Here is a 65,434-nt window from a genome sequence, read left to right on the forward strand (position 1 = left end):
CTGAGGGCCCGAAGATCACAGCCATCCAATAATGTTTTTTTGGCCTTGCGTACGGAGAGTTCTCCAGATTCTCTGAATCTTTGAGTGATATTATGGACCCAATACTTTTCCCTGTAATTTACTTTTTGCTTGCTGTGTTGTTTTTGTTATCTCGTACCTGATTGCTGTTGGTAAAGTTCATGATAGCGGCTCTGTGGATGGCAGTGTACTATCACTTTGGTCTCCACTGACAGAGATAATTAGCAGCGTTTAGCAACCTAACATGCTGAACTAAAATAATGAAGACAAATTTTAATATATCACCTGTTTCACAACTTCATGTTAGTATACTGATGTTGGCATTTAGCTTAAAGTACACACAGTACCTCCTCAATGGTGACAGAGATATGCGGGATGTTTCCCAGTGTTGTGCAAGTTACTGAAAATTTGTCATTTGTTACTTTTACGAGTTACTTCAAAAGGTAAATTAATTTCTTTACTAATTAGTGCATCCAAAAATGAATTAGTGAGGCTTCTCCTGCTGGATCCCAAGCCTTACCCAGCATGGATTTTGTAAGGAGAACAAGACACCGGATTCTGCCTGCTGTGGCTGTGCACTTCGGAGATGCTTAAATGGGGCGGCTGAGGCTCCGATGGTATAACAGGGGTGCCCACTTGTCATAAGATCGGTGGTTCAATTCCTGGGACCTCCTGTCCACATGTTGAAGTATCCTTAGACAATAAATTAAACCCCAAGTTGCTCCTGATCAGCTCTGCTGGCGTGAGTGTGTGAATTTGTGAGTGACTGAATGGGAGGCAAAATGTAAAGTGCTTTTAGACCGCTAAGATGATAAAGACCTATGAAAGATCAGATCATGTACAGATAAAATACTTTTCAAATGCTACTGGACCAAATTAATCCAATTCTGATAATACAAATTTAGCATATTTTGCAAAAAATAAAGTGTTACTTGTTTTAAGGCCGCTCCTTTCCCAATGATTGTGTGTGGGGTAAAGGCTTATTTGGTCAGTGTGCGCAGTGTGACAGCTACGCTAAAACCACTGCACAGCCCAACACTGTTCATTGGGGCTTGGTTCCCAGGCCAAAAGGAATAAATAATCCCTCTGGACTAATCTGGGTCTGTCCTGTAGTTCTTCTCCCAGTTGGATGAGCTACTTTTCTACGGATGCATCCAGGTGGCATCCTGGTCAAACGCCTGGCCCCCCGCAGATGGCTCCTTCTGAACACCGTGGAGCAACGGTTTGACTCTGCTCTCCCTCCTAATGTCTGAGTTCCTCATTCTGTCTCTGAGTGAGTCCACCGAACCAACAGAGGAAACTCAATGCACGTCTCGACTCACTGCTCCTGACTACCTCTGCCTCAGCCTGAACACAGCGGTGCAGCATCTCCAGGGATTCCTAAATACTTTTTTTTTTTCCTTTTAAGGATTTTTTTTTGGACAGTTTTTTATAAGTTAGGAGCAGCAGAGACAGACAGAAAATCTGAGGAAGTAGAGCATAGAGGCATGACATACAGTAAAGGTCAGGCTGACTGTGACTCACTGTTGATGACATTGACGCCTGTGTCATATTCACCCTATCCAGTTGGCATAACGTTGGCAGACATAAAGGCCTGGATGACCAACAATATCCTGCTTCTAAATTCAGAAAAAACGGAAGTTCATGGACTTGGTCCTAAACGCCTCAGAAACTCTTTCTCTAATCACTTATTTACTCTAGATGACGTTGTTTTGGCCCCAAGCACCACTGTGAGGAACCTTGGAGTCATCTTTGATGAGGATTTGTCCTTTAGCCACCATATAAAGCAAGTCTTCAGGACTTCCTTCTTTTATCGATGTAATATTAATAAAATCAGGAAAATCCTTCCTCAGCGTGACGCAGAAAAACTCATTCATGCGTTTGTTACTTCCAGGCTGGATTATTGTAATTCCTTGCTGTTAGGACGTCCAAATTACTCATTAAAAACTCTGCAGTTAATCCAAAATGCTGCAGCAAGAGTTTTGACGGGATTTAGCAAAAGAGATCATATTTCTCCAGTTTTAGCTTCTCTTCATTGGCTTCCTGTTAACCCTCGTGTTGTCCTTGGATCAAAATGACCCGCAGCTGTGTTCAACCAAGTTCTATTTTATTTTCATATTTTTTGGGATCATTGGTGACAAGGAGGCTGTTTCTTTAAAGAATGATGACCAATGATCCCAAAAAATATAGAAATAAAATAGAACTTGGTTGAACACAGCTGCGGGTCATTTTGACCCAAGGACAACACGAGGGTTAAATCAAAAATCTAATTAAAAATTCTCCTGCTGACTTACAAAGCTCTTCATGACCAGGCTCCATCTTATCTCAGAGATCTTATAGAATCACATCATCCTGAAAGAGCACTTCGCTCTCAGAACGCTGGTCTGCTTGTGGTTCCCAGAGTTTTTCAGTTTTCAGGCTCCTCTCCTGTGGAACCAGCTCCCAGTTTGTGTTGGAGGAGCAGAAACCCTCTCTAGCTTTAAGATTTGACTCAAAACTTTCCTTTTTGATAAAGCTTATAGTTAGGTCTGGCTCAGGTGGCCCTGAACCATCCTGCAGTTATCTGTTATAGGCTGAGGCTGCTGGGGGACCTCGTTATGCACTGAGCTTCTTTCCTCTCACTCTTTAACGCTCTATAACTCATATCTCACCATCACATCTCATTAACTTCATGCTTTTTCTCTCCCATAGTTTTTGCTTATTATCTGTTGTCTTCCCATTCAGTTCCCTCGCTCGTGTAGTTTCTCTTCTTTCTTTTCCAGATGTCCCGTCATGGAGCTGCATGTCTCTGCTCTGCGCTTGTCGTCTCCACCAACAGTTCTTCTCTTCTATCTCTATGCTGTCCTTTTCTCTCTCTGCTCTCCTCTCACCCCAACCGGTCGAGGCAGATGACCGCCCACCTCTGATCCTGGTTCTGTTGGAGGTTTCTTCCTGTTAAGAGGGAGTTTTTTTCTTCCCTCTGTTGGAGGTTTTTCTCCCTTCTAGCTTATGAATTGTTGAATTGTTGGGTTTCTCTGTATAATGTTGAAAAGTTCTGCTGTAAGGACTTTAATGTGTTAAGTGCCATGACATAACCTGTGTTGTGATTTGGCGCTATATAAATAAAGTTGAATTGAATTGAATTGAATGAGTTTAATTCAAAGTTGGTTGATTTGAAACAACATATTCACAACAGTGTTTTTTCTGTCAGTCTGTTGGTCTCCTGTTCAGCGAGCTGTGAGCCATCGGGAGTCTTAGAGTGTGTTTACACTTCTTTTTTTCTCGACAACAGCGCGAGTGATTGCTCAGGGATCGCTTGTTAAATATTTGATGCTGTTTTCAGCACATTTCTTTTCATTTAGGCACTGCGGCTGCCGCGCTAAGAAGTTTGTCAGTGGAGTCTCATTTTAGTTAAACTTTTTGAAAGAAGCCTTCAAACCATAGGGATTTTTACAGTGAAAGTCTTTCATAACTTGAATCATCACTTTGATCCAGAATATTTACTCGTCTGTCCTGCTGCTGTCATATTTTGTCTCAAAAGGCAAAGTGTGTGATTTTTAAACCTGTGTTACCCTGTAGTCAGTTAACTTCAGTGTTTTAGAGTTAACTCACAGAATAATGATTCATTATGTAACAACTTCTAAAAGTCTAATTTGGCTGTTCATCATTATGAAGTGGAGAAAACCATGCGTCTATCTATACGTCCATCAGCCAGTAGAAATCTGCTCTATTTATCAGGATGTTCTTTAGTTATGCAGACAAGGTTCCTTCGCCATCTCTTTGTCGTGCTGCAAATTGCTTCTTGAGATTGCTGCAGATAAGATTCTACAGTAATTTACTCTTCATCTCTGGACAAGTAAATTCCAAATAATGAGAGCATCTGTCACCGTGCAGGACGGTTTTACTGGGAACACTGGGAACAATTCTGACAGGTGACAAACTATTAAGTCTGAGGCAAAATCATGTTCATAGGGAGATACTGTTGGAAGTGTAAAAGTCACTGAGCCCTGGAAGGAACATGGATGTAACGGCACGGTGGTGCAGTGGTTAGCACTGTCACCTCACAGCAAAAAGGTTCTGGGTTCGAATCCGGTCCTGGGCCTTTCTGTGCGGAGTTTGCATGTTCTCCCTGTGCTTGCGTGGGTTCTCTCTGGGTTCTCCGGCTTCCTCCCATCATCCAAAAACATGCACCTCAGGTCAGGTTACCTGGCGCCGCGCTAGTGGCAGCCTGCTGCAGCATCTCCCCCCTGAGAGCCCCCCTGCTGTAGTGAAGAAATTTACCCTCGGGGATTAATAAAGTGTATAAAATAAAAAAAAAAGTATGATGAATTTCTTTGGCAAAATCAAAACACAAATGTCAAATTAATTCCAGGTCACTTTTAAAGACCTAAAATGTGCAGACACAATTGTATAGTACTTACCTACTAAAGTTAAGAACAAGATAGTGGTCATAGTTAAAAAGTTTAACTACCAACAGTTTCTGTTATGAGACAGGATGGGAATATGGGACACAAATCCATCTATGAGCCCAGCCTTCACTTCCTGACCTGTAAGAATCCCACAGTAAATACAAACTGTTTCAAGACACTGTTCTGTTCTGGTGGCACCACTCACAACTCCAAAGGCAGACAGAGGTCGAAATGGGACCTAAATCTGCTTTGGAGGGAAGTTGCAGACAAACAAAGTGTTTGTCGTATGTCAATAGCTGCTCAGAGGTTGGTGTTCCTTCTTTTGTTCAGCTACTTCCAGCATTTCTTTCCGAGGAACAGCTGGAGCTGACATCTCCTGCAGACTGGGAGCTGAGTCGTGCTTTATTATGCTTAACTAGGCGAAACAGCTGCTTAATTTGCCGGTAGTGACAAAGTGTTTGTACCACGGCTGTTACAGAACGTTCGCTCTGACTGCATATTTTACACTCAGCAAATTTCCCATTGAAAAGATAACACTGGAATTACTTTATCTCATTTTTATCTGCAGCTGCCCTAAGCAGACCGACACTGTGACTACACTGCTAACATGTGTGACCGCAGCTTTGCGTAGTTTGTGCACTCAGTTAAAGTCAAACATGTAAAGGTCTGAGATTCCTTACTTCACGCAAACTGTAGAAATCTGCTTTCAGACTATGCTTCTGCCATTTGGGGGTGCATTATAATTCATTACAGAGCTGTTCAGTTGAATTCAAATTATCTGAACATCCAACATAATGTGACATAATTGGACTTTGGAACAGACTTGTGAACATTAAATATCTTTCAATATACATTTTGAATGACCTTGCCAGGAGCAGTGAAGTGAAATCTTTGTTTTATAGTTATTTGTATTTTTTAAAACAGGTTTCACAAAGGTGTAATATTAATAATGCCCAACACAAATTGTCAACCCTGAAGTTGCAGTAGAGGGAAAGGTAGTATCTGCTTTATGTTTTATGGGAAAGTTTGTTATAGAATGAAATATATATACTATTATGTTTATTGGTTTATTGGTATACATACTATTGTTTTAGGTTTTATGAGCAACCAATCAATTTATGTTGCTCAAGATTTCAGTATAAATAGATGAATTGATGTGGTGTGTCCAATGGCCGTAACTGTTGGTCAGAAGAGACAAAAGAGGAGAGGAAGAATTGGCCATGAAGGGATGCGTTATTTCCTCAAATTTATCATAATAGTCACAGATTATAAACCTGAGTTTCTCTAGTTTCAAGTGCAGTACATCTCTTATTACCTACAAGATACGTGTGAGGCTGCAGGCTTTTCCAGTTCAGGAGAATCAGCTTTCGTGCTAATAACATTAAAAAGGTTGTAACCTTGTATTTAACTCCTCGAAGAGGACACAGGATAAATTAGCTCTTTGTATTTAGGATCCTAATCTTGTGTCATTATACTTTAATTATACCAATAATATATTACAGAAACCTGACCTTGAAACCATCATTAATGAGCCAGTCACCTGCTCACAACCTCTTATAAACCACTTTATAAGAGTCAAGTGAAACCTGGACTTTTGTGTCAACCCCTTTTGCCATTTCAATGGCACCGTTTTTTCTCGGTACACTTGAATACTGCTTTCAAAGTACTTGAGAGTACGTTTGTTTCTGCATCTTGGAAAATTGGATTTAGTCTATCTCAGCATCTTCTGTTTTTTTCATATAATCCCAAACTGACTCCATGTTGGTAAAATCAGGGTCAGATCATCTGACTTTCTCTTCATGTGGCTAATGATAGTTCTTTATGACTCTGGCTGTGTGTTTGGGCTCGTTTTCCTGCTGCAGAATAAATTCAGGATACCCAGATGCCTCCCTGGTGGTACTAGAGATGGAAAATAATCTTAACAAGTGCCTAAAACCTTTGCACAACTCTGTATATGTCATAAAATCTGTGCACTGAATATAAATGAAGAGATTTTGATTCAGGCTGTTGACCGTTAGCACACCCATTTCTCTGGATTTGCAGAGAGAGAAGCTGACTTAAGTCTATAAAACAATTTGTTCGGTGTTGTGAGTGATTAAACAGTGTATATTAGCTGTCGGTGCTGTCATGAGTGAAATGTAATCTAGTTTCTTTGGCCTGCTTCGGTTGCCTGTTTATCTGTCAGGACGCGGAGCAAAATATAAAGCCAGCCTCTGATATATTGCGGACAGCCGAGTCGATCAATTCCTCCATCTACACCTTGTCAGTCATTCATCACGATAATTGAAAGGCTTATGATGTCAGGATGTAAGCAAATAAATTATTTAGATGTTGCTTTTTTACTTTGTACTTGTTTGTTTTTTAGCCGTATGAGCAGCAGGGCTCCGGGGATGCAGTGTTGGTCAGTCAGTCCAGATGGAAATATTATTTATTTCTGTTGTTGTGTCTCTGTGGAGAGTTAACATTGCTACTCTGTTTCTGAACTTTTGACCGCATTAGATTAATTATTATCAGACTCTTGAAAGAATGTTTGAAACTCATTTACTGTCTCCATCTTTACAAACTTATTTTTGATGCCAGACTTGCTTTTAATAATCTTCAACATGTTTCTGGTTACCGTGACGACATGTCTGCTCCTCTCGACTGTGGCTGTAATAGCAGCCACAGATGAGAACATTTCCTGAGCCCCTCTGGAATAATGTGTTGTATATGTGGTTGCTCTAACGTTGTAAAAACTAGTTGTGCATAAATCATTAAAGAGCTGGGGAAGTTTTGTTAAACAAATACCTCTCCGCTGACGTCCTGCTGGTTATAGTCCTGTGGTGTGTCTACTTTCTATGCTATAATGATGCAAAATTGTTTTGCATTGGCGGCGGGCGTGATTTGCATTTTATTGTTGACACCATCTTTTGGAGTCAGAACCTTTCAGATAAGGAAGTTGTTGCTTTTCACATTCTGGAAACACGTCGAACCTCGGACCCAAATAACACTAGACACTGAAAACACAGACTGCTCCACATGTTAGCTGACATTAGATTATGAACACTGAACCATCTGAGAAGTTAAAAACTGTTTGAAAATGGGGAGGCACTTTCCAAAAGTATTTGGCAGGTCATTTGATGTACCATCTGTCTGTCACAGGCTGGTTTCAACCAATCAGATCATTACCTGAACGAACAGTTGCTTCTCGCTGTCTTCACACCTGAACCACACCTGTAGCTGATAGCTACTGTAGCTGGCTGTAGCCCACATTTAGTAGCCGAGACCATATAGACACTATAGGCTATTTGAATGGAGCACAATTTGAGCCAGTGGTTATCTGAAGCCAGCATCAGCAGCACTGCTCCAAACTGTACTTCAGGATTGGCTTCAGCCTCAGGCCCTGCTAGTTTCTGCTTGCACTTACCATTCAGCATATCAACTCTATAAGTTGTTCATATGTCAAATGTGTGAGTTTTGCACCCCGAAGGGCCGAGCGGCAACCAACACTGACATCACCCGTTGCTTTGTGAACTCGCGTTATGAAGCCTCTAATCCTGATTTTGGCCGCCACCATCTTGATAGTTCCACTAGTGGTGACCATATTTGGACAATCTGGCGGGGAGCGAGGGGTACATCTGACTCGATATCAATGGAAACCGAACGATAGCCATAACCTGACTGCACCACAGGCCTGTCAATCAAATAGGCTTTTTGGAGCATATTTTCTAATTATATACAGGATTATTTTCAGATGGACCACCAAAACACGAATAAGGGACGAACAACTTTAGCTGGCAACACCGAAATAACTAGTGGAAAATATTTATTGACTTATTGAATGTCTGGAGGCTTTTTGGAGCCGACCTCCAGCGACACTCGGTGGTATTGCCTCTTAAGGCACGTCGGCATCAGCCTCATTTTTCAGAGCCGGAAGCTACGTCCTCGTTTATGTATACTGTCAATGCAAAGGACCAATAAGAGAAAAAAACAAATTAATACACAAGCATTATGAGTGAAATGTACTCTGAGTGTCCAAGATAAAAGTATATATGTAGAATGTCCCCTTTTCAAGGTGTTACACTATCACATGACTAGATTGTTTTTAATGATGCATTGATGTAATAGTATTATTTTAATGTGGTATAAAATCTAGTTATTTGAGTTTGGTTTGTTTACCTTTATATGTCCCTGAAAGAAAGTGTTTTTTTACCCAAACATATATCATTAATTAAAGTCCTTATTATAGTATGAAAAGACTGAATAGACTCACAATAGTTAGGGCAAATTGACATATAAAAGTTAACTTTAACAGACAAGCTTATTAGTTCAAAATCAATTGTATTTTTTTTTTTTTTAATCCCTGGTTTCTGACTATATAATTATATTTTTGCTTCTGAAATAAAGACAAAGTTTGTTTGATAGCCAAAAATGATTCTTCTAATTTTCGACACAATACTATTATAGGCATACATTTTTTTAAAATGTTTTTTATTGCGTCTTCTTCCTCTTTACAAAGGTTATTTGTTCACTATATTCAGATCTTGGAGTTTGTGAGATACTTATTATAAACATGTTTGCATTGCATCTTCAAGTAAAAAATTCAATAGTACATTAAAATGCAGTTAATTAAAGAAAACTAAAGTGTACTTTTATTGTAAAGTCATTAAAGTGTCATATTTCCAGTCATAAGAGTACTTTATACATGGATCATGGATTCACACTAATGCTGTAATAAAAAACAATTAAAAAAGAACATTTGCGTGAGCATGTAATATATTTTAACCCAGTTCCAGGATTCTACAACTATTAATACAAACAAACAAAAAAATAAAAAAATCCCATCGCGCCTCAGCTCCAGCTGCTGCTCTATGTTGTGTCTGTGTGTGTCTGTTTGTGTGTGTGTGTGTGTGTGTGTGTGTGTGTGTGTGTGTGTGTGTGTGTGTGTGTGTGTGTGTGTGTGTGTGTGTGTGTGTGTGTGTGTGTGAAAATCCAGAGTTCAAATTGTAACAACATACTGTGTTTACATACTGGGTAAATGATTGGTCTTGGTCTTCTACATATTAAAATATTAATAAGCTATTAATATTTGAATATTTTGGGGTAGTATACTAGGCTATCCACAATGCAATTTAAGTATAGTTGATTATGAGTGTACAGTCATACTGGGGGAGAAATTCATTGCAATATTTAGCACAAAAACGTACAAATTGATATTAAATTGTTAAAACCAATATAATCATAAATAGCCTATGTGATAAAAACACTTCAAGGCAGTTTTGTCTGTTAATATTTTTAAAGAATCCATTTATAAATGATATAATATTGAATACATATTTAGAAGTACATTTGAATGTGGTTAAAGTATGTGCAGATGTCATCGTAGCTGCTTGGTGCTCAGTCAGAGCCGTGTTGAACCGGTGACGTGACATCACGTCCTTATGGAAATACATCCCGGTGAGGCCCCTCCCCGTCCCGGTGACATCAGCCGGAGCTCCGCTGCTTTCCTCCAGGAGCCCTCGGTGGATCCGCGCACACATCCAGGACCTCCGCCGGGAGAGCTCGACCTGAACGCACGGCGCCTTCTCGGCTGTTCTCGCTTTTATATATCGGACAAAAACAAGACTCCGCCAGGTAAGCTGCCATCTTCCTCTGGTCCTCATCTTCCTCCGTGTCTGTTGGAAACGTTTTGGTTTTGTTTTTTTTAAGGGGGAGAACATTTTTTTTTTACAAGCTGCAACTTTTCTCCGTCTGAATCCTGCTCCAGTGGCGCGTATGTTGCGGTTGTAGTTGATACATCGACGGTTAATCGACACGGTTTGGTTTTGATAGTCTTCCCGAGTCCTCTGTCTCCGACTTTAACTGTCTTTTTGTTGCTGTCTCGCTGTTTGTTGGACCGGTGCAGCGTCTCTGGGTGTAACTCCCCTGTCTGCTGGACAACTACACTCACGGTTGTTTCCGCTGCGCCTCTTCTGCTCCTCTGATGTCATGAAAAGTGTTTTTACAATCGGTCTGAAGTTTAAAAGCCGCGTGAAGCCGTAATAACCGTGAGATGTTGAGCCCACTGTGTGCTGGTGCTGGTGGTGCTGCTGCTGGTGGTGGTGGTGCTGGTGGTGCTGGTGGTGGTGGGCACCGGTTGCCATGACATCGAATTAAAAACAACAGTGATTTCCAGTGAGGATTGGACGTCACCTTCCTCCCCACCATCACCATCACCATCACCATCCCCTTCACAGCCAGCTGTCGGGTCACCACTGAGGAGTTCAGGGCTTCAACCAGCTTTACTCAAGTTCTGCAAAACATTTATCAATCACACATTATGTCATGTCCCGCAGCCTCCCCCATGTTGTTGAGTCTTGGCTTGTCAGCAACTTTTGTTTATATTTTTGTTTACATTGAGCTCATTTGTGGTGAAGTTACAGTCAACATTTCCCGTTGAACTCAAGAGATGCTTGAAAACATCAAACGCTCACCAGGGAAAGTAAACTGGAATTCAAATGCCGATAAAAGAGGAGAAACACAGTGTGTGTGCTGTTGTAATGTGATGTGGAGCTGAAGAACGAGGCCACCTGGAAACGTTGGCAGGCTCCACTTCATGTCATGCAGGTGATGACACACAACCAGAAGTCCTGCTGTGACATGAACATGGATCAGATGCTAAAATGAGTGTTTCTCGTATGTATTTCACGGGTAGATGACTTGATGCTATGATGGAAAGAAAAGCTGAGTCCAAGTATCCAGATGTATTATTGTTTTGTGTTATTATCTGATGGCTGGGTTTGTTCTGTATACAAGGATAGTTGCTGTTTATTTCAACCTGGCATAGTTTCCATCAACATGACTACCACGACTCTATAGGTTGTGCTAACTCTCCGCCTCCGTTGTCGGGATTTAAGGGATTTTTACAAAACAGTTTGACAAACGCATGAACTCCCTGCAGCCTCCTAAACGACCGGGTTTTATTTGTCATTTCAAACGTTTGTCTTCAATTCTAAAAATCTGGAAAGTAGCGGCTTGCAACGGGCATTTTTACTAAATCGTTCCACTGTGCAGTTCTTGCTTGACAACCGCTGCACGATAAGAGACTCCAGTCACAACTTGTTGCTCTGCAAACTGTCCTGAACACAAATCAGTCCCTCCTGAATTTTGCAGGTTTTTTCGTGACTGTTGGGATCAAAATACTTGATTTTGGAACAACTTTTCTCAAAAACTGTGAAGCAATTTGCGAGGATTTAATGTGATTTTGTTGCAGTAAAATTACAGGAATTGGCAACAATTGCAAGTGAAGAAAGTGAATAATTTTTCTTTTGTTATTGTTGTTTTGTTTTGAAACATATTTATCTTGATTTATCCCCCATGTGGGGAAGTTTGGATGTTGCAGCTGCAGTGAGATCACTATTACCTACGTAGTACCAGTGCACCTACCAATATACAATACACAGACTGCATCTCCTGAAAAACAAAGTCTCTTAAATGGTTTTAAAATCATAGTTAACATGTTAACTCATGTAAATGAACATGTTCCCAATGATTAGACCAAAGGGCTCCAACCAGCTACCTGGTAGCTGGTGAGCTGCTGGCTGAGTATGTGTGTCGATATGTTCACATGAAAGGAGCTTTGTCAGCTGGTTTGGTGGAGCTCAGCTGCGTGAATAAATGTTACATGAGTAGCTCTCGAACAGTTTCATTTAGTCAAAGTATCGCTCAGAGTAAAAAAAGGTTGGATTAGATTGACTCTAAGGATAAGATCATATTTGCCATAGATCATTTTACTTCAGTTTTTCATTTTTTCTCGTGGTTTGTTTTGATGCTGTGAGGATGAAGAGCCTCACTGACTGTAAATGAGGAGATATAAAGCAGGTTTAGTTAAGAGCGGCTGCTGCGATGCCTTCAGCAGTGCTTCTATTGAGCACATTAATTGCAGGGAAACTGTGTGAATTTAGCAGAATTGGGAAACTGCTGAAATATTGTGAAGATGGGTTGAATTTGCATTCCGGCGATTAATGCTACGGCAGAATCGTGATTTCCCATCGGAGCTGACAATCATCAAAGAACGCCACCCGGCAGACTATCGTGTGTAATCAACATTTTGAAAGTGCATCATGTTGGATCCAAACATCTAAAAGACTCATCAAACATTATAAGAATAGAAACATATTCACTGTTTTGACCTTTTTCTTAATGCTGGGCAATATATCGATAGATATGTCAATACCTTGATATTGTCTTAAATGTTGGGTATTGTAATGTTTAATAGTCTTTTACAGTAAAGTGATGTAACTCTCTGAACTTACCAGACTGTTCCAGCTGTTGTGTTAATTATTTTCTTCGTCATTATATCCAAATTACTTAGGTTTGTCTTCTCTGAGTAAATATTTTGCGAAAGCACCAAAAGTCAATACGATATTTTCAAAATGTTGATATTGAGGTATCTGGTTAAAAATAACATGGTATTGATATAATGTGCTACAAAGCATCTTCAATGCTGTGATTAGAGTTAGTGGGGACATCGCTGGAATTAAATCTATTAGGACGAGTTTTTACTCAGATTGTATAAAAAGAGTAATTGTATAAACTTTCGTAATGTTTGCTGTATTTTTTGCTTCTGTATGCTGCTGTAGCGAAAAGAAAATTCCCCTCGGGGATTAATAAAGTAAATACCTACCTACCTACCTATTGAATCAGAAAACAGTGTTTAACTGCTCACAACATGGAAGCAAGCAAGTATCAGCCGTGTGCGAGTTGATGTTGTTGTGATGCAATAAATAGAAACCAATGGTTGCTGAGGGAAAAGCACAACTTAAAAAATACAAAGAAGTTAACTGAAAAATAATAATATAATTGTACACGTTTGTAGCAAACCTGGAAATGATGATATGCTGCAAGTTGTCCAGCAGTGAAGTTAGTTTGATACTCAAAGAGACTTCCTGCATCACACGAGGATCAGTTTGGTGATTCAGCAGCACGTTGAACAGCAGCAGTTGTTTTCTGATGGATGTGGCATCACAACCATCAAGAGTTGTTTACCCCGACGTGATATTCATGCTGAATAATACATGAATGCCATATGTTAGGTGTGAGTGGATTTGTGCCCACGTTTAGAGAGCTGGTCGAGACTCTGATCTTGTTTACGTAAGAGAAACCAACACACAGCTGAACAAACCCCAGCAGTGTGAAAAGGAAGAAAAGATGAACCTTCATCGCGGCGCCGACTCACCATGTTTTAAATCAGAATCCTGAATCATTACGAGGTTTCTGCCTTTGAATCAGAAAGCAGGTGTGTGTGGACAGATATCATCAGTCCCAGTGACGGAAACACTGCATTCACAAAAAAGCAACAGAGGCTCTGCAGACGCATAAAAGTACATTTATAAAAACATTTTGAAAAGTGATGCAGAGAAAAACGTTTTAAAGGACCGTCGTTAGCTCAACAGCTAACTGACTGAGTGACTCCGACAAATATTAAATCAGACTTTCAACAAAGACACATCAGGAGCTGGAGCTCTTCCAGTTGAAGTCCCACAACCTGTGAGAAGAACTGAATACTTGCACGTCTAATGCGTTCACATTTGTTTGTGTTAAACTTCAACCCAGTTTTTCATAATTGTGTAACCTGTTGTTTATGTTATTGATAAATATTATTTTTCTGTCCATCCAGTAATCAGTTATTAACTAATCCTTTCGGCTCTAATATGTTCGTATCGCTTATATAAACATGCATTAACCAAAATAAAACTCTAAAATGGTTACCATATATCACACAAATAATATAATACTAAAAAAACAAAAAAAAACCATTGGAAAGCAAAAATTGACAGTGACAGTGTTTTTGACTAAAACACGGCAGGTTGTTTTAACTTTGTCTGTAGGCTGCAGCACAAAGTAGGAAATGACAACAATAACCACAAAATGGACAAAAATGAAGCCATTTGACAATATTTACTCACGATAGAAGCACAAGAAATCACGGAAACATGACCGAATGAGGAAGGAAGATAAAACGTGCAGACGAACCGTCTGACACGCCGCCGGTGGGATACGAAGCCGCGTCGCACACGTGGTGGAATATGCGGTTCGGTGCAGAGTTATTGTCAACTCCTGTTTGGTAAAAGCTCGTCATTGTGTTGTTGCTACCTGCTTTTAAAGGCTTTACTAGAGTACAGTGACGTCTCGGTACTCACCAGGCTGTTCTGTTATTTGCCGTTACCCTAATGTACAGATAGACACATCGACAGCAACAAACTTTGGATACCACTTTTAATTTTATACACATTTAATACCGCCACTGACCTTAAGAAATATTAATTTACAATTCTTTACCTTTTAAAAACACAACTATTTTTTTAGGCCTCTGCTTGAAAATTGCATACCCATAATAAAAAGAGTATATCTCTGCAACCACAAGGTGAATAATGTTGGTGTAATAATAAAGGGAACACTTTAGCACTTTAGTAGCTTAAAATGGCACTTACTGATAGCACTTTGTAGTTTGGCTTTCTTGAAAACAAATTTTATTTTCTTGTTTCTTGTTGTTCTGGGTTTTGTACCCTCGTGGTTGAAATGCACTTATTGTGAGTCGCTTTGGATAAAAGCATCAGCTAAATGAAATGTAATGTAATGTAATGGAACACTTGTGAGATTTCTTCAGATGTGTAAATATCAGTATATATGTCCATATTTTAATAATAGTTTTGCTAAGTCTTCTCCCCGGCCCCCAATTGGGGGCCTCTTGGTCTTAAAAGGTTAAAAAGGACCACAGATGCTGGTGCTTCACTTCCAAAGCGTACTCTGTTGTTTGACACTGTTGAACCTGATTTCCTCTCATTTGTCAACAGAATGAAAATCCATTCAAATTTGATGGAAATAGTGCAACATGGAAGGTCATTCATTAAGTTTATTACCACAGCTTGTCTTTACATGTCTGTGTTAATATGGGGGCGTTGGAGGTGCTGGTGGGCGGTAGGCAGGTGGAGGCAGTCTATTTGCTATGCTAAGATAATATTAGCCTGCAGCTGTGAGTGGTGTCGATCTTATCTTAATTTATGTTAGAAAAGAATGAGGGCAAGGCGGGTTTATTTGTAAGACATTTCAAACTCACAGGGAGCTCAAAGCGCTCTGCATAGATCACTACTCTCACTGATTCATACATTTGTACGTTCACAGAGCAGAACGGTGTATGTGGGAACAAATACAAATAAACTACAGTGTGCGTTCATGGTAATGAGGGAACAGTGCAGCAGCGTGGCTCACTCATGCAGATACAAACACCATACCTGCATTTAGGATCAGTTACTTGACAGTTTGGTTGTTTTCATGGAAATTGATGACAATAAAATTAACTTAGAATACCACCAGAGTTTGAGTGTTGAAGAGATACCCATAAATAAACAAAGAAATGTCCTCACAACCACGTGTTGCTCAAACATCCTGAGCAACAAAACTAAACAACTAAAAAAAAAGAGAACACTAGCACCAGTGACGAGCTGGATTAAGTTCACGTCAGTGGTTCTCAACTGGTTTATCCTCAGTACCCACATTTTTCTCTCATTAATTAAATAAATCAATAATTAAGTCCCAACCCAAATTTCTGAAATTCAACATCCTTTTTTGCAAATAGTTCAGTCATACATGCCTTCATGTACTATTTAAAACTAAGAAACAAAAGAAATGCACCAAGTGCAAAAAAAACCCCTGAAATATCTTGAACTACAGGTATATATTTAAGTTTCATGATCCTCATCAAGTTCCAGGAATCTAAATTCAAGTGTGAGAAATATGAAACAAAAAGGCAGACTTACTGTATGTGGAACTAAATGGTAGAAGCACTTATCTAATCTGAACGTGTATACAAATGCTGGAATGAGAGCTCATTTGCGATGTGGGTCACTGGGTTGTGAACCTATTCTGAAGCCTCCAGTTCAGATTTTTGCCGTCGCCATCTTGCTATTTTGGAGCCAGAAGTGACCGCGTGTGGACGAGCTGGAGAGGAGCGAGTGGTGGATCTGACTTCATCTGATTGGAAACCCGAGCACACCCACCTGTAGTAGAAACCTGACTGATCCACAGACACGCCCTAATATCGAATTAATGATGGGATTATTTTCAGATGGACCGCCAGAAAACTAATAAGAAGGAGTGACTTTAGTGAATGACACTATTCTGTCTTGTGGAGCCGCATCACGTGAAATAAAAGGTCGGCAGAATAGTTTTCTTTCACGCACACATCTGTGACCCACTCAAGTGGTTTTAGAGACTGAAGATCGTATCTGGTCTCTTTTTACTTCGAACATGTGTTGCTTCGTTTGGCTGACTCGTCACCTCAGTCCAGACTGTCGTCCTCTCTCTCAGACATTTGATAAACCACACAGTAACTCCAGCAGTAACAGCACCGTGGATGATTGCAGTGCAGATTTAATTAAGTGCAGCGTGAGTGGCGTTAACGTGGCCGAACTGGAACTGCAGGTCTGCGAGAGTCTGCGGAGGAAAGATGTTTTATCACTCTTACTTCATCCTTACTTCACCGAGGGCCTGAGCTTGTGTTTCAGCTGGACTTGAATGGACTTCATTGTGTGAACGAATGCATGTGATTCCAGATAAGAGTACCCCCACCCTTCCTCACTCCCCCCTCCTTACCCCCCTCCAGGGGTGAACGTGCGTGTCCTGGTGTCGCTGAAGCTCGGTTCCAGCTGATTACAGCTGGAGTTACGACAGCGAGGGCACGGCTGCTGCTGGCATCGTACGAGCAGCCGCCCCCGTCCCCCACCCCCTCCACCCCCCACACAAACACCCCCCAGCCCAGGGCCACCCTCGTCAGCTTTGCTTGTCGGGAACTGAAGCCAGCCATTATACCAGGGGTGAGTCATTCTGGAGCTCGGTCTTCCCCTAACAACCTCCCCCTTCCTTCACGCTCAGCATCAGCTGAGGGAGAGTTCACTGCTGCCTGCTGGGCATCTGTACATGTCATCAGGAAGGAAAAACTCCATTTATCAGTGTGATTTCTATCTAGTTCGTGTGAACAGTATGTCCTTGCATTGTTGTTTTGCATTCATAACTGCAGGAGCATTTTAGCAGGTTGGCTGTGAGACTTCAGGGGAGGCGGCGATCGTCGGTCGGTCGTTTGGTTCTGAGGAGAGTTTGAGGCGTCTGGCACAACTTGATACTCAGGCGAGGTGCAGGGAGCACAGACAACAACACAATCGTTTTCTCTCATTGGATGGTCACTGTCACGGCAGGACATTGTAGTCATAAATCGTCGCCTTGATTTGGCAGAGAGACATTAAACAGTACTTCTTAGTCCCCGACCAATCACAGCTTGTCTTTCACGACCTGTATGATGTCATTGAGATGAAGGATCCATGGACCAACAACTGGAAACAAGAATGTAAACAAACCACGGTATTAGATCTATTTGTTTTCTAAAATAAGCAAAACCAGATGTTTTTGATAAAGATCCCATCAATCGAGTAAACAATTATGATCAGGGTGTGGATGGACAGACATTTAACCTGCTAAAGGACACACTTATCAGAGCTCTTTGTAACTCTGTAACTGTTTCTAAATCACTCATATTTTCTGGCATGTCTTTAATGACACTAAACGCAGACACTAAACAATATTTAAATCTGCAAGAAGCTAATTCCTGGTACGACTGTTTTGCCATTTTAAATAACTGCAACTGCAACCAAACAAAATATGTGTTTTATTCATATTTTGGCTGCGTAGATGAAGGGGGCTTTTCAGATTAAGGTGTCCGATGAAGCTGCAGCTGTTGGAGAATACCAAACAAAAATATTGTTTTACTAGTGCTGCTGGACAAAAGCCACCATTGTGTTTCTTGTCTTTAACAGAGGGTCCGAGATCACAATCATTTCTGGGTAAAATAATTAAAGCTGCAGATATTTTGATGTTATTTCCAGTCAGTGCAGAGCAGCAGTGCAGTTTGAAACAACACAACTCTGTCAAAATTGAGGTACTACACAAGTAGGAGTCCTAACATGTATCGTACTGTTCGTTAACGTACTCAGGGAAGGATGTCTTTTGGAACACAGCATAATGTTCCAGTCACTGATGTCAATGTGGACAATAAACTGACTCAATTACAAGTGTTTGATAACCAGATTTGAGGCATCACTGCAAAAAAAAACGTTCCACCTATATGTCAGTATCGCAATTACTTCCTGATATCGGAATTGGCCCTAAAAATCCAGTGTCGGTCTACGTTTAGTGACAAGTAATGGTCGTAGAAGGAAACAAAGATGGCGTCCGTGCAGTAATGTGCACTGCCGTGCTTTCGCTGCTTTCACGTCCTATCCGAGTTGACGCAAGCGGGAGCCAGGCTACTCTGGTGCCACCGTCAGGAATAACTTCACTTCCTGTCCCACTACAGCAAACAAAATAGTAAATGTTCACTCATCCTTCAGTGTTGTTCTCTGCTGCATAATTAAACTCACACCTCACTGCTAGCATGGCGTCCCACTCTGGTCTGGTCTTGCTGAAGTAAACGAAGGGAGTGAGTTGTGTGTGTGTGTGTGTGTGTGTGTGTGTGTGTGTGTGTGTGTGTGTGTGTGGTGTGTATATTGCCATTGTTTTCAGGATCGTGACAAGACTGATAACACTGACAGCAGCCCAGTGAATTTCCTGCTAAAGGCCCATGATGGCAGTTCAACGTGATCCCTAACCTCTTTATCGTCGTCAGAATGAGACGTTTTTCCTCTTTTTTCCCTCCTCCTTCACTTGAATAATACATGATTTCATTTGGAGCTCAGCATTCCTCACATTCCTCCTCGGTGTGTTTATAGTGTGCAGAAAAAGAACGAGTGCAGTTTAGGCAGAAATCCCACCGAATACATTTCTGGCTGCAGAAGAAGAAAACTTAACATCTGTGTCCAACTGTGGAAAATCGACCATAAACGTGTAAATATGGCCATAAGAATCAGAGGTGTTTTAAGGTGCACAGTTTTTGTTGCACCTGGCCAGCAGCAGATACTCAGAGGAGAGTCTGGAAGTCAACAGCAGAAAAAAGAGTCGGCATGTATGTTGTTTTGGACCCGAGGCTGTGCGGTCCGCAGGCGAGCAGGAGCTCAGGCTGCTGACAGTCAGGAAAATGAAATAATGAATATGGTGTGTTAAAGAAAAAAAACATCCCCTCGGTGAAGCAGGCGGGTTACACAGCATGAGAAGGGCTCGCTTTTATTTATTAGCTGAAAGGTGAGAGCCTTTTTAACGCATGTAATTGGTGGAAAACCAGTGTGTCTGACTGTTTTGTTGTTCAGTCTCTCTGCAGGCACCATTTGAATAGTGCTCATCAGATAATTCATCCTTTGGTCAGCAGGAAGTGAGCTGACAGCTATTTTCATCATTCTTTGTTTATCAAGCAAAAAGACAAATATTTGCTGTTTCTACTGTTTTCCTCAGTTTTTATATATTTTATCCCCCAAAATCTTCCAGGAACCAAGACCTCGTTCGTGTTTCTATTTTCAGCGCATCTGAAGAGCAGGTAAATTAGACAGCAGCAATTTCACACAGGAGGCTGAATCAATAAAAGAAAAGGAGACAGTTTACTGGAGATTTATTTCTGCTTTAGAAGGTAACTGCAGCTGTTACTGAAGCTGTAATCAGGTTGAAGCAGCTGCGAGGTGTGTTTGGGACGTTTTTGACACCAGGAACTTTGGCATGGAAACTATATTTTGATTTGAAGTATCTTTTATAGTGATTTCAGAGATGTAGCTGCGGGAACGGGCTGATTGTAAACAGCATATATTTATGTGTTTGGACAAAACAAACTATTCTTTGCAGGATGGTGATAAAGGGGCCATAAGGCCACAAATATGTAATTGTTTCATACTGATTGAGATTGGGAACTTCAACAATCCACATTTAATACTACTATTGAGATAACAGACATTCAACATGTTTGCCAGATTTCAAGAATACACAGTGGGTTTTGATGAGTAACACTGAGAGTAAACACAAGTTGTTTACATCCTAAACTCCACTGGGAAGCTTTTCATTTGAAGTTCCGGGGATGTTTTCAGTTCAGGATTGAACCCTAAATATATGAAATAAAAGTTTGTTATGCTTCTAAAGTATCATTTATTTCTTAATCACATGTTGGCTGTTGCACACCGACTGGTACTCGCAGTTTTATTTACTTTTATGTGTCAAATAATGACGATAAATGAAATGGGACTTACAATGTGACAAAGTTCTTGTTTGAGAAGACTCAGACGACTGCAGAGGCCGGCAGAGCGACTGCTGCTGGGGTCCGAATCAGTGTCACTGCATGAGGCTGGTTGGCCAGCTCGGTGGCTAATGCTAGCAGCTAGGGAGTGTGCCCCTTCTGTATAATCGGTGGGATGTTAACATTTCCATTTTAAAGTGGTGGAAAAGGTTAGTTGTGTTTCCTGTCGGATCCCCTCAGACCTGTTCGACGAAGCTGGATTTTGGGGTGAGGGAAGTAACTTCAGGTGTAACTGTTACGGTGGTTCATTTCTCACCTCACCTACTTTGTACCTCTATGGCTTTCTCTGATAATATTTCATAGATTTCAATTGATTGATATTTTATATACTGATTTCATCCTACAGCACAGACTGATTGAAGCACTAAAGTTTTGTACTTGTACTTATAAGAAACTAAGACTACACATCGCTTTGAATTATGTTTCTATAATGAGTTATTTGCTCCCCGGTTCGTTTAACACTGCCGGGGTTACAACTGAAAGAATAATGCTGAAATTATCTAACATGATAGAAGAATACATTTAAGCCAAACATTAATTTAATGGAAGGTAATTATTGTCAGATTTACTGGAGCTCTAATGAAGAGGCAGTGGTATTATTAAGCTGCGGATGTGGATTCTGTGTTTAACTTTGTGGTAATTGTCTGATATTGTAGTTAATTGTAAAATATGCTGCTGTGCTGCCAGGACACTCGTCCATGTTTGTGATTGGTCATGTGCTGCAAACCCCGTCTCTTTTCTTTGAACGCGTTCAGAGCTGAATTGGAAAAGCGTGGGTTGATTTAAGCGAGTTGATGACCACCGTCGGGTCAGCGCTTGGCGTGATTACGTTTGTTCGGCTCACTGAAGCCAGATAACAGAAAGATATCCTGGGTTTGTTGAACCTGCTTCGCAGTGCAGGATTCTGGATGTCCTGTGGCAGATTTCACTCTGCTGTTAATCCAGCGTTAAAGATCCAAACCATGTTCAACATAAGTTCTCAACACGTGTCACTTCTGTCTGCCTGTAGCCCAACAGGGGGGATGTTTAACAGCAGGACAAACACATGGATTAAATCAGTTTATAGTTATCATTTCATAAGACTAATTCATTCTTTTTTTTTTCCCGCTTCAAACAACAGTTCACCTGTGTTGAGTGTTCACACATCAACTGACATTTCAACTAAATCCATTTAAGACTTTTGCAACCTCAGATATTTCTCAGCTTCAGCGACTCGGTCATTCAGCACCTCGTTTTCTACGGCCATAAATAACATTTGTTATTGATTATATCTCCGTATGTCAAATGTTCAACAGCAAAACGTCAGCTGTGGGCACACATACAGTATATCCAGATGTATTTTCTAGATATCTTGAGACTTTGTGAGTAGATGTTGAAGACATAATATATGACTGGATAATGAAACGAATCTCCAGCCGTGCCGTTAAACATTTTGAAGGTGGAGTTGTGTCAGTGAAGCGCGACTCTCCAGATGAAGCGTGTATCTCTGACGGTTGTGTGGACTCTGCAGCGGAGCTCCGCCTCGCCGCGGGACACCAGATACTGGAGCTTTGTTTCCGAACACTCAAGGCCTCAACAGTGTTGATTCAGTGTGAGACTGTTTGTGTTCTTCCATCTCTCACCGGGCCGCTGGCTGAGAACACGGCATATGGCTTTCTCTCATCTCATGAATTCACTTGCTAATTCAAGGTCTGTGAGCTCGTTTAGCGTCCGACGCCGCAAACAAACCCAGACGACTCTGCTTCAAAGTTAAAGGGTTTAAATATGAAGCAGCGCTGGGATCTGTTTAACTTCTGTTCAGTCTGCGTGTGGCGAGAAAACAAATAATGAAAGTTAGTTTTTATTCTTCTCATTTCAAGTCCAGAAAACTTTAAACCTCCTAGCAGCTAAACTCAGGTACAGTACATACTTTTTATTCATTTTTGTCTTAAGCATCCTTCTTGTTCTTGACTTTGAGTGAGCAGATTAGAACAGCGTATCAGAGGAAATGTAGCAGGCAGGGAGAGTCAGCAGAGATGTAGCCGCCTCTCATCACAAAGGCATTTCCTCCTCAGCCACTTCCTGCTAAGGAGCAGTCGTCCCTAAACTCCCAGCAGAGGCCCGGCCCGCGCTGAGGGCTAATATGAAGCCAGCGATTTGGTCATCGTGATGCTTCTATTGCTGCGGGGAGAACGATGTCATGTCTTTGACCTTGTGCATTGAGCAGTTTTATTGCTCGAGCTTCATTAATGTTCATCCACTGCCGGCTTCTTCTTTTCTATTCAGATGCACACAGTATAGTTTCCTGTTCATGTGGAGCAAGAGCATAAACTGAACAGAAGTAAGCAGGAGGGAAGTCTCTGTTTCAAATCACAGTCTGTGATCCAAAGGTTGCAAAAGCAAGAAAACCTTCTTTATTTATGTTTCGTGATGCTGGAAAATCATGTCATGATCAACCGAGAGATTACCAACAGAAATGTTTCATATGGAAACAAGAATATGCTGAAAGATTAAAGTAGCTTCTTGTTGGGATTCTAATCTGTCTGATGCCATTAAATTGTGAATCATTTAGTCAATAAAATGCCTGAAAAATAGAAAGTGTGTCCATTCCACATCAGTTCAAGGAGATTTTTCTTGTTTTGTTTGACCGGCAATCCAAAACCTGACAACCTGACTTTTGCTTGAAAAGTCAAATCAGCGCTGATGGTGTCACCGTACGTGTGTTAGGAGTTTAATAGTGTCAACTTTAATTGAACATTTAATGCATTTTAAACCATATTAGCAATTTCATCCAGATATTTCTGCCTGTTCACATCTTAAGTACCAAAGTACCACTTTAACTCCTGACGATTCTTCTTTTTTAATTCACACCAGCAAAACTGATAACATCCCCATCAGCCTCAGCTGCTTAGTGCTGCGCACCAAACGCTAGAATGCTACAGAACGTGTTCATCTGCCATCCGAAGACAAACAGGGCAAATCCAGTCATGCGATTGGGTTTTCGTTAGGGGGGAATAAGCGGACTGCCATTCCACTCAGGTTTCCTTAACTTCACTTGTTAGGATTTTCAAGCTGGTTGTATTTGTAATTTCAGACCAAAATCAGGGTTTTCTCAGTTTCTGGGGGGCTTCGGTGCTGTTGTTGCACTGAGGGGTGGGTGGGAGCAGTTATCGGACTGAAGGCTGCATTTTCACATCATTTTGGACTGACTTTGTGCTTCTTGCTAACATTGAGGTTAACCCCTTCACTTTAATCAGCGGCTGGCGAGCAAGAGACGGGACATTTACTCACTGACAAATAGTCTAAACTGAACACACACTGCACTGCCACATTCACACAGCTGTACCGCTAACTTCCAACTCTACTCAGAGTGTGTGACGATGATGATGGTGACAGGACACCCGCGCAGTTTTCCTTCTCATTGAGCTCAGGCACTGAGAAAAAAAGCAGTCGGGCGCAGCGTCTAAGCGTTACAATGGAAGGCAAAACCCTGAAATAGACCGAGTCTGTTCCAGTCGGTCGATCAGAGTTGACAGTTGGGAGCTAAAAACCTGCAGTGTGTGAGGCGCTGAAGAGACTTTAAGGCAAATTGTTCACTGATGGAAGTTGTTATGAGAAGTGATGGAAGTTTCTGTTGTGGAACAGGAGCGTGCTCATAGTTTTTTCGGATGGGGGTTGGGGCTTTAGCCTGGCTGCACCGACTGTCGCTCACAGCTTCAGCTTCCTTCACTGTGATAACAGTCTGGTGTCTGGGCTCGTATTAGCGTTCGCACTGAGCACTTCAGCGAGGAACAAACGCTCAGCGTCTTGTCCAGCGGTTGGCGTTCATTAAAAACAACTTTAAAACGACGCTGTGCCGAGGAAAAAAAACGCTTTGACGGACAAGGTGGGTAGTTGCATGAGCACGAGCTGATTGGTTAAAATTAACCGGAGGTCTACGCCCAGGCGGACGGGACGTCCGTAAACGATTTGGGGTTTGCACCAGGCTCGGCCTGCTTAGCAACATACAGTAGAATAACTCTAACCAACTACCTACCTGTAGTTCATTGTGTTGCTCTCCTCATTAACTCAGTTCTTCTTTTGCCTCCTTTTGACTGTCAGGACAAAAACATTTTATGTACCTTGTCCGCTGTTCAAAGGCACTTTGTGTTTTCTCAGTGACTCTGTAATAAAAACCGTTTGGCACCAACCTTTTCCTCGGGGACATCAACCCTGCAGGAAGCGAGCTGCTGAATGAAAAGAGTGGCACGGATGACAGTCTGGTAGAGCACTTCCTCTGACCGTGAAGAAAAGGCTCTGTAACGTCATTTTCTTTTTTTAAAGCTGCGATGTTCTCCTTCGGCCGCTGCAGTGAATCCAAGTATGGAAATTGGCTTACGGTGGCTCAGCAGGGTCAACACTCCCGCTGCGCATTGACAATGACCACTTCACAGCCCAGACAGGAGATGAGCGCTGAGGTTAGAGAGTGACAGACAGGATTATGATTTTATATTCATAGCTTCAGTTCGGGAGAGTCCTGTCAGTCTGGAGTAGCAGTTAACACAACAGGGCCTCCCTCCTCGTCCGCCATCTCTTGTTTGAAGGACAGTCGAGAAGGCAGCCAGAGGCCCGCCGGGCTTTAACAAGGCTGACAGTGGATCGGTACGGTTAAGCAACTGTGCAGGGAAAGGCAGCAAACAAAAGATATGAGCGAATTACCTCGGAGCTGCTGCAGAACAGTCGGCTGCAGCGGTTTATTGGACGATCTGGAGCCTGTTAAATGTTGTGTGTTAATAATTTAGGGTATATTGCTTTTTTCTGTAACTGTTAAGATGTATTTGAAGTGTTTGACTTTTAAAGCCAGGGGGCAAACAGTAGTCAAAGGGATAAGTTTACACACATATATTCACCTCCAAATGGAAAAAAAAAAAAAAAAAAGTGGAAAATTTTCCTTGACTTTGATTCAACGTCTTGTTTTCCTCCAGCTCGTCATTTAAAGGAGCGTTTATGACCTTCACGCTCCAACCCAAGACTCCCAAACATAAATGTTTCTGTCTATATAAATGCTCCTCATGTCACGCAGTCTGTGAAAGTGAAATGACAATTTTCAGGCTAAAATCTTCAACAACTGTTAGAGAGGCTTTAAAATCCAGCACCGTGTCTCAGTAATGAGCGCTGACTCTCCTCCACAGCCAGAAACGATTAAGTAATTTAATTTAGCTGTTAATTCATACAACTTTCTGGTCACATACTTCTCCATTAAGTCTCTTTATCTACACACTTAGTCTATCTGCATTACTCTTAATTTGCACAAGTTAAGTGAAGCCAGATCCCTCAGAGAGCCTGATTCAACTGAACCGTCTCCATAATAGGCTCCAGGTCTCGGCAGAGAATCTAATAGAGTAGATAATCTGTGATGATATCTGATTACTTATTTTGTGGTTATCTTGTGGCCCTGTTGTCAAGGTTATGAAGGAAGTACTGGCATCTGAGCCAATGATGTTCCTTCTTGGCACAATCCCCCAATGAGACTCATGAAATTGTGTTAACTGTTAATTCAACACATTATGAAAGTCTGCACTAACAGCGGAGAAGTTAAACTCTGCAGAAATGTTATTAGAGAAGTCCAGAGGGAGTGTTTCTGACATGCTGTTAGCAGAGAAGCTGCATGAGTCTCGTTACGGCCTCTCCAACGCCTTATTACCAGGCAACGTGGTGATTTGCATGACATTTTTCTTGTTGTTGTGCTTTCTCAGATTTACATGCCAGAATGACCCCACCCACCATTGTTCTGCAGTGGTAGTTAAACAGTGCAGGGTGGTCAGGCTGAGGTTTGGATATCTGCTGCTGCAGACCACCCAGACTTTACGTCTGACCTCACCTCACCTCCTCCGCCTCCCCTTCGGTTCAAAGAGGCGAGATGCCGTCCAGCAGAGCTGCTAACGTTAGGATCGAGTTGACAGGGTCGGACTAAAATGGGTTATTGAATGTGATACTGATGTTTTTGGATCAAAGCTGCCGATAATTGAATATTGTGTGCGGTTAAAAGTTCTTTGTGGGTGTTTGAAAAAACTATAAAACAGCAGGAAAACACTGGTAAACATGTGAGAAGATTAAAATGATTGGTAAGAGATATTAAAAAAAGAAAAATACAAGTAAGAGCCATAAAGCATTGCAAGTAAAATCTCTGCTCAACTAGCTTTTAAATATCTCTAAAGTCGTCAACACTTTCTGCTCCTAAGATCTTCGTAAGGCTTTTCTTGCGGCTCACAGCATGAAAGCAGAAGTCTGCCTCACCAGAGGTTTCTGGCCTGCGCTTTGGAAATACTGAAGAGGCTCGTGCAGAAGACCCGAGAGATCATCTCAGTTCATTCATCAAAATGGCTGCAGTGTAAACCAATGTAAAAGCTTTTTAACTGGTATAGTGTGAATAAGAAATCATCAAACTATTATTGGTTAACACACTGGTGGTATGTTACTTTTCAGTGACGTGGATTATTCCACTTTTACCAGAGTTTCGAAATGTGATAGTTCATTGGTTAATTTTCTACACTTTGGATAACTGATTTATCATCAAGAACTTTAAGAGCTGATGTTTTCACCCACTGGGGGGGAGGGGGATGGCAGAAACAAGTTGTGAGCGTATCATTGAGACAACATCACTTATTCAAAGGAAAAACTCGCTGCCAGTTGTGTTTTTTTTCAGCAACACGATCATGTATTTGGAGTCTGATGAGCGTGAGTCCGATATTCACTTTCTTTTGGTTCAGTTTTTGGTCTCCATCAGCTGTTGAGGAAAAATGTGGTGCTCTTTAGCTGTTTTGGTGCATGTTCAGCAACAGTTAACGTAGTATGCTGTGGCTGTATAGAGCATTCTATAAAAGCTGCTGCCTGATAACCGTTTGACTCATAATAAATCAGTTTTTCGTTAGCAGCCCTTGATTCCTCATTTTTGGGACTGTAAACAACATAAATGATTTATACTCATTTATACTTAAAGATTTCTTGATGCCAACAGCAGAGCTTCATTCAGGGTCATCGTTCATCCTGTTTCATGATGAGTTTAGTTTGTAGATGCATCGATCAACAGTCACACTTTGTGAATATGACATTTAATGTGTGAAATAAAAACTATGCTCTCTCTTCATACAGAAAGGTAATGTTTCAGCTAATGTCTTCTTTTAATGACATCACTGAAGGTGGTCTTTATTTCAGACGAGTCGGACCACCTCTGCTATTAAACACTGTAAAAACTGGATAATGGGAACAGAGTTATAAAGGTTAGAGGGTTTTGATAGAGATCATACAAATGGGGTTATTAAAGAGTTATAGCGTTGAAAAAACCCGATATTTAACTTTGAATAATGAAGGTTGAATCCATGTATGAGTGCAGCACATGTAGCATATCCCTGTGCACATTGCTGCACTGGATGAGTGGATACAGATTCATCATAAGCTGGTGTCAGACAATAGTGCTGGTTTGTCCAGTTTAATGAGGCTCAGGCACTTTGCATGTAGGTTTATAGAGAGTCATATACTGTATAATAGCTGACGCTGCAGCTTTTACATACCAAAATAATAATGCAGCTTCAATGAATGGGCTATAAACTGTTAAGCGTGATTCCTCTGAAGTCCTAAATGTCAACACAGGACAGTGGGAAGTTGTAACATGGACACTTCTTGTGTTTTGGAGCTGAAAACAAATACTTAAAAGCAGAAGAGCTGTTCGTTTCAGCCTCGGTGTTCCCTCTATCTCAGACAGCCTGTGTGTGTGTGTGTGTGTGTGTGTGTGTGTGTGTGTGTGTGTGTGTGTAAATGTTTTATTTGCAGCAGCAGGAACAACAGCACTAACGTTAATGTGACTGCAGCATCACAATGTTCTCTTTTAGATGGAGGAACAAAGTGGTTCAGTGAGTGTGACAAAAAGAAAGAGAAGTAGATCTGATTGATGTGGTTAAATCCTAATCATGATATTATCAATGCTTTTTTCATAATAGGTATAGTATAAGGTCATTTATTTCCTATTAATTTGGCCATTGTGGCTCTTAGTTTCATGCTAACTTTGTGCTATCCTCTTTTGTGTGTATTGTTGTTGATGGATGAACACAGGTTGATTAGGTTAGTAATCAAATATGTCTAGATGGAGATCCCTAATGCATTTAGTAAAATGACCAGACGGCTATATGCCGTGTTTACCGTGTGTTGTTTGTGTGTTCAGTATGTCTGATGTTTACCATGTTCACCATCTTAGTTTAGAGCATTAGGGGTTAGTTTGCTAAAAGCTGATCAATAACAGGTTTTTAAGAACGTCCTGAGTTTTTCAGATGTTCAGTGTTCATGAGCAGCACTTATTTGTATTTGGTTAAATGTTTATGCCGTTGTAACAAGTTAAACATGTTCAAATATTATTCAAAATTATGCAACAGTCTACACTGTGACTAGCTCTTTATAACTGGTCCTTCACGTGCCGCCTAAACAGCTTTGACCCACCGAGACCTGCAGTGGTGAGGGTGATCCGTGGTATCTGGAACTGAGACCTTAGCAGCAGATTCTTTAAGTCCTGTAAGCTGTGAGTCGAAGGTTGCAGGGAGCACAACAGTAGTCTTAGAGTTTCAGAGATTCTCCGAGTCGCGGGGCGCATAGAAACTAGTCAAAGTTGCTCGGGTCTTCATACCTGCCCATTTCTCATATCCAACATGTTGACTACGAGAACCGACTGTTCACTTGCGTTCTAATATATCACAGACGTTGAGATAATCAACGTCATTCACTTCCTCTGTGCGGTTGTGATGTTATGGCTCATCAGTGCATGTGATTCATTTTAGTGCTGTAAAGCAGTTTCTGGTAGAAACCCTGGTAACAAGCCTTTGACTTGGTCTTCTGTGTAATTTTGTGAATACCAAACATGTAGTTAATGTGTGGTGTGAAGGAATAGAACATCAGGTTGGTCATGGACCAGGCTGAGATGTAACTCGTTTGAGAATCACCTCCCCTAATGTTGTAATCTGTCGTTCAACCTTCCCTCACACTTCTCTTCCTCCTGGATGTGGAATTTATTTTTCTTTTTTTCCTGAGGATGGACAGCCTTGACGAAAAAAAAGCATAAATGTCCTCTCTGGGCATACAGCAGTGATTGTTTTTTATGTTGTGGGAAGATTAATGTTAGGATTAGGGGCCAATGAAAATAGTTCGGGGCACAGTCAAGGCAAAATATTGTTTTGCTACTTTAGGAAGAAACAATTTCGCCTCCTGGAATTGAAAGTGCATTTGGCTTCCACAACAAAGTTGAATTTAGTTAATTGGCACAATTTTACGAGTCAAAACTCAGATACTTTCCTGGGGCGAGGGGAACATAAATGCCTCTCCCATATATCATTAGCCTGGTAGCACGACACCCAAATTCACTGTGATATATGGGTCTATTTAATAGTTAGTAGTCTGGTGGAGCCAAGCTGAAACGTTTGGCATTTAAACTATATCTGAGTGTACGATATAAGCATATAAGAATGAATGAATTAAGAGGAGCAGTGGTGGAGTTTGTTGCCAGGCAGAATGGTTCCAGCTGATGTCTGCTGCTGTATAAAGTGTGTCAGTAGTGAACTACCTTCAACCTCTTCTGCTCTGTGCAGCGTGTCGTCCACGAGCTGACACCGTGATAAATTATGGATTGTAATGAAAAGCCTGGTGTCTCTCAAACTGCTGTTCTACTGACCCACATCTACATTTTCTTTTACCCCATTATTTTTTTTTCTGAGCTTTGTATTTGAATATCTGTCTATTAACATAAGTTAGGGACTGGAGCTGCAGACGCAATGACGTGTTATCCAAAAACCTGGCATGATGTACATTTACGATGCCACATGACCAATATGTGCTACTGGGAAATGGCAAATAGTCGACTGAAATTACGCAAGTGTATAAAAACTGTGTTACTGCAGGACATGTCACATTTATTATGTAGAGCAGCCAAACATTGTTCAGACTAAAGACACAGTAGCATTTAAACTTGCAGAAACATTTGCTGCAAAATTCAGTCCTATCAATAGAAAAGTATATTTGTGAGGAGTTTTTACAGATTCACGTCTTCACCAGGAGCCGCCGGCACGGCAGGAATTTCACACAATGCAGAGATGAACTAACAGCTGTTTGTTTTGGTCTCTTCAGAGGATTTAATGATAGTGAGGAAAATATAGAACATCCCCAGCCTTAAGCTTTAACAAGTTAATCGCAAACCATTTAGAAGAAACACTGATCATGTGTGATATAGCTGGCAGTTAGTTTTGATATGAATATTTTAAAAACTACTCTGCTTTTCAGTTTTTAAAAGCAATAAAAGGAACTTAATAATTTTCCACTCGGTTTTACTAGTGTGTTAATGATTGCAGTAAGGGGTAGATTTTTCTTGATAAATAAACTAATATCTATGAAGATTAATCAGACATCTGCTTTCATGAGCCAGACAGCCAAAACTCTACTGCGTGGATTTAATTTATTATTCTGTTTGTAAAGATTTTCCAACTTCCCTGTTGGTCGAACTCTGTGTACGAAGACCCAAACTCCTGAAAGAGCATCAAAGATATTTGGATGACTTTAATCACACTCATATTTATGCACATCCACTGTATACACTGGTGTTTATTGGCTAGTTTGTGATGATTTGACACATCAAAAATCCCAAACTGTTCAGAATTCAATGTTAGTTTGATCAATGTCAAAGAGATTAATTTCATGAAACGATTACGATGTTTCACACTAACAACTGGATAATAAAAACAATTATGAATAAATATTTTGTATAATAAATATTTTCTGTGTATTTCAGAGATCATGGGAGGCTTTTGACATCCGCTTTTGCCACAAACTAAAAGGACATTGGAGTAGCCCGAACACATCCACCGGTGCACAGCGACGGGCCCCAACATGGCCGCCCATCGAATCAGAGCCACCAACAACAACAACACTTCCCTCCCTCGCTGCAAGTCTGAGGGGACGCTCATAGATCTCAGCGACGGAGTGTCAGAAGCCAGTCTCACTGATGTCAAAGGTCAGTCAATCACACTAGAAGAGGCATTTAACAAGTAGAAAGAGACACCTCTGCAAACTTACAGTATTTCCTCAGTCAGCTTCTTGTAATGAAATACCAAAATTGGAATAGTTTTTGGTTATTTTCCATTACTGAATCTTGTATTTCTTATTTTTTGTTTTTCTCTCAGTGGGTTAAAGTGGGTTTACACATAAACTACTGGTAACCTGGTTAGATAAAGGTACTGGGACAGATTTTGGGGCCACCAATCACTGTTTAGCAACATTTTAGTCCCAATCTGATGGTTGGCTGTGGGTTGGGCTGAACTTTTGATGGTAAAGTCTAATAAGTAATACCTAAATTTGTCTTCTATTTTTCACCGGCTTTAATGTCAGTGCAGTCCCAGCACCGTGTACAAAAATGTCAAAATATCAAAAGCGACAGATGCATGGTTTGCCTTATAAACTACGTTATGAATAGTGCAGTGTGTGTGCTCATAATTCATTTTGGTTGAAATCAAGACAATACAACATACAGAGAAGACTCGAGACACATTCGTGCTTTTGGTTTGTGTTAGCTGTAAGCAGGCTTTCTGTTTTTTCTTGTCTGTGCTGAAACAGATTGAGTGGACGTCTGTGCTCTACTTAGATAAAGCATCTGGTGGTGACAGTCCATTGCTACGTGGGATAGTGTTTTTTTTAAAGGCATAATGATGAGAAACCGGACTGTCCTTTCTCTATTCTTAACAGTTTTGCACATGTAGACCTACGAAATGCATTTTTAACTCAGGTCTATTTTATAATAGTTAAACTTTTTGTGTAATGTACTTTTCTTTTTTTCTTGAAATGTATGATATGAAAGTGTTATGCAAAAAGAAACAGTATTGTTCCTGAACGTGTATTGAAGTCTAGCTATGGGTACTGGCATTAAAAATGTTTTATCCAACTGTTTAATGCCATCAATTGCACATATTTAAACACAGAGAAAAATCTCAATTTTATGATGAGGTTATATCATCATCCACAACCTGACATGATTCTTCCTTTTCCAGTGCCTTCTCCCAGTGCCTTACGACTGGACGCGACTGCCTCCTTCGGTGCGGCCAGGGAAGTCGTTGCCATCAAAGACTATTGCCCATCCAGCTTCACCACCCTGAAGTTCTCTAAAGGGGACCGCCTCTACGTTCTGGACTCGTCAGGAGGAGAGTGGTGGTATGCTCACAACAACACAGAGATGGGTTACATCCCTGCAGCTTACGTGCAGCCCATCAATTACAGAGACTCGTCCTTCAGCGACAGCGGCATGATTGACACTGTGGGAGACTGTCACGAGGAGGCGGCCAAAGAAATGGACCTTCTAGGAGAGTGGGCCGGAGTGATTCTGAAACCAACCGCTTTCCAAAACGGGAATCCTTTTGCAACAAACCATACCTCTACAAACCCTTTTCTAAATGGGGGTCCTCAGAGCTCACTTGATCAGAACAGTAATGAGAAATCAGTTGACCTCCTTTTGTTTGACACGCTCACTCCATCGGCGCCCAACTCCACCAGCAGCACTGCCGACATTAATGGTTTTGGGAGTGGCGTTATCAACTTCAACCCTCTCAGTCCCATTGTGGGGGTGGGGCAAACATTGCGCAGGGACAACCCGTTTTTTAGAAGCAAACGTTCCTACAGCCTGTCTGAGCTGTCCATCTTGCAGGCGCAGTCCGACACCCCTCAGGCCTCCTCTGGGTTTTTTGGAGGCCTTAAAGCGCCGGCACCAGAGCAGTTCCAGAGCAGAGAGGATTTCCGGACAGCTTGGCTCTCCCACCGCAAACTGGCCCGGTCTTGCCATGATTTGGATTCACTGGGTCAGAACCCAGGCTGGGGCCAAACACAGCCGGTGGAGACCAACATTGTCTGTCGGCTGGACAGCTCAGGAGGTGCAGTCCAGCTTCCAGACACCCATATCAGCATCCACATACCTGAGGGCCACGTGGCACCAGGAGACTCACAACAGATCTCAATTAAAGCTCTGCTTGACCCACCACTTGAGCTCAACAACGACCGCTGCACCACCGTCAGCCCTGTGGTGGAGATCAAACTCAGCAACATGGAAACCAAAACTACTGTTACCCTGGAAATGAAAGTATCCGTCGTGGTAAAAATGGAGAGCAGGCAGACGACTGAGGTCTTGTGTGTCCGCAGTGATTGCAAAGAAGGACCTTACACTCCCGTTCCTCAGGCGTACATATACGGAGACACAGTCCAGGTGTGCCTGGATAACCTTGAACCGTGTATGTATGTGTGTGTGGTGGCTCAGGCTCAGTCCGTATCTCCAGACTCCACGGTTTGGGAGCACGTGCTTAAAAAGATCACTTTAGGAGTGTACGGTCCCAAACATATTCACCCGTCCTTCAAGACAGTTGTGGCTATGTTTGGCCACGATTGTGCCCCAAAGACACTGTTAGTGAGCGAGGTCGGCAAGCAGGCGCAGTCTGCACCACCAGTGGCGCTGCAGCTCTGGGGTAAACACCAGTTTGTCTTGTCCAGACCTCAGGACCTCCGTGTAGGAGTTTACTCTAACATGGCCAACTATGAGGTAAAGGCTGGCGAGCAGGCCAGAGTTGTCCGGGGCTTCCAGGTGAAACTAGGCAAGGTCAGCAGGCTTGTCTACATCATTGCCTCACGCAACACAGACGATGTTTCTGATTTCACCTTAAGAATCCAGGTCAAAGACGACAAAGATTGTATACTGGCTCAGTTTTGTGTCCAGACACCAACACCGCCACCCAAAGCAGGTCCAAAGACTTCAGTTCAACGGCGATTCCTGAAGAAGAAGGAAGTGGGCAAGATAGTCTTGTCTCCTCTCGCCATTGCCACCAAGTACCCTGTTTTCCAGGACAGGAGAATAAACAACCTGAAGTTCGGAAAATTAATCAAAACTGTCATCCGACAAACAAAAAATCTGTACTTGCTTGAATACAAAAAAGGAGATTTTGTCGCTCTGTTGAGTGAGGAGAAGATCAAGCTGAAGGGCCAGTTGTGGACAAAAGAATGGTACATTGGATATTATCAGGGCAAAATGGGACTTGTTCATGCCAAGAATGTTTTAGTGGTTGGCAAAGTTAAACCCATTTACTTCAGCGGACCTGACCTCACAACTTCTTTGTTACTGGAGCAAATACTGAAACCCTGCAAGTTCCTCACGTACATCTACGCCTCTGTACGAACTATACTGATGGAAAACATCGGTAGCTGGCGAGCGTTCGCGGATGCACTCGGATACGGCAACCTGCCCTTGACGCATTTCTGCCGTGCCGAGCTGGACAGCGAACCGGAGAGGGTGGCATCGGTGCTGGAGAGGCTGAAGGAGGACTGTAACAATGCAGAGAGCAAAGAGAGGAAGTCCTTCCAGAAAGAACTCCTGACAGTAAGTTACAGCCTTGGCATCTTCCTTTGTTGCAGTGACTTAGAGCGTTTTCTCTGAACCACTGATTTGAAAAAAATGCAAATTATATCTCCCGGTTTTAAATTGTGGGTCTCAGCTCAATGTGTTTTGTCCTACATGTGTCCAATTAAATGGCCATATGTTTGTGTGTGTATCCTCCCGGTGGGAGATTTCTCTCTCAGAGCAGAGTTGTTCCTTTCCTGTGTTATCTGCCCACAGTTGCTTCAGGCTTTAGGCTTTAGGCTTTAGGCTTTAGGCTTTAGGCTTTAGGCTTTAGGCTGTGGTCCAGTCTGCTAATTCTGCTTGGAGTGCAGTCGATAACTGCTGTGTAGGCATCGAGGTCTAATCGGGACCCGAGGAACTGCGGAGACCAGCTGAGTACTTTGTCCCCATACGAGCGTCTGTTACTTGAGTTACAGAGTGTACGTTGTGAACACAGTGTGTTTGTCTGATGAGTCCAATTGATCGCTCATGCTGCTGTGACAATTTTCAAACTTTATGTGCATATAAATGAAACTGGAGGGCAGACAAAACCAACCACTGGAACAGCGTAATTAAATAGACCTTTACTCTCGTATATAGTCATTTCAGAAATGATACCACATGCAGATTTAGTGTGCCAGTTTAACTGAACACTAAAAAACATCCACTGGTGCTTGACAACTCACAACAAAACCCTTCTTCTCCACCTCTTCTCCAGAAAGCTATAATTGCTGCTATAATTAGAATATCAGATGGATATACTTCAGTCACGTTTGACTGGGATTTTACTCATACTTTTCTTTTTGAGCGAACAGATGTGTCCGCAGGAGACGAAGAGGCCCATTCATGCCTCACGCTTTTTTTCTTTTCAGTATATTCAGCTCTACTTCAAAGAGGCCAAAATGCTGAGCCGTGTTCACTGTAAAGGTGCAGACCAGCTCGAACTGGCACACTGTTGTGCATTTTGTTATAGAAATGTAGATTTTCAGCATCACCTCGGGCAGTCTGAGCAGCGAGTTTCATCCTCAGATGCTTCAACGCCGTGAACGTTCCTATCATATCCAGTCTGAATTGTGCTTATGGCCACGAGAGCAGGAAAACTTAGCATTTTTATTTTCATGGTTTTGTTTTGTGTGTCCGTGCCTGCTGGAAATATTCCAACCTTTTCAGAGTATGGTGCTCTCTTCTGCTTATAGCCAATGTTTCTACAATTTGTTCCTGTGTCAGTATATTATCCTGCTGAGAGTCTCCCTCCGAGGTCACGGACGTTCTACAGTTGAAGTCACACGCAGCAGGAACACTGTAATTTACACAAGGTTGTAAACACTAGTTAGAACCATTTATAGACAGAGAAACTGCAGTATGGAAAAGAACATAATAAAAGGTGGTGACGGGAAATATGCCCTGTTGGGTAGTCTGAATATAAACCTGTTTTTATGTTATTTCTGTCTGGATTACACCTAAACTGCTGCTTACTGTGGGGAAAATCAAGGCACGCAGGCAGCAATCCAGCAAATTTGAAATCACAAAGACTTTTTGTTTAACGAGCACAAATATGCTGTTTGTATGATGTGCAAACTTGGCATGGTTGTTTTTTCTCGCGTGCTGAATAAGGCAGAGCGACTATAAAGACTGTCAGATGAAATCATCCTCTCCTCTTGAAAATGGACAGTTTTCTGTCGGAGAGGACAATCTCTAACGATTTCCCTGTGTCATTTGACATGGATGGAAGTCTATTTTTAGACTAAAGAGAACCAAATCAAAAGCACTGGTCGCACCAAAGGCGGCTTCGCCTTTGTCTCCAGACGTTGGAACCCATTCTGGTCTGCTTTGATTGTTACTGGAGAGAGTAAATACAGTTTACTGTGTGTGCTCATGCAGTGCTGATGTTCCCCAAGTATATATTTTAATTTCCTTTCTCTTCTCCATTTAACTGCTTCTCAGATCGCCCAAGGTTGCCTCTATATTTAGTTAGTAATACACATACTCACCTGGTACTTTATTAGCTACAACCAACTAAAATCAGTTCAGTTTAATCATTGACTGTATATAAAATATGGATGTAGCTTCCATGACGTCACCCATAGGTTTCCTGAAAAGCAGTTTTGAGGCCCAGTTCTGGATGGCTCTGGCCGTTGTCAACTTGGCAGTGCCTGACTCCGCCTAACTCCCAGCTTATCCAAGAGTGGTCAAAGAGGTGGAGCTGAGGTGGAGCTGAATGAAGCCTGGTTGCTGAAACCAGTGGAGAATCTCAGTCTCTATCACTCCAGCTGACAGTTCATGGCTGTTACGAGCCGCGACCACACTCACCTACCAGCCCTGCTCTTAGTACGTAATCTGAAATGAAAATGAAAAAATAAATGAAATGCGGGAGTTTAATTAAAAAGTACCCCCTGGACAGCTGTTAAAACTGAGGAAATTAACTATACAGACCAAAACCATACAAACTGGGACGAGAGAATGTTGATTGAAAAATTATTTGAACAGTTCATCGTTTTTTTTAGATATTAAGAATACGCAGAGAATAAACTCAACATTTTTTGAAGACAACCAAACCTTTCTTCTGGTGCCAACATCTGGCCAAAGTGTCCTCTTCTAAGTAATAACTACTGCAATAACTATTAGTCGACAAGTACAAATTAAATGAATCAAACTTATCGGCAACTCTTTTGATGATCGATGACTCGTTAAAGCAAAAACTGCCAAAGATTCTGTGATTATGAGATTATTTTTGTCATGTTTTATAAACCAAGCTGTCAAACAGGTACTGAAAAACACAATAATCAATATTAAAAATCATTGTTGTGTGGCCCTAATGCTGATTGACAGATCTGTTTCTAACCATCTCATTAACATTACATCAGGTACTTTGTAACTCTGATAGCTAAACTGTCAGTGTGCTTCTTTTGTCCAATATTATAACATCCTGTGATGCTTTTCGTAGGCTTAGATGTTGCATCTTCATATCAGGTTTGTGTTTTCATTTCTGAGGCTGAGCTGCGGAAACCTCAGGAGTACAGGTTGAGATTCATCATCGTGTGTCGCTGTGCCAGCCGCCTGATGGCCCGATGCCTCTCCCAGTCAGTCATTCAAAGAAACAACCATGTAGAAGCTGAACTGAAAGGAAAACATCCTGTGTATGCTAGCACTGCTAAGTTGTGCTTTATTGCTCTTATTTTAGATATTCACCTTGTTAAACATTTCAAATACCACGACAATTACACGTGATGATGTTTCCTAATGGAAACTTGCTTCAGTCATTCCTGTCTGGAAGTGGAACATGTTGTGTCTTCTCTGTCTAAAAATATGTTTGCTTTAATAAAATGGTGACAGTTGACAGGATGTGCAGAGAGACAGAGAGAGAGGTGAATTATGTGCACAATACAGTAAACGGGAAGTGATTTTGCACATTTCTGCAGGTTCGGCTGCCAACAGGACAATATCTTGTCCTTGTTTATTGAAGGAGGTGTTTGCACCATCAACCCCTTTCCTCATAAATGTCTAGAAACCCCTTTAAACTCAGTAGAGGGTAAAAGCACCATCAAGACAGCCTGTAAGGAGTCGCGCTATTTCTTAGGCCGAATCTAAACTAGATGTTAATGGAGGATATTTATTAATCTCTAATCAATATATCACATGTGGAAGTGTTTCATTCCATCTAGATGTTTCCAGCTGATAACACCTGCGTGAATGAAGCCTCTGTCATGTCGTATACACATCAGTGGACCTGCAGAACAGCCTGGCGGTTCGTGAGGACGTTTTGTTGTTGTTGTCAGCGGATGATGGAAAGCGTCCAGGTTATGTCTGTTGGATCTCAAGCCTGCAGATGTTTCCTGCCTCATTGTTCAGAAAGTAAACAGAAGCTCCAGTTGTGGACCTGCAGGCGCCTGCAGTCCGTACGACCTCATTGTCCTTCCCATAATCCTCTTTGGCCCAGACGGGGGGTCTGCACACAGGACCAATCACAGACTGTGTCACCTTCTCTGTGGCAGGTGGATTCTTTTACATAACAGTGATTCCTTCTTAATGTGTCGGTGCAGCTGCGCTACAGATGGACATTTTAACTATTCAACGAGCAATTAATAATTCAGCTACTTTTCATTTTAATGTTGGAAGACACACTGGTTCTTGTCCTGTGGCTATAAAACATCTGACTGCCGTACAGTTACAGTAATCTTAGGTAAACCATGGATATGATGTGCAGCATCATTTCATGTTTGTAAAGCTGCACAAGCATCATTGCAGTACAATCCTCTCATTAAGCAATTTAACCACTGAATGCAAACTTCTCACTTATTATTGGACTAGCAATTTTGAGTAAGGACTTTTTAAAATCAGTACCACATTTAAACATACAGTATTTACAGAACTGTGGATCAGTGAATGAGGAGAGCTAATTTGGACCATCGTTGGTCACAAATGCTAGGAATTATTTCATAATCATTATTAATAAAAGAAGTATTAAACAGACTTTGCTTTACCACTAAAAGATTAAACAAACTAAAATGGCTCCTTAAATACAAAATAGTATTTTACTAGTTAAGTGTGTTGAACCCTTTAAACAAAGTATAGAACATCCGACTGCCAGAATCTCTCTCTCTTAAATTGTTTACATTATATTGGTTATATTGGTCGCACGAGTGTCGATAAAACATGATTGTATCACTGTTACCTGGAAAAGTGAAGAGAAAAGCATCCCATGCTGGGCTAATTGGAAAGGTCAGATCACTGAAGCTATTTTAAAAACTTTACTTGAGAAACATCCATCACATAACTGGTGAGCTCTATAAGTCGGGTCAGGTTGAAAGCTGGCTATGACTTTAAATATTATCAGTTAATTAGTCTGAGTGTGGGTAGGGAATGTTTTGTCTCTTCTTGTTTATTAACATTTAAGACTTATTATCTGAAAACCAGCAGAAATGGCAGATTCATACTAACTTTTAAGCAATTATGAGCCTGCCTAGTTTTTTTCTTGTATTGCAACAGGACGTCTGAGTCATTCATTATAATAAGCCTTGTCAACTGGAGCCATGTGCAACGGTCGTGGTTGATTGTTGCAGAATCTTTGTCTTTGCTTGTGAAGTTCTCCAGGCTGCATAAGCAAATGGACACAGATGTTGTTCAGACACATTTTAACGTGTTTAATATCTTTATACGTGTTCACGAGGAATCAGTGTCACGTTTAGCAAATCACAATGTAAAGAAAAGGAAATCAGGCAGTGGAGACAATACAAAATGATACATATCAAAACCAGGGCTAAAAGAGGAGACATTCATCAGACACAAACAGGACTGTAAATAAATAATCATGTTGCTCTGTGACTGCTGGATGTGTGAAAAGGTTAATTCTGTGTGTTGTGTTTACGGTTTGTTTGCACTGCCCCAAGGGCCCCAAACATATCAGTTATTACTGTTTAATGCAGACAAAATGCCACATAATCAACATGACAAACATCTCTGCTTTTGGACTGTTTGGCACACAGCTGGCTGCAGCGATTTCACTCAGACGCCCTGTTGCAATGCAAGAAAAAAAAAGTAGGCAGGTTTTTGTAGCCAGATGTTATTTCAGGGCTGTTTAGTATTGTTAGTGCGAGGATATGACACCATTTCAAAACAAGCTAATTCTGAACTCACTGTGATCTGATTGTGAAATTACAGGCAAGCTTCTACAAGCTCTCTTCACTTTTCTCTCCGTCTCAAGCTGCTGCTTGTTTCTTTGGGGATTCAGACTGAAATCAGAAATGCGAGCAGAAAGGCAACCGATCGGCTCTTGTCCTCCTGTGACCGCTCCTTCCACATCATGTTCAGGCACGTTCAGGTTTTACAGTAAAATGTAAATCTGCCTGCGAGTTGCTTACTCCAACATTGTTCTCTTGTCAGCATAGGTTTGCTGTTGCAGCAGCAAATGCACATTTCAGTGGGCAGTGGGTGAAGTAAAGACATCGTATAAAGCTCCTCACTGCACTTTAATCTTCTTCTTTTTTTCATGTTTTTCTGACAAATCAGCATCTGGCCCTCATCGTCTTTCTCTTATATGGAAACCAATTGATTGAAACGTCCTTTTCATCCATATTTACAGAAGCATGTAGAAGAAATATAAATGTCAAATTCTATAAAACATAGAGGAGATGGGCATTTCAGGCAAAAGTACTATTCTATAATCACTCTGAACTTTTTGACTATTATTCAATAGTCCCACCGACCCCAGCCCGCACGTAAACACACACATACACACTAAAAACTGCTGGCTTATTCTAATAACTCAAATGCTGAGTTCATGCTGTCGGGTTATAAACTCCTAAAGGAGCGGTGCATTACAACCAGACACTAGTAAAAACAGGGGAAGTAAGGAAGGACATTTACATTTACTGTACGATTTTTAATATTCTAATAACTATTCGAATATTTGAAAATCCTGACCCATCCCTCAAACCGTCTTTTACAAGCCAGGTCAGGAGAACGAATACTTCAGTACCTGAATGACGACAAAACTCTGAAAACGTGACTGTACTTGTTCTTGGATGATTCCGTACGTAGTGAAGGTACCATAGTTGCCACAGGAACTGTAGGTACTGGACAATAACAACATGTGGAACGGTGACAGCAGGTGCAGCATCAGGTCCGCCTTGACTGACAAGATGATCAGGAACAAGTCATACGTGAACAAAACCTGGTGAACAGACAGTCGCAAAGCGTTTGGAATGAAAGGAAGAGACATCTCGAAACTTATCAAAGCAGCTCAAAGACAGACGTCCAGATCTGCACCCAGAATTCAAGTTAAGAGTGTTTCAATCGTCACCTTTCTATTTACAACACGTCTACATAATGTAACTGCAACACCTGGATGTCTTGAAGCAATGGCCACCGATAGCTTGTTTAGGGTGATGTTTAGCTGCTCACAACCTCAGGAGCTCCCTTCAATCTCGTTTAGTCTGACAATGTGTGTGTGTGTGTGCGTGTGTGTGTGTGTGTGTGTGTGTGTGTGTGTGTGTGTGTGTGTGTGTGTGTGTGTGTGTGTGTGAGAGTGAATTTATGTTGAAGTACACTCATTTGACAGATTTATAATTCGTGGTGTTAAATCTGTTACAGAGAATCGTGGAATTTGAACGGTAGAGGTAACAACAACTTCCTGATATCATGACATCCCTGTCTGTCACATTAACTCAGATCCTCTCACTATCAGATTTTATGCTAATTATTTTCTTAATGAATCAGTTAACTGTTTGTTTTCTAAAATATCAGTCATTTAGAAAATCAAATCATTAATCTCCATATTTGAATACAAAGCTAACACAAAGTTAGTTTTGTCTTCAGGCTGATCGATACTGAAAGAAACTGTTCGTTTCAGGACTAAATAAGCCCGCGTCACTGTGAGCTTCTGTCCTGCCACTTCAGTCTGGATTCTTCTGTTCAACTGAGGTAAGAGGAGCAGCAGAGAAAACCCTCCTCTTCCTCACGCGCCGCAGTACTGACTGCAGATTGCATAAAGTCCTGAGGCATGAGACCACAGAGGGGCGACCTCTGTTGTATCTCAGGGCTAAAAGGGGATTTTCATTTCAAAGCTGTCACTGAGCCCTGCAGCAGAGGGTCTGACCCCTCTGAACTGTTTGCAGTGAGATCCGTGCAGCAGATAGAGCCTGGGAATAATAATAACATCCTATTTCTGGAGGAGGACTCAGAAAAGTGGAAAGGCCTATTATGTGCGATTAGCTTGCTGCTTTGCCATTTTTGTCCACAGATTACATTTTTTTAATTTTTAACATTTCTGGCCTCCTTCCTCTTTTCTTCCCCCCGTTCACTTCCTCTTCTCCCCTCTTCAGTGGTTGGGTGTGGCGAGCTGCTGCTTTTGGGATAATCGACTGAATATCAGATTGCTTGGTCTCAGGAGAGTTGGGAGTTATTTCAGAGTCAGTTTGTGAAAAATGAGCAGAGTTCACGTGTCGGGTCAAAACCGTCAGCCGCGGCCTGTAATCGGTTTCGGGTTTCGAGATCGCTGCTCCCAAACCGGCAGAGAGAACAGAAAGAACGTTTAACGCAAAAATGTGGGAAATGGCAAAGACCCCGCGCGGCTAAGATAGAGTACAGAGGCTGCAAATGGCAAAGGTGGAGGAAGCCAGATGGAAAATGAAGATGGGATAGAAAAAATAATAAAGAGGAGATTGAAGTGGAGAGATTGAGTGTCAGTTGTGGAGCTGAAGGAAAAAACAGAAACAGGATGACGGAAGAAACAAGTCATTTATCAACAGCCTCACTGCCGGTCAAACCAAGGGCTCAGTTTGGCTGTTTTCTATGAATGTGAATGCACAGGCACTGTGTGTGTGTGTGTGTGTGTGTGTGTGTGTGTGTGTGTGTGTGTGTGTGTGTGTGTGTGTGTGTTTTTTGGTGTGCAGCGACAGACATGATTGAACCACCCGCTTCGTTCGTTTCCACATCAACGTTATCTCTGAAAATATGTCTGCAGGAATTTTCTTCTCGTTTTGACAGGCAGATGATTTATGCAGCGTGGGGAACTGCAGGGCTTCACCGCTGATTGCTGAGCTGGTGAAACAAACTCGGTGGCATTTAACGAAGACACACACACACACACACACACACACACACACACACACACACACACACACACACACACACACACACTCAGAGAGTCCCATAACACATAGACCAGCTGACATTTTGGAAAAACACAGCACAGCATTTAATGCCTCCACAGTCTCAGAGTATCGTCGCGCTGCGTAGAAGCTGTTGAAGTTGCATTAATGATAGCGTACCCAGTTCTGTCTGCTGCAGCGCAATTATTAGTTTGAAATGAGACTCAGACCCGCAGGGCACGACGTTCAGCGATAAATACTTTACAACTCATCATCAAAAATTTACAGCAGTCAGAATGTTTCCGACCAAAAAGGCGCTCCAGAAAAAGACCAAAGGGCAGCTTCACAATGTCTTCTTGAAAGAACAGACAGTGAGAAATAAACTCACGACAATTCAAACAGTTTAATCATACACTTATAGAGGCTGAACATTTACTTAGACTTCTGATTCTCATCAAGCAGAAGTCCACTGCTTCATCTAATTCCAATCCATCCATGTTTTCCCTCTTGTCCGAGGATGCGAGAGCAGCATCTCGTTCCCCAGCTCCTCCTGGAGGATCCTGAGGAATTCCCAGGCCTTACGAGAAATATAAATCCTCCTGCGTGTTTCTGGGGGTTTCGGCCCGGGTCTCCTACGAAACCCGCCAGTGGAGAAGGTTGAATCTTAATGAGATGCTCCAACCATCTTCTGACGTGAAGGAGAAGCGGTGTACTGGATGTCGGAGCTCCTGGCCACCCTACGAAGGACACTTGTTACAGCGATCTCATTCTTTCAGTCGCGACCCAAAGTTCATGAGCACATGACAGAGTTGCAACGCAGACCGTCTGCCTGGTAAATCGAAGGCTTTGACTTCCAGCTCAGTTCCCTGTTTTCCAGAGCAGTCTGGTGCAACGCCTGCTTTACTGCTGACGCTGCAACGTTCCACCTGTCAACCGACCGCTTCATCCTTCCTTCCCTCACGCAGTCGTGATACAAATACTATGATAACATTAAACGAAATTGAATACACGTTGTGCTTTCATGAAGTTTCATCTGAGCCACCATCTCTTAGCCAAGTATGCACTGTGTGAATATAAAGGTCTGTCCATTCTCCACGGAGGATGTTGCATCCTAATGGGTGTTAAACTCGGGTTACAACTATCGGAGCATCCTTTACTCAGTCGCCATTGACCACAATACGACGTATCTTGTGCACCAAAACTCTCACCACCGCCGCCATTGTTGGAACTACTCCAATGTCATCACCCCCACCCCCTCCTCCCCCGCTGATCGCTGATTGGTCCGCAAACAGGATTTCCAGACTATAATCACAGCGAAGACTGAAGCTGTGAGCAAAAGTCGGCCAGGCTAACCAGAGTGTGGTTTCAGTTTATTCTCAATGCTGGAAATGATGGTAGTTTGTTAAAAACATCTGTATTTAACTCAGCTGATGAAAGATTTATATTGAAACCTTCTTTATGAAATAAACAATGTTGTAGCACAACAGACACTTTGTTAGTATTTAGTATGAAAATATTTGCACGACTGTACGTCCAACTGTATATCTCCACTCTGTAAACAAACTAATATTGTTACCCAGCAGCACTTGTGACAGACTTAAAAGTCATGTTGAGACAGGAAGTGATCTCCTTTATTTTAGCAGGGGATTTCCTGTTGTTATGTCGCTAGGAAACAGGTGCTTGTCTGGCAGAAAGCCTCTTCGCCTCTGTGCACCCATGAAGACCCAGAAACAAACAAACGTTGTGTGACACTACGGTGGTCCGTCTCTCAAAGTCAAAACCAAACTTCAAACTTCATTTATTAACAACTCTTCACTGTGTTTTTTTTTACCTGGATGTGGAGGCAGCTCAGCATTCCTGCTGTCTTGTCTCAGGGTGAACGAGGCTGCTGGAGCCCAGCATCTGCATTCCTCCTCCCCCTTCATATCCTGTCGTCCCACACATTCCTGAAACTGAGGCCGAGCTGGAACTAAGACCAACTTCGCTCTTTTCGGTCTGTAAGTCAGGAAGCAGTGTGTCTGTAGTTCTATCTTTTGTGAGGAAGTTAAGTTGTAAATGGGGAGAATATTTTTGGAGTATGTTTTCAGAAAGAGGGTAAAAAGGGGAGAACATTTTGAGAAAGTTAGGACACTCTTTCAAAGTGAGGATCATTTTAGACAATAAGGAACATTTTGGAAGATGAGCGGACTGTGAAAGTCCAGACATTTCTAGAAGTAGTCCATTTTTTCTGGAATTCGCTTCCTCAAAGGGTTGTTAAAGGTTTCAGACTTTGTTTCATGGTTACCTTCAGTTTTGACGTAAAGATCGTAGGTAGGCGTATTGTCAGGTTTTACGCTTCGTCTTGCTCGTGGCTTGAAAGTACTTCCTGTTTAATATCTTATATTTCCTATATTTGGGGTTTTAACTTGTTACTTTACAAAACACTTTGTATAACTTGATTTCTGACAACTGCTCAACATGTATAGATTCTTTAATCGCCGTGTTGATTCCAGAATCGATATCTGATTTATTATTGACACACAGCTAGTGTACTAACAGCGAACAGTAAGCTTGTTAGCATCGGTGCACAAACTGGAAAGCTGATAAGTTGTTCAAACGGTGGACTCATTTAACGGCACCATCGAATCACGATAGCTTCACGTTCCGCTTCGTGCTGACATTAAACTGTTTTTGTTCAACTGGCTCCTGAACCTGAAGCTTCAAGCTCACGGCAATTAAAAATCAACGCTTCCTGATACAAGAAGGAAGACATGTATATCCATGCAAACGCACTTGAATTTGCATGTGCCACATTTGTTTTTGCAAATCCCCGTCTGAAGCGCTGCAGGTTCTTTCTGCTGTAGGAGCAGACTGAGTCTCCACAGCGTTTTCTTTTCCCACAATCACCAGTCCTCTGGGCAGAATTGACGGCGACAGAGATGTTGCAGGGGCTGATGGGAGTGCTGGGCTCCTGTCCAGACCAGTTAGACCGAAACAAACAGGAGCCACTTTGGCATGATGCATTTTTCTTCCTCATTCTTTTGTCATGCTTGCAGCCGTGCCCGAGGATGTTGTTCAGCTGTCCGAAACGACGAAGAACGCTGGACAAGGACTGTTTATTACTGAGTGGGTCGAGTGGGGACATGTTGGACACAACACTGTCTCTCCTGGATCTCTCCAGTGCCTCCTATGTGAATCAGGGTTGAAGTTCGTCCCCTCGGTTCATACGTGACATAAATCTGCTGTTGAAGCAACACGAGGCTTTCACTTCCAGCAGAAAGCATGTGAAAAATGCACAAATCTTTGATTTGCGGGAGGATTTGAAGGCAGGCTGTAGAAAATGTGACAGGATCAACTCAGTGGAATGAAACCTGTAGGTGTGCATTTATTCATCTCTTTGTAGTTGGTGGTTTTAGTCAAACTTTACTGACTTCTGCTCAGTTTCCATCTTCACTCGACTCCTTTTTAACTATTCACCAGGGTCCTCTCTCTTACCGTGCCCTCTAATTCCCAGTCAGAGCTCATATCTAAGTTTTTTCAGGCCCTGCATGTGTCCAGAATTTATTCTTGCCTCTGTCACTTCAAACCGTACCTTTTATTTACTTATCTCCGTCTGAAGTCCTCTCTCATCCTCTCTCCGCAGGCTCTGTTGAAGATGGACTGTCAGGGTCTCGTTGCCAGACTGGTCATGGACTTTGTCCTCCTGACCACCGCCGTGGAGGTGGCCGGACGCTGGAGGGAGCTGGCCGAGAGGCTCGTCAAGGTTTCACGCCAGCAGATGGACGCTTACGAGGCGCCGCACCGCGACAAGAACGGGGTGGTCGACAGTGAGGTGCGCCGGACTTACAGCACATTTAACTGCAAACATGTCGTTTCCATTTGGATTGAACAGAAATAAGTATACTGTCTGCGCTTAGAAGCCAAACAAAACCAAAACACGATCAATATGTTAGACACAAAGGAATTTGACCCCAGCATTTAACCCTGCTGCAGCTGTGGGGCCCGAGGAGCACCGCGGGGGGGGGGGGGGGGGTACCTTGCAGTCAGCCATGGATGCAGAGGGAGTGCCATTCATTCACCAATATTTTTTGTAGGTTTCAAAATCAAACAATTGCAAAAAAAAAAATTTGAAGTTTTATAGTTTTAAATGGCAGCATGAACGTAATAGCCTTTAAATATTCACTAAAAACTAACATATTACGGTATTTATAAAGCTTCCTTCTAGTGATGAAAAACTAGGAAGTTACGAGTAGATTCTGGTAAAGGTAAGTTATTCACAAAACATCTGAGCCCTCACAAGAGCTCTTCAATTGAAAATCTGTTCGGAGCAGGATGAGGATTTTTAAGAGGTTTCAGAATTTCTTAAGGGAAGAAAATGGTGGAAAAACAAGAGGTAGGAGAAATATTCTTCAAACGGTGAATAACTGAGTTAATTGAACACTACAGATTTAATCTCACATCTACCACTCAACATAACACACAACAGAAATGAAATTGATCACAGCATGAAGATATTTGGGAGCGTCAGTGATGACTCGGGTCTGTCGCGGTCTACCATCAGTAGAGTCAACAGAGTGACAGCGCTTTCACAACCTCATGTTGGGCTGCAGCTCGTTTCTACTGTCGCCGGCCATTCTGTGCAATAAATCACACCTTTTAAAAGGAGGCATAACTCATAATACCCGCTGACTGTGTATAAAAGATGTAGCTTGCAGAAGTCCCATAAAGTGCTTTACCACGAGGGCCGCCAGGGGTTGGCTCCAAAGACTCCCATTCAAAGTCATAATGGTGTTGTTTGCTAAAGTCACTACTTACTTGTATTCCGGTGGTGAAAAACATCCCATCAATCTTTAGATATAAGGCCTCAAAAACCAGAGTATGTTTGGGGGCATGATATGTTTGATTGACAGGCCTGCGTTGCAGTCAGGTTTCGGCTATCAGACGTTGTGTCCTCGGTTCCCCAATCAGGTGGAGTCATTTATCACTCGCTCCTCCCTCGTTCATCTAAATATGGTGGTGACAGGTACAGGTCGGCGGTTGGTAACACCTAGCAACAGGGTCGACCACACCTCCTTACGAAGAGGACATTTGCTGTCCCTTCCTTGCTCAGAGTTACTGTGAGTTTCCTGAATCACTCCTGAGCTCAGAGTTCGGAGCTGTCCGAGAGGATTCTCATAATGTTTGTGAATGTGCCGTGACCTTTTGTAACCAAACCACTTCCACAAAGCTGAAGTCGACGCCATTTTGGAGCTAACTCTTTGGGTGCGGTTGAATAGTAAAATAAATGACCTCCTAAGTCCTTTCTTAAGCTCTATTCTTTGACCCCAGTGGAAAACGTCATGAGGTCATGGAAAGATGAGAAGGGGAATTAATAAGGAAACGAGAACCGCGGTGTTCAGAGAATCCGACTCCACGTACTTACGATACGTAAATATGCGACGGTGGATGTTAATGCTGTAATCTGTGCGGTGAAACTACACTGTTATGAAGATAAACTACAAAAAGCCTCTTGGACACTTGGTCCCGTGTGTTCTCACCGTGTTGTTTCATGCAGGCTGTATAAACATGGACATCTTACTCATACAGCCACAAAGCACAGTAACAGGCCTGAAATAAATCGATCTTCTTCATCAACTCAGATCTGCTGTGTGGAGCTGATAAAATCCTTTTATTAGTTTATCTACGATTCACTAAACAACGACAGTTCTGTTAATGTGATATTTGTACAGCAACTCAAAGCAGGCTACACGAACATGTTTGTTGTTACTGGGATACTTTTTTCTACAGTTTAGTCGTTAGTTTACGTTATTGATCTGAGCATCTTTCACCTTGCGGTAAAATTGAAGTTTGTAAAAGTTATGAAATTTGACCACAAGGTGAAAGATGCTCAGCATACGTGAAAGGTGTGAAGTGTTCAAAAAGACGTGCGTGCGCCTCCAGCAACTGAAGGCAGCAAGCTGACATTTCTGTTCACTTTAAAGTTTGTGGACCTGATGTTCAGAAAGTCTTCCTCTGGAACATGTAAAGCGTTTTGTTTTTTCAGAGGAGGTTGCTCACCCTCCTTGTCCACTTTTATTATTTGACACGCATTCCGATTAATTTACCAGATGAAAACAAATATTGAAAGATCGGCATCACATGTTCAGCCTACAAATCTACTCCTGCAGGCTGCATGTATTCCTCAACGGCCAAGTGATGCGTCGCATTAAATGTTGTTGGCGCAAGGGATTGTGGGACGGCGTTATCTCCTGTCATTTGCATCAAGGATGGTCCGGTGTATTCTACGCTAAAGGAGACAAAAAAAAAGGAAGCTTTGAAGCTCCTTTCCTCAGCATGTAGAGAATTCAAACTGCTCTTAATATGGCTGCCACTTATTTACTTCCTGGTCATTTCACTCACTTTCAGTAGGAACCTTCCTAAACAACATGGACTATTGGAACGCACCCCTTCAGTGTGGAGACGCACTCAGCCATGTTTGTTGCTGCTGTGAGAAGTTACACACGTGACATACATCATACCGCTACACTCAGGAAAGATATGACGTCATTACATCAGAAAGTCTGATTCATTTGTCCTCATATTAAAAATGATAATGATATCACTGAGTGAAACGGTTTGTGGTACACCCCGAGACTGAAACACCTGGAGCTCTCAGCAGCAACGCCTACATCATGTGGATTTATTTTGGAGAGCAGCAGTTACAGGTTGTAATGTTGCTGCTTCACGCAAGATCTGAGCAACATGTTCACCCCAGGCAGATCGCTCTGATTTTATCGGAGCAAAGCAGACGTAGTGCTACGTTTCCAAAAACATCAAATCTAGTAAACAAGGGTCGCTAGTTGGGAAACCAACAAGAAGCTTTAAAGACAATAAAGTAGTCGCCCCTTGGCTATTGGAAGCCTTCTCCCTGCTACGTCTATCAAAGGGATCAAAAATCAAAAGAACTTGACCCGAGCAAACACAGTCAGAGCTGGGAGTCACTGGGAAGGAAACAGAGTAGGAATTTGAGGCAGGTTTGGAGGTAGCAACCTTACACAATGTTGACGTAAGGAAAAAAACCTTCACGCACACAATCCACCCAAAAACCCGAACACACAACGAACCAGACAGTCAAACTAAAGGTGGCGACTCTCCGGAGACACAAACCAACCAACCAACCTCGTTATTTGCTCACAGCAACCAATGACTCCACATGTTTGAACAGTCTCCCTGAACCATGTAATGGTCAACACAGCAACATAAGCAGCCAGTTTAACCCCACAGTGGTGACAGAGCCACAGACACATTGTCACAATTGAAACGTCTAGAACATTTTTCCTTTTGTTTCCCCCTTTTTTTTTTTTTTTAAACACAATTTAGACTTAATAGTTGTATAAATAAACACTATATTACAGAGTGAACACATTTGACACCTTTTTTTAACAAATGATAAAAAAAAGAAAAAGTCAGCGTTCACCTCAGTCAGATCTCAGGACGTGTTTCCTCTCTGTCTGCAGGCCATGTGGAAGCCGGCCTACGACTTCTTGGTCACGTGGGCCGCTCAGATCGGCGACAGCTACAGGGACGTGATCCAGGAGCTGCACATGGGCCTGGACAAGATGAAGAGCCCCATCACCAAACGCTGGAAGCACCTGACCGGCACGCTCATCCTGGTCAACTGCCTGGACGCCCTGCGGAGCTCCGCCTTCAGCCCCGCCGCTCAGGACGACTACGCCATCTGAACTCCAGCTCGCAGTTTGAAATGCTGCGCATCAGCTGTCCGCTCCCTCTGAACGCCGCTCCTGCTGTCTGCTGTATGTTGTTGTTTTGCTCCTGCGGCGTTGCCTTCGGCTCTCCGGGGGAACGTCCCCGACTGACCCCACAAACAACACAGTGCTGGATGGAGCTCGCAGTATTCACACAGACTCTTTTTAAAAGCTCCCGTCTTGCACACTTCTGTATTTTTGTACTCGTATTATAGCACAGCGTGTTTTTTTTTTTAAAGCAACTCTTTGGTTAAGAACTGTGGATCGAACGCCAAGAAAGACACTTTTTCAAGAGAAGAGATTTTTAGATCTGGTATTCTTGTTACCGTAGCCTCGCCACGTGTCAAATCTGTAATATTTATTTATGCATCTTCTCTCTCTTCAGGTTTTCTCACTGTGGTCCTTCTTATTCCAGAGATATTAGAGTGTCTGTCTGTATTTTCTCAAATCTGGGACTGAAGAAACAGAATAATTTATTCATGTTGCTCACCAAGTTTGAATCCAGCTCTTATTAGTGGTGCAACAACTTGTCATTTTACAGAAAATCATCACATTTAATATGTTAATATTTCAATACATTTAAAACTTCAGTAGATTTCAGTTGATGAATTTTATGCGGCAAAAAATGAAACACTCATGAGAATTTGCTGCTTTTCATAGTTTTCTATCATGAGTTGAGGATCGTTGTGTTTTGAACTGATGGTCTGAAGATGTCATTTGAAAATGATGCTGAATATCTTTCACCATTTGAAACTATGATTGTTTGAATCTGCGTGCTTTATACGTGACCTTCGAAGCATCTCCAGGTCCCCTTGCTCACTTTGTTCCGGGGTTTTGGACCACGTCAGGAGCTGATGCCGCTCCAACGTCTCATTAGCCTGCCTCCTGCTCACAGCTTCAGTTTACCTCACTGTGATCCTGGTCTGGAAACTCTGTTTAACTTCATGTTTGCACTGCCACTCTGAAAGGTGGACCGATCAGTGACCAGTAGGGGGGTGTGGTTTAGTGCGACGACGTTAAGGTCAAACGTTTGGTTTTGCTGATTGGTTGGAGGTTAAAGTTTCAAATGAACTTGAAGTCTACGATGCGCATGTCAAGCAAAAATACTGTTTGATAGTCGCTCTGAACTATTTAAGTATTATTCGATCATCATCTAATTATTATTCAATCAAAGTTCCTCCAACTTCTCAAACGCTCTCCTTCGACAGAGCCGATGAGACGCGTGTGTTTAACTTCATCTTTGAGATGATGGCTGTTGTTTTCTCTGCACGTCCAACATCAGACTCACTTCATCTGGCCGATGATCGATCAGCGTATTGATCATCGCCTGCTCTGTGCTTCACTCTAATGACTGCAGAGCTGTGGCTGACTGATGATCCGCACTGCACCTCAGCTTCATTTATGTTTTGAAGGAGTTCCACCCAGAACTTGTTGCCGGTTGTAGTCGTCTCTGCATGTTTCTGCTGTTCGCATCGCAGCATCTAATCTCACAGCGACACACAGGTTTACCAGCAAAGCTCTGGAGCCTGGCAGCCACGCCTTCTTCTCCTCATGTTGATTGGTGGCGGCTGGCAGACAGCTTCTCTGTGCATTACCTCCAGGCCAGTAAAAAAAACACAGGAAACAACGAAGGATACAAATAATTTGTTTATATTTGAATGACTATTGAATTTTAATGACCCATCCCTAACACCCAGTAGGATGTAGGATGACTGGAAACTGTTCCCTATGGAGCGTGACCAGACTAATATATTCACAGAATGAAGCTGGTCTGGAAACACCAGGCGAACATTTATGCTGACTTATGAGGACCTTACGATGTGAGATTAAGCTCCAAATAAAGAGAGTAAGCTGACCGAAGGATGAAATTGTTCCATCCCGGGTTAATCTATTGATTACTGATTGCAAAATGTTTGATTCCTTTTACTCCACTCACGTCTGAACTCTTCACCGTCTCCTGCCTGTATCCCTGTATTCCTATAAAATGTACTTTTCTACCAAAGCTTGCCAAAAATGAACGGCACTCTGCACATGTTGAGACCACTGTTGTAATGACACTGTCTGTCAAAGCTTCTGGTTAGGTTTTGTCTCAGTGCTGCATACTGTATAATGTGGTAGTAACACATCCAGTGGTGACTTTCAAAACCTTTTGTTTTTGTGACTGCATACTTTTGTGGAGAAATAAAATGTAAATATTTGTACACACCATTTGTGAGAATGGAGCTGCTGTTTGCACAGACAGACACACGTCGGGAGGGTTCTTATCTGAAGCAGGAGCGACGGGCCGCCGTGTTTCACGTGTTATCGGCACCCTGTTTGTGGAGACTACAGCGGCAGAGAGCGTGTGCAGTGGAAGGTGGCCGGAGGGAGAGACTTCAGGCCAGCTTCAGGCTACAGACAGCAAGGTCAGAAGAAATGAGCCCGACTGGAGACAAGGAAGATCCTGCAGCATGTCGAAGTCTTCATGACCTCCAGCAGCCTGTCTGCTTATCTTCACGCTGCCCTCATCACTGCATGTGTTGTGTTTCTCAAAAACAGTTTGATTTTTCATATTTCCCAGCTGTCAGTGCCCCTTTTGGGCCTCAGAGGCATCAGAGAAACTTCGGTCGCTGTATCATGAATGGCATCAGCCCATTCTCGATCAAATTATACATCACATGATGGCACGAAGCTTCCTGATTCAATTCATGTAACCATTTTACTTTCCCTGCCGTGTACAGAGGCAGACGTATCGCTGTGTTCAGCACACCAGTTTCACTCTAAGAGCTTCTTCCACGCTTTTGGCCTTGAGGTGTTTACACACTGGGGGCGTTTTCTTGTGCGATTCATTTGCGGGTCAATATATGTATTTTTTATTTTAAACTGTTAATTTTGTCATGAGTAAATTCACACAGAACAGTTTCATTTTTTTCCAAGGAGGTTGATTTTTCTGAGCGTTTGCACTGTGAATTATCCCAGCGGGATGATACATTTCAGATATTGTGACACCCTGAGCTGATTTCTATTCAGACGCTGCTGCTGTGAAGGATTTTCGAGGTTCTGCTGTTGGTGTTTTCTTTGTGCCTTTTAGGAGACTGACCAACATTATTGTAACGTTGATGCAACATTATTTATTATGCATTCAGGAAGCTGGGAATTCAGACGTTCCCATTTTGGAACATTTTTATTAGTTCTTTTAAAAAGATTATTTTAGATGGCCTCGACAGATTTGTCGGTAACCTTGGGGAAAAAAAAACAAATTAATAGGGTTATAGTGATCGTTCAAATGAACTGTTTCCTTTAATTAGTATCACACGGCAGAAATAAGTATGTATGCGGCACAGTGAGTAAAATGTTTCAAGTGCTCAGTGTACTGGTCAGTACCGGCCCACTTCTAGCACGTTGCAAAATCAGAATAATGAGAGGTCAAGGAGGGAAACCATGGGGTGAATGAAGCAAGTTGCAAGCATGAAATACAAATACTTTTTTTTTGTAACAGTGGGGGTGAGACTTGCAGAAGTTTATTCGTTGTGATTGAAAGTCTTGGCAAAGTGTCCATTTTGACCTACTGGTGGTAAATAGTCTGCACTTATCAAGCGCTTTATCACCTTAGCGATATCAAAGCTTTACACGGTTTCCCATTCACACAGTAATGAAGCTGCGATGTGGACAGGAGGAGCTGGGGATCAAACCGGCAACCTTTCGTTCAGAGGGGCGACCTGCTCTAACCGTCTGAACCACAGCCGTGGTGCGAGGCTAAAATGTCAACCTCACACATTCACTTATATGTGAACATGTGAATCGTTCCAATAGTCTTCAAGTTTATTTTGTCACCAACCGTAGAGACACAGCCCGGCTAAAAATCTCTTTAACCACACTTGCCTCAAGAATCATTACTGCGACTTGTAATGGAGTTATGTACGAAACAGTGGTAAACCCCATTTGTGTCATGTTAGGATAAAGAAGATGAAGAGATTTGCTTGATGGTCATGTGGCTACAGAGACACCAGATCTTAATTAAATAAAAATGAGAGGGTGTTGGTTCAAGTTGGAGAACGTCTTCTTTACTCTGATATTTCGGGAGGATTTCTTCTTGAAAACTGTCTGTAACTCTCCGTCTCTTTCTCTGCGCTGTTAAAGCAAGCAGACCTTAATTAAATACACAGATTAATGGAGGAGAAGAAAGAGCCAAAAGGAGTGGAATTAATTACAGCAGAGTTCGGGCTGACAGGCTTCAAATCCCAGCCTGGAGTGCCGGTAATGAGCTCCCCCAGGGTGACGAGGCTTACAGAACTGCACACAGCTCTGTACTCTGCTTCAAAATCCAGGGATAATCTGTACAAAGAGAGGACTCACGGGCCGCTCATTCTACTTGTTGACTTTTCATCGTCGTGTCCAACATGTCTGGGATGTTCTCGCCCTGGGATTTCATTTTATTCACATGCTTATTGGTCTTAAGGTTTTAGTTAACCAAAAAAATGTCTTAAAATGTCTACTTGCAAATGATACTGAGTATGCATGAGTGGATTAGAGTTTAAACCTCATAAATGGCCACAGGTCTGACATTATACACATGTACAAATCAGAATGGAATTCAACAGGGGATCAAGTCTTTATGTCTCAGTCTCTCTTTCTGCTGCTGCTCACTGGGGATATGTTTCCACTTCCATAACGCAGTTTCTAAATTTGGCCCTCTGTGGTGACCGAGCACAAAGCAGCAAATCACAGTTCCCCAGAAAAGCAGAGAGGTCGTGAGCTGCTTTCACTCCTCCTCAAATCAGAATTACGGTTTTGTTCTTTTTTATCTTTTTATTTTGTACTTGTCCCTGTTTGTATTGTGTGAGACAATACAGTGGATTGTTTCACCAGGTAATGTTGGGGTGAATGTGGGATACATTCTGTATTAAGTCCTAGCAGCTTCAATATTGACTCAAGACAGAGTCCAAATGTGCTAGAGACCAAATCAAGACTCAGGCAACAAGAAACGGTGCATGCCCATCCAATATTTTTCATACTTTTGCTCACTGGGTCCTCCATTATGGAACCATCTCCCTCTGGGGGTCAGATCAGAAACCTGCTCTAAAAACCTGTTTATCCTCAAAGAGCTCATAAACAAAAACATAAAAGCCAGATAACAGAAATAAACCTGATGTGACAGGAAGGTCAAGAGGCCACATACTTATACTGTTGACCTCCCTTCCATTTAACAAAAAATATTTCTGTTCACTTGTTTATGTTGCACCAAACGTCTGACAGGGACACACTCACGTTGAAACAGGAAACACACAAACCATGGAGGAGTTCATGAATGAATGAATGATGAATGAATGGAGCTATCAGGGACAGCAGGAGGTGTCTGTGCCAGAGCGTCTCTCAGAGCGGAGGTTTGTAGCTGGAAAGAAACACAAAATATGATGCAAGACAACAACCACAAAGACGCACAAAATGGCCACAGACGCACAAAACAACCACAAAGAGACACAACAACCACAAAGAGACACAAAACGACCACAAAGAGACACAACAACCACAAAGAGACACAAAACGACCACAAAGAGACACAGCAACCACAAAGAGACACAAAACGACCACAAAGAGACACAGCAACCACAGAGACACAAAACGACCACAAAGAGACACAAAACGACCACAAAGAGACACAACAACCACAGAGACACAAAACGACCACAAAGAGACACAACAACCACAAAGAGACGCAAAACGACCACAAAGAGAAACAAAATGACCACAAAGAGACACAACAACCACCTAGAGACACAAAATGACTACAAAGAGATGCAAAACGACCATGAAGAGAAACAAAATAACCACAAAGAGACACAACAACCACAAAGAGACACAAAATGACCACACAGAGACACAAAACGACCACAAAGAGAAACAAAACGACCACAAAGAGACACAAAACAATTACAGAGACACAAAACGACCACGAAGAGAAACAAAATGACCACAAAGAGACGCAAAACAATTACAGAGACACAAAACGATAACAAGGAGACACAAAACGACCACGAAGAGGAACAAAACAACCACAGAGACCCACAACAACCACAAAAAGATCCAGAAAATGACCCCAAACAGACACAAAGTGACCACAAAAAGGGACAAACCACAACAAACAGGCAGCAAACAACCACAGAGACACAAAACAACAAAGTGATGCACAACAACCACAAAAAGATGCACAACAACCACAAAGAGAAACAAAACAACCACAAAGAGACACAACAACCACAAAGAGACACAACAACCACAAAGAGACACAAAACAACCACAAAGAGACACAACAACCACAAAGACACAAAACGACCTGAGATACACAACAACCACAAAAAGATGCAGAAAATGACCCCAAACAGACACAAAGTGACCACAAAAAGGGACAAAACAACAACAAACAGGCAGTAAACAACCACAGACACGAAACAACAACAAAGAGATGCACAACAACTACAAAAATATGCACAACAACCACAAGCAGAAACAACAAAAAAAAAACAACAAACATGCAGTAAACAAGCACAAAGAGACAGAGTCAGCGTTGTGTGTCCACGTACTTTTGGCCATCCAGTGGACAACGTAGGACAGTGTAGGATGACTGAGTTCAGACAGCATGAAAGGCCCCCGACCCATTTTCTAACGCAACAAGACAGCTTAGTCGAAACTAATTGATTCTTGACAGACTTGACGTTTTTCTGGCACATTTGTCCTCCAGTGTTCAGAAAATCTTCCACATATTTGCATTTGATTTTGTTACATTTTCCACCATTTTCCTCCCAGCTGAACATAGACAAAGAGGTGAAAGCCTGCAACCATCTCCGACACTGTGATGGTGGTGTCTCGTTTATCCGACGGCTCATTCTGTCAACAGCAGCGGCCAAATGTCAGTTTAACCACAGCTTTGACGTCCCTGCCAGCTGAAGAGAGCCGCTCCGTGTAATTTGAGTCTTTTTTTTGGTCATTGTGCTTCCATTCCAACGTGGCAGCTACATCAGAGGTGTCAAGAAAAGGTCAACGTGTGAACGAGCCACTCAGCTCCAGACCCTCCGAGACACTTAATGGATCCATTTTGTGTCTCGAAAAATGTTGTCCTGAAAAAGTCAAGTCTGGCTTTTATGTTTTTCTGCTATGAACCAGGTCACATCTGAGACTTGATTAAACTGCTTCTGTGACTGAGGAACTTTCTGTGTGGCAAAGTAAAAGGCAATCTGCGATCATTTTATAAACCTAAAGGATCACTATTGTCCACAGTGGAAGACACGTGGAGTTGTTGATGTTGGGCTGGAACACAGAAACCTCCCGAAGCCGCCTTCATCTGAAAACTGCATTTCAGAGCCGGATTACCAGCAAATACCAAATACTACCAGTGTGCAAATCTCTGCTCTGCTTTACTTGTATTGCTGCATGCATAATTTTAATTGATCACAAACTGGTGAGAAATTTGAAGTATAATATTGTGTGTATTTTAATCTTTTTTCTTCATCTTGTAGCCATGTTGTCAAAATGTTTTTTGTTTTAGACTATTTGAAGCATTGTCTGGTGTCAATCAGCTTTATTGGCGAAATTCAACCAGTCTTCATGACATATTTTACTTTCAAACAATCGATGGACTTTTTATATTTAAATTAAACTAGTCTGGTTAATTTTGAATATGAAAAATGGATTTGCAAATCTCAGGGTTGGAAGGAGATTTTTAGTAAAATAAATCCCAGCACAGAAAGGGCCATTTTTGTTTGCTTGTTTTTTTGTGCATTTGTTAAGATGATGAGACTCTTTGGTGTCTTTTCTCCACGTCTGTCTTCCCCACCACAGAGGCCTGTTCTCTGTCCTCTGGTAGCAGCGATGAAGTCCTGGGAGCATCAAAACCAGCTTAAAAAAAACAACCTTTGGTACATTTTTTTGTTATTTATTTTTTAGTTTAGTTTGATTTACAAAGAAAACTTCATTCGATTCAGTGGTGCAGTCGTTGTTTTTTTTCCAGATAAATAAAAGCAGGTGATGTGCTCTGTTGGGTGCTGCAGCAGGAGTTTGTGTCTCTGCTGACGGGAGCAGAACAGAAGCCTGTTTGTTCTCTGATGAGAAAGGTGAGTAAGATCGAAACCTGGCAGGGAGGCCGAGGCTCTCTGTTTACTCGGCACCCGTCGGCCCCCTCAAAACACCAAACCCTCCTCTGTCCACTCTCTTAACCCTTTGTGTGTGGATGATACGAGTGTGTGTGCATCACTGTGTGTGTGTGTGTGTGTGTGTGTGTGTGTGTGTGTGTGTGTGTGTGTGTGTGTGTGTGTGTGTGTGTGTGTGTGCACTAAAGACACTCAGGTTTGAGGTTTCACGGGGAGATAAGGAGCGCTAACAAACAGGAGCCAGTGCAAAAGGAAAGATGCTGACACGAGTGTGTGATAGATGGAGGCAGGAGGACGAGGTGACGGGTAGCTTCATGTGTGAAAGACACACGAGTGCAGCATACTCATCTTAATATTTAATGTTCGAGGAATGGACACAAGTTTTAAATGCATGGGTGAGGAGAACTACTGCATGTGAGATTCTCTCGTCTGGCCTGACGTCTGCCCTTTAAATGGCTTTTTTCTTCTCAAACTCTGCTTTTGCTTTTAAATCATTTTATAAATTAATGACATAAAAACTAAGAAACTGACAACTACTTAATTCCTCTTGGGACAGTAATTTATTTCATTTCCATGCTCCAGTTCTGCTTTTAAATGATCTGAATATCTGTAATATAAAAACTAGGTGCCCATCATTAGCATGTTCAGGTATAGTTTTATCTGCAGAGCTGTTGTCATTGTAACTCTCCCAATATCAAAGAAAATGCTGTTCTGCACTAAACCCGTAACCAGCTGCAGCATCATGTTACTGTGACAATACACCACACAAATGCACTTCTGTATCATTGTGTCTTGGTTTGGGGAACATAACAGGGTAACAACACCGCCACCAGGAGGTCAAACTGTAAATATCAACTCTGCCGTTCATATCACATTCGTCCAGCATACAGTAAAAAAACAACAATCTTAATTTTAAACGCAACAGTCGCTCACTTTTCTCTTCTTCTGTCACTTGGCATTCAGATCGAGTCTCTCCTAAGTGAAATAGTTTGAGGAACACCAAGCAGCTTAGAAATGAAATTAAAAAAGAAGAAGCATGAATCACACATAAGGAGCTGAGATATGGCAGTTTAAAGGAATTTGTATGCATGTGCAAATAAATTAGCTTGTATAATCATATTAATTGGGGAACAAATGTATAACAGTGGCACAGAGTTAGTTTAAGTCTGCTCTATTAATGTCTGATGGTCTGAATACTGTTTCCACTTGAGGAACAGCCATCAATGAACTCCAGATTAAAACAACAAAATAAATCCACTAGAGCGTTGCGCCGCCGGGCTCTCCTTCTGCCCGCAAGTCATCAAAAAAAATCAATTACTGCAGCTTTAAGTTGGTGTTTTTATTATATGGCTTTCCTTCTCGGTGGATTTATGCTTTCTGGATGGTAATTGAAGTATTTCTGATAACTAAGTCTGTGAATATTAAGAAATGCTTCACAGACCTGGAGGGAATAGAGGGCATTGGTTAACTGCATGTTGTTCACACAGAGGCTCCGCAGTAATACAAGGAGTTTGGACCTTTATTGGACTTTTGCTGGGAAATGGGAAAGAGGCCTGAGTGTCGACACAATAGACAGAATATATCATTTTTTACTGCCGACACCGTCTGTGTTGTAGCAGCTCAGTGAAAGCTGCCCTTTACCCTGACTCACCTTGTTTCTCTCATTCTGACAACAAGAAACTGCACCGTGGCTGACGTTAGAGCCGTTTGTCTCCTAGGAAACCTCATCGGTTCAAAACCGACTTGGTTTCAAGGAGGGTAGGTTTGCCAGAGATAAGGACATTTCATCAGCGTTACACTGGAGACCAGGTTAAAGTAACTCTGCCTTTCATCGCCCGAGAGCTACAGAAGTGAACATTTCACAATCAGTCCTCTCATATCAAACCTGCTTTTCCCTGCAGTGTTTTAGTCTTCAGTGTATTTTTATTATCAGATTCCTTTTTTTTTTTTTTTTTTTTTTACTTCAGGATGAAGAGCAGTCAGGCTCTGGGCTGAAGTAGCAAAATATTCCAAAGTCTGAGAGTTACACGGAGCAGAGTCTCTTGATGCTATTATCTAAAAATGTGAAGTCGTGTCCTGCTAGCTGTTAAAGTGTGCAGGATTCACATCATTAGTCTGTCTGTGTGTCCTCTTCAGGCTCCACCAAATCACAGAAAGGGGAATCTTGATGCATGGGCTTCTTTAAAAGGGAGACTAGTGTGAAATGTTATAATAAAATCAGCTTGAGTGAATAATAAGAGGTTGTATTTTCCTTCCTATATGCAGCTGTAGTTCAGGTTTTCTTTCCTTTAGTTCATCCTGAGTGCTCTGTTCAGCCCTCACAGCCACTCCAGGGTTGTTTCCAATCAGCAAATCATAGATCATGTCTCTTATCACACCCACTTTCTCCCATTCTGTCTTGCCAACATCCTCCTCTTCCTCCATGTCAGTCATTGTGCTTCATGTCAACGGGCACAAACAAAATTCGTTTGAGCCGCTGGAGGATGCAGAGCCATCACCGTGCCAAAATAACCCCTCTGCTTCTCGTAAACACTGGTGCCATGGCAACCTTGGGAGCACAGCATGCAAATCTCCATAGCAACCTTTGCATGATTGTGTGTGTGTGAGGAGGAAAAAGAAAGGGGGTAACGGCTGAAAGACATCCAGAAAAATGATTGATAAATATATGTTCACTCTTCAGCTGTGAGTGCAGCATTCAGGAGAATAATGTGAGAGCTGGAGGGCAACAACAGGAAACAACAACAACAACACAATTTACTGGAAGCAGACATTTCTCACAGGCCTCTCGTTGCTTCATTGTTCATTCACTGCTCCAGCTTTACGAGGTAGTAAACAATGTGTTTGCCCAAAATACAAAACAAAGTTTCATACTGACTATTCTTACAGTTGCTGCAGTCCCTTTTTTAAAGACATTAAAATCAAATAAATTTGAATTAACTTTACAGAGGGATATGTCACTACAGACACCACTGAAAACATAAAACATACAGTAGGAGATTTGTATGATGTAAACACTGAACATGCCGAAGAAAAATAAGAATTTATGGGCTTGACATAAGATTATTATATTGCACTTAAGCAGCTGGGAATTGGTAAACTTCTCATTTGGGAACATCCCACTGTCATGGTGTTTTCTGCACCTTTTATTTGGTTTCTGCCCACCAGAGATCCTCAGTCCCCGCCACTCACTCTCAGTGCCCATTTCCTGTCTGCCACGCCCACCTCACCTGTTCCCAGGTCAGTTCCCCAACCTGCTGCAGCTGCAGCCACTCTACAATCAATCAATCTGAGCTGATGCTGCGTTCAAATGGGGTCGTATTTACCGCGTCCAAGAGAACGACCCCTTATGTGGTGTTCACAACGTCGCAACTCAAAATTTTCTACAAACCTCGAGTTCATGAGTTGTGACGTGTTTGCTGACGTTTACAGAAATGGCAGAGGCCATAGAAGTTCATTTTTCTTTCGATGTTAAGCTAATATAATGTAATTTTAGTCATGTAGAGTTTGTCTTCATAAATTAGATAATAATCTATATGGAAATATTGAAAATGTTGATCTTCTCAACGGCCTCATCTTTTCTCTCTGTGACTTTGTATTTCCGGCAGTGCATTATCCCCCTGTTGACATGCTAAATTGTTTGCCTCTGTCTTATAGACTCCATCCACATTGCCGTTACCAAGCAACGGGGTTTTTTACGACTTAACCACTTGAATGCCAATCATACAGTGCACACGACTTCCCACGTTGTAACCAGGAGCTCACGAGTTCCATCTGAACGCAGCAATACTTCCAGTCTGCAGTCAGTAGTTGCTGCTTGTCAGTCAAGTCATTTCATGTCATCCTCAGCACTGCTCCTTTTTCTGTCGCAGGATCCTGCCTGTTTTTTGGGATCTTGAATCTTTGTGTCTTGTTGTACGGTTCCATCAGACCAAAACCAACAATTAATGTATCCCACTAACACATATTTAGTTTGTTTTAATGCCTCATATGTCTTATTCCTCTGTGCCATAGAAGTCCATTATTGTCCACTGCTACCTCAGTACACTGAACACACTGTGGTGTCTTTGGACCATAGACTGTATAGTAAAGTGGACCTAGCTTCTGGTTATGAATAATGAGACTGAAGCAAAGACAATATGGTAAAAGAAAAATCAGTACGTGAAAAGCAAAAGAAATATGGGGAAAGCAATACTCTATGATCCCAACAACAGTGCTTAACAAAAGCACAGTTTCCTCCTTTTTATTGGTTAAAACCTACAGTGTCCAAAATAGAGAGGATTTCTTTCAAAGTAAAATTACTTTATATCTGTGGGCTGTTTCAAAGGATCTTCAGTAGGAAACGATGGGCTTGGAGCTGAGGTTCACAGAAAGGTCAGGAAGTCTGGATGTATCAAGATATAGACGAACACTTTATTGGTTTTTGTTATATTTGACAATATGAAAACTATATCACATTTAACACCACTGGTATCCCTAATTATAGAAATAGAAATGTACTGTAATGTATATTTAGCCAAATGAAAAGTACAAATTCAGTCCTCTGAATAAACAGGATGTTCCTGGTTGCTTGCAGACTCTCAGACTAAACCTGTGACCTGCAACTAGAAATTTAAATTAGTGTCTCATTTGCATCAGGATCTGTTAATGAATGCAGCTCACTGCAGGGTGTACAGGGCTCCTCACCGGGTCTCCACCTTGGCAGATGGTTTGGAGGCAAACAATCCCAGACAAGTGAAGCAGGGATGTCGCTGCTGCGTGCGTCATCACTCTGCTTGACTGGAGGTCATTCCAAACTGGCTGTTTTTTCTCACACAGGTGATGGATTCCTGCTCTATGATGCAGCGGTGGTGGGCAGATGTTTGTCAGACAGTCTCACAAGCACAAGAAAGAAGTCAACATGGGGCTTTCTGTCCAAACAGCAGCACACACACTTTGCCTTCCTCTGTTGTTTTAACCTTCACTGACCTCTGAAGATTGTTTCCCCATTAAATTCAGATGTAATTTACCCGTTGACAGTCATTAAGCAATTTTGTTTAGCAGGTAAACTAATTTAGTAAAAGCAGCTATAGCTGACATTTAACAGTAACAATGTATGAAATGACGATTTGAAAAAAATTAGACGATGTATAAGGTGACTCAGGTAGCGATGAACATCTGGAGAATTATCAGTATCAATAAGTAAAAAACATGAAACATTAAATACAGTCTTGAAATACAGTCACAGTGCAGATAAGATGCTCCAAATCAATAAAGGAACAGAAAGTAAACTAGAGAAATTCATTGTCATCATCATCATCCTCATCATCCTCCTCCATCGATCATCATCGCACCAGAAAGAAAAAAGAAAACAAATGCAGACAAAACACTGATATTACAAATGAAATGTCATAAAAACAAATGTACAAAGTCTGTAGAAAGAAAAAAAATGTTAAAGGAGCTAAAAATTATTTCTATATGAGATCTACAATGTAGTAACTTTTTAAGAAAAACTTCAAAAGGAAACATGAACCTTGACATAAACATCTGGGTATGAAATAAAACCTGAACCTCATTTGAACAGTAGAGAAACAGCTGATGCAAAATATATGTGTCAGCCCTGTAATGAATAGAGAACGTATATAGTGCCCCTATCACAGATGGCAAACTGGAAACAAATAATCCGCAACCAGGCAAACCTCCTGCTCCTGTTAACCCACTTAGTAAGAAATCACCCATGTAAACTGATTCTTATCACTGTGGATTTTGCTTTAATGAACACGCAGTACACTGCATATACGGTACAGTTGGAATTATTTCAAAGAGCCTGATGACGGGTGAGTTCATTGAAGAACACGTTTGCATTTTTATAACACAATGAAGCTGTTCTTCACTCACTCAATAACCTCAATAACACTGCAGCTCGCTCTTCTTACATTATAGAATGAAGAAGACCGGCTGTGATGTGTGATAAACTCTGACAGTTAGTCATCACCAGGCAAA

The 65,434-nt window shown here is 41.9% G+C and overlaps 1 protein-coding gene across 2 annotated transcripts; it reads left to right on the forward strand.

Moving 5' to 3' along the window:
• The first annotated feature begins 9,861 nt into the window (after window positions 1-9,861).
• Window positions 9,862-53,538, forward strand: LOC138201546 (SH3 domain-binding protein 4). 2 transcript variants are annotated; one of them, XM_069155139.1, is made up of 5 exons: window positions 9,862-10,019; window positions 31,406-31,627; window positions 32,658-35,020; window positions 47,231-47,419; window positions 51,084-53,538. In XM_069155139.1, the coding sequence occupies exons 2-5, from the start codon at window positions 31,504-31,506 to the stop codon at window positions 51,306-51,308; spliced, it is 2,901 nt and encodes a 966-aa protein (XP_069011240.1). In that variant the 5' UTR covers window positions 9,862-10,019; window positions 31,406-31,503; the 3' UTR covers window positions 51,309-53,538. The 2 variants fall into 2 exon arrangements, with proteins under 2 accessions (XP_069011240.1, XP_069011241.1); XM_069155140.1 differs by lacking the exon at window positions 9,862-10,019 and adding an exon at window positions 17,197-17,239.
• The last annotated feature ends 11,896 nt before the right edge of the window (window positions 53,539-65,434 follow it).

The sequence above is a fragment of the Embiotoca jacksoni genome, unplaced genomic scaffold (assembly GCF_022577435.1).
Source record: "Embiotoca jacksoni isolate LCO1_2020_lvr unplaced genomic scaffold, fEmbJac1.0.p SCAF_2, whole genome shotgun sequence".
In the NCBI taxonomy this organism is placed as follows: domain Eukaryota; kingdom Metazoa; phylum Chordata; class Actinopteri; family Embiotocidae; genus Embiotoca; species Embiotoca jacksoni.

Excerpts from the sequence above, each read along its gene's own strand:
- LOC138201546 (XM_069155139.1), top strand. The coding sequence starts at position 31,504 with ATGGCCGCCCATCGAATCAGAGCCACCAACAACAACAACACTTCCCTC. Across the intron at positions 31,628-32,657 it reads CAGTCTCACTGATGTCAAAG|TGCCTTCTCCCAGTGCCTTA; the intron begins GTCAGTCAATCA and ends TTCCTTTTCCAG. Across the intron at positions 35,021-47,230 it reads TCCAGAAAGAACTCCTGACA|GCTCTGTTGAAGATGGACTG; the intron begins GTAAGTTACAGC and ends CTCTCTCCGCAG.